Source organism: Spea bombifrons, chromosome 1 (assembly GCF_027358695.1).
Source record: "Spea bombifrons isolate aSpeBom1 chromosome 1, aSpeBom1.2.pri, whole genome shotgun sequence".
Classification (NCBI taxonomy): Eukaryota; Metazoa; Chordata; class Amphibia; order Anura; family Pelobatidae; genus Spea; species Spea bombifrons.
In genome coordinates this window covers 110,484,062-110,556,150 of record NC_071087.1, presented here as the reverse complement: position 1 = coordinate 110,556,150, position 72,089 = coordinate 110,484,062, and the positions used below count along the sequence as shown (strand labels likewise).

Genomic DNA, 72,089 nt, shown 5'->3' with positions numbered 1-72,089 from the left:
TGGCACAGTTACCAGTGCCACCACCAGTACTATAACTGTGCCAGTAATAACAACAACCACTGTTAGTAGCAGCGTAGAGAGCCTAGAGACAGAGAGTGAGGTGCCATCTCCCATTGTTCGCAGAACTAGTGCCCCCAATTTGGGAGCACTATAAAAGTGTAGAATAAGGACGCTATGGAAAGTGCAAACAAACATTTTGGAAAGCTAATTAGCTGTCTGGGCATTTCAACAGTGCTAGCCTGAAGCATTACCTCAGCACAACGCTGTGCTATTGGGCAAAGATGCAGAAAAACGTAGGGCAGGCAGCATAGCTGGTGGCCGTGGTACTACAACAACAACTAGCACCATCTATAGAGAGAGAGTGGAAAAACCCCAACAGCTGCTTCTGAGCAAATAGCAGCTACAGCTAGTGCTGGCAGCCAAAGACCAAAAAAGGTTGGAGCACTGCAACATGTCCAGCTCACCCTGGAAGAATTTGGGGCATTCCACTCCAGGAGGTCAATTCCCAAACAGCAGGCTAATAAAATAACCCGACTTATTGGTCAGTTCATTGCTGTTGGAGGGGCATCCTTCTCCATGATTGAAGCTGTGGCTCCACAATACACAGTTCCATCACGTTCCACTTTCAGTAGGAATATTGTCCCCTCACTGTATCGGTCCTGTGTTTCAGCAGTGAAAGAGGAGCTTTCCAAGGCTGCTGGTCAGTGTGTACATTTCACATTTTGCCTTTCTTTCCTTGACAGCACACTGGTGGCAGCCCGGTGTATCTAAGGAAGCTGCTGCAGCAGGCTACCGATCATTCCTTCTCCATGCAGAAGTGATGGATGAAAAGCAGACTTCCGAAAATATTCGGCATGCAATAAGGAAAATCTTTTGTCTTTGGGTGGGAGCAAAGGCAGGCACCAATGTTAAAGTTGGTTTTGTGGTAACTGACGGAGGTGCAAACATGGTGAAAGTGCTGTGAGATGGTCATATTGTTGGTGTGTGCTGTGCAGCCCACATCATCCATTTTATAGTCAAGGCAGCAATGTCAGAAGGAACTAATGTAGCAGCAGTAGTTCTGTCACGCTGTAGAAAGATCGCTGGGCACTTCCACCACAGTGTTAAGGCTAGCCAACTTTTGAGGGAAGCGCAAGAGAGGGCAGGTCTTCCCATACACCCACACACTGTCTATGACAAGATGTCAGTACGCGGTGGAACTCCACTTTAGAGATACTGGAGAGGATTTTGGAGCAGCAGGGGCAATCCATAATCTTGCCTCAGAGCACAATATTGGGATTACATCTCCATTGAATAGGGAGGATTGGACAGTGATCGCCCAGCTAGTGGCAGTCCTTAAACCATTCAGGGATGCCACAGAAAATTTAAGCTCAAACACTGCGAGTCTGGCCCAGGTAATCCCAGTCTTCTCCCATCTAGGCAGCAAGATGGATGTGTTCCTTGAAAACCGTGAGGTTGTTTAAGGTGGCACTCTACATCCTGATGTAGCAGCCATAGTCAGGAAGCTGAAGGATCTGCTAAAAGTACGCCTTCGCAAACGCATGGAAGAAAGCCCCGAAATGATGCCAGCGTGCCTTTGCGATCCAAGGATTAAGGGAAAGATAGAAATGAAATTCCATGTTCTCAGTAGCTACCGGAAGCAATTGGTCAACAAGGTGCGTGACTGGCAGCGTAAAATGGGAATGCTGTCCGAGGAGGGAGAGGTGCAGGAGGAGGAAGAGATGATGTGGTCTGCTACTCCTAGCAGCAGCATCAGCAGCAGTGCCGCAAGCAGCACAACACAGCTGAGTGGAGCAGCTGCGTTTTGGGAAGAGGCACTTGGGAGTATAATTGGACCATCTGACAGAGCTAGCAGCAGAAAGGAGAGTAGTGCTGCTGAAATGGTCAAACTTTACCTCTGTGAAGTTCCTTCTGCGCCTAATGTTGATCCTCTTAGCTACTGATATGAAAAGAAGAGTGTGTGGCTTGCACTCTCATGGGTTGCACAGCAGCTACTATCATGTCCGCCAACCACTGTTCAAAGTGAGCGCGTGTTTTCTATGACTGGAAACATGAGTCCACAGTGCTCACGCATGGCACCTCATCTGATGGAGCAGATTGCCTTTCTTAAATTCAATCTGCCCAACTCCCACTCCCCTGGTTGCGCTTGTGCTACTTCCACCGGTGTAGTCAACTTACGCTAGGGCCTAGTGTCTGAGCTCTGGAAGTCGGCTCCCAAACTTCAAGGACTGACAGTGTTTGGGTGCTTTGCCCTGGGGTGAAACAGGTGAGCGGGTCGTCAATTGCCCACTCATTCACCTTTTCCGTTTCCAATGCTGCTGGTGGTGGTGCCAGCGTCTTTTGCCAGTTCGCTTCCTGGCTAAAGTCATGCCTCAAATGTCCCTAATGGTAAGTGTAGTTTCTCCCCCTGGCTGTGTCTGTTCTTCTCTCTATAACCCTAAGATGATAGTTTTTTGGCCCTCTTTCTTCTAACAAATACCTTCCAACAGTTCCAAATTACCCTACAGTCCCTTTGTTTGCATCCTGTCAACTTTGGAAAGTAAGTATGCCCTTGTGGATAAGTATGCAAATGTAGGTAAAAATAAATAAAATAAAACAACTTTTATAATATAATAAAATATAAGAAATGTACCTCTTATTTTTAATAACACCCATTAAATTTAAAATTAGATTATTATTTAGAAATAATAGATCTTTAACCAAACCAGTGCACTACTACTACTCTTAAACATAACCGTACATTAACCCTAAGCTATTTTTAGTTCTTGTCCCGCATTTTTCCATCCGCATACCTGCCAACAGACCCTACTTTTCGGGTCAGTCCTGTTTTTTTCCAGTCCTATCTCGTCAAATTTGGGTTGTTGGAAAGTATGCCATTGTAAATAAGTAGCAAATGTTAGGTAAGTATGTAAAAGTGGTCTAAAATATAATTTTAAAAATACCTATTTTTTCATTCAACTTATATGGATGTTATATGATAACTAAATAATCCCCGTTTCTCCAAGGCCAAGTTGCTCAGAGCATTTGTCTAAGTCTCAGACAACTGCTCTAAGCAACTGTGGCCTGGGAGGAACGGAGATTTCAGTTAGGGCAATGTACACTTCGAGGCACCTCGGATCGCACCATGATTTAAAGGTCCGTGTGTGCGACTGTATTGGTCGGTGGCATGGGGCTCGCCTGGCATCAACGAATGAAGTGCAACTGGAGTTCTGCACTTCATTCATTGATGCCAGGCGAGCCCTCTGCCGCCGACCAATACAGTCGCACGCACGGACCTTTAAGTCATGGCGCCAAAGCTGCTGCTGCTGCAATGTGTTTCTTAACCCCATATTAACCGGGAGAAAACGAAGATAAAAACGAATGCGAAGAATGTCCACGAATATTGGGGTGAATAGTCGTAGAATACAAAGATTTTTTTTTGGACGACGACCAACACGAAGACAAACACGAAGACTTCGCCGGCGTCCAAGTCTAGTAACAATGCAGAAAGAGTTTTAGGTTTTTGGGCACAAAACAACCTCAGTAAAGAAGGGGTTATGATGGAGATATCATAGACAGAATAGTTTATAGTGGTGTGTTTCTTTTTAGTGTTTTTTTCTTTTTTATCTACACTATATAACCAAAGCTATATGGACACTCCTCCTAATTATTGAATTTAGGTGTTTCAGTCAAATCTATTGTGAGTATTGGCCATAGATCAATCAGTCTTCTGGGGAGGCCAAAGGGGGTCATGGCCCCCACTACATCATGCTGTGCCCCCCCATGTTCCCCCCAATTGAAACGCCGTCTTTTTATAAAAAAATTATAGATGCGGAGGAGAGAGAAGGGCACTGAGCGGTCGCACAGGAATAAGTTTCAGCAACCGTTCAGCGCCTCTCACTCTCCTCCATCTTCATCGCGGTGCTGGCATTTCATGCTGAGTGCCGGAATATTACGTCACGACGCTCAGCAGTGAAGCAGCGTGTACCGTGGCAGAGCAGGGAGACAGAGGCCTTGCGCTCCCACCGCAGGACTTCTACAAGGTAATTGAACTTCAAAGGGGTGGAGAGGGTACATAGTGAGGAAGGAGTAGATAGGGAGAAGGGAGTGAGACGGGGGAGAGGGGGTAGATAGTTAGGAGGGAGTAGATAGGGAGAAGGGAGTGAGAAGGGAGTAGACAGGGAGAAGGGAGTGAGAAGGGGTAGATTGGGCAGTAGGGAGTAAGAAGAAGTAGATAGGGCAGAAGGGAGAAAAAAGGGATAGATAGGGAGAAGGGAGGGAGAGGGGGTAGATAGGGAGAAGGGAGGGAGAGGGGGTAGATAGGAAGAAAGGAGGGTAGCAAGAATACTGAAATAAAGATTCAGAATGAGAGAGAGAATAAATGGATTAATGTGTGGATGCATTGTGTGAATGAGTGAGAGAATTAATGAATTTGTAAGAATGCTTTAATGAATATGTACAAATAATTTGTGTGAAAGAATAAATGATTGTGTGAATTAATTGTGTGAATGAAAGTTACATAGTTACATAGTTATATAGGCTGAAAAAAGACATGCGTCCATCAAGTTCAGCCTTTCCTATATCTGTTAATTTGTTGCTGTTCATCCAAAAGAAGGCTCTTTCCAATTTTGCACTAACCAGGGAAAAAAATCCTTCTTGACCCCAAAATGGCAGTCAGATTTCTCCTTGGATCAATAAGCTGTTTCCCCATAATTAAAGATTATATCCCTGAATATTATGTTTTTCCAAGTATTCATCCAGTTGCTGTTTAAACGTCTGTACAGACTCCGATAAAATATTGGTTATAAATGGTTATACATTCAGTATACATTGTTCCTCATTTTAGCACCGCTCCTGGAACCTTTAATTCATAAGACTGCCCACATTCGCTATTATTCACTCTTACACACTTTCTCACTCTCTCATTCTCTCTCTCTCTAAATGTTTCCCTACCTTTTCTGCCGACCACTTCCACTGCTGCTGACAACTTCCCCTTCTGCATCTTCTTGTTCTTCATTTTCTATCTTATCTTTTTCATCTTCTCTCCTTTATCTTCTGTCTTCGTCTGCATCTCCGTGGACATAACCTGTGGTGAACTTCTGCCAAAATTGTTACTTCTGATGATGTCCTCTCCACCAATCCCCCAATGGGGTGGAAGGGCATCATCGAAAGTGCCAAACAGTTTACCATAGGGTGCATTTTTGGTGCTTTTAGTGTCATCCTCTCATCAAATTGTAGGATTGGACATAACCTGGAGCTAACTTCCGCCAAAATGGTGTTTGCCTTTAAATGCTTTTTTAGGTTGTGAATTCTCCTGATATTGTATATTGTTATATTTTTTTAAGGGTTAACTTAACTGACCATACTCGACTGATGTCACATGACCTTGCAAAATGCAATTTACTTGCAAGTGTCTGCAACTTTTGTAAGTTTAGGTGCGCACTTAGAAGTTGAATGAAAACTTTAATTTCCTCATCTGAAACTTACAAAATTTGCTAACCTTCACTGCTTGCTGTAGGACATTTAAATTAAAAAAAATATACAATAAAAATAAACAGTGAAATAAAAAAACTAAAGCCCAGAAATCCCTAAGCCCTCTATTATCCATTCGGTCCATTTAGAATGCATACACAACATTAGATCCTCTAATGTCCCACATGCAGTGACCCTATACTTTCAATTTATTATACCTAATGATAGTAACTGACAAATTCTGGTTTCTTCATAAAGCTAAAATATGCTTAATTTGTTGATGAGCTTTAGTAATTATACAAATGTTTAGATATTAAATATGTTACTATAAACAAAGATTTACAATAATAAAATTTATATATTTACTTTGTATGGGAGATTTAGAAAAGTATACATTTTTATCTGCTGTACAATTATATATTATTTTCAGATGCACTAGACTGTTAAAATAAGACCCATAATTATTTTATTCCTTAGTGTAAAAAAGTGCCAATTGAGTTTTATAATTGCTCCATATGGCACTGATATAAGAAGCACTGATATAAAAATATTGTGTCACATATATAAACTGGAAAATGCTGAAATCATAGAACTCCAGAGGACTCTACGCAATATTAGATACATGATACAATGTGCATGGAAAAAGCAAAATTAAGGACCAACAACATATTTTCTCCAATATTGGAATATGTTTCTCTAAATAATAATTATAATAATGGCGGGTGGAAATGAAACCACATGGACTGGATTCATCTTCATTGGGTTTCCTGATATTTTGGGGTCCAAAAGTAGATTGTTTGTTGCATTTCTTTTTATATATATTATGACTGTTTTGGGTAACTTTATCATCTTTCTTGCAACCACTTTTAATTCTAGCCTTCAATCACCTATGTATTTTCTGATGGGGCAACTTTCCTTTTTAGATCTTTGTTATATTTCTGTCACGGTTCCTCAGATGCTTTGCAATTTCTTGGAAGAGAGGAATATTATATCTCATGGAGGCTGTGTTGCACAACTGCTTTTGTTTATTTCTATGGAAGGGACTGAAGCCCTGCTTTTGGCAGCTATGGCTTATGACCGCTACGTAGCTATACGCTTTCCTCTTAATTATCCTATGATTATGAACAGAGTAGCATGCGTTTTGATGGTGGTTGCTGCCTGGATAGGAGGTTTGTGTAACTCCTTGGTGCACACTGTCCTCACATTCAGTCTCCCCTTCTGTGGGTCCCATCAACTCAACCATTATTTTTGTGACATCCCTCCTCTGCTAAAAATTTCATGTAGGGAAACTCTTGCCAATGAGTTAGTTCTTTTCATTGTTGGTGGTGTAGGGGTGGGCTTCAGCACATTTACTTTCATTCTTATTACATACATCTTCATAATTTCTACCATCCTAAAAATGTCATCGACAGATGGAAAGCACAAAGCCATTTCTACCTGTGCCTCCCACCTTACTGTTGTTATGTTATTCTATGTAACAGCTATATTTACGTATGTAAGACCATCATACACTTATTCTTTACAGAGGGAAAGAGTAGTGTCTATTCTGTATAGTGTAGTGACTCCTATGCTAAACCCTATTATATACAGCTTAAGAAATAAGGAAATCAAGAGAGTGGTTGGGATTTTTTTTTTTAAATTCTATTTTAAAAGGACACTTTGAGAGTCTTTGTGTGTAACTTAAGAGATACTGTAGCCTTTTTTAAGATTCAATTAAACTTTTTATTGTACTCCTCTTCAGCTGAATATTAGCTAATATTGAAATATATGCCTGTATAGCTATAATATTGTGATGCCAAAAGGTTTTGCTACTATCTTCTCTGCGATTCAAAACAAAGAGGATTCGTTTACATAATGGGCTGCTGTTAACAATTCAGTAGGAAGAATTTGAGATGGATTTTTGTTACAGGATGAAAAATACAAACACATGAACACTTAATTAAAATCTGATACAAATGAAAATAATGTATCGTGTAAACATGTAAGCAAAAATAATCAAAAAACACATTATGCTCTTGTGTTAATTACACAAATAATGTTTTCTTTGTCCTTAATGATGACTTAATTCATTGGATGAAAAAATTTAAAGCATGATAATATAAGTTATTTCATTAATTTGTTTCTTTCAATGACAATAGCTGGTATATTCAGTAAAATGTTTATAAGGAAGTCCTGCTTGAATTTATGATTTTAATGCTTTAAGGTTTTTTTCATTGTTTAACCCCTTAACTTCCATTGACAGGCCAGGCATGTCACACAAAAAAAGCACGTCACACAAAAACGGTGCCTGGCACATTCATGGCATTAAACAAGCTTAGAAAGTGACCTACAATGTCAAGGCATTCAGCAACACCGGGAACAGCATCAGGGGCCATGTCTGGCCCATCCTCGGGAATGCAGGTACTGCACTCAACCATGCAAGTCAATGGAGCCAAGCTTTCTAATCACAATGTAATTAGTAAAATATTTAAAAAAATATGAAAAAAGTAAAAATAGCTAAAAAATGTGGTAACATTTTTTAAAAAAATTGTATGCAGTGATGTCACCATCAGGGGAACCATCCAGTTCCAGCAACTGGAATGAATGGCTTGATGGGGTAAATTGGAGTGGCTTGGTTCAAAAAGGGGCATAGGCACAGACTGACAAAAATAGAAAAAAGGGTGCTTCCCAAATGTGGCCTTTTTGCCCCCAAACACCAGACAAACTCATGCATTGATGGTATCAATGTAATGAAAAGATGGTGCTGAACACATATTGGGGAGTTGTTTGACAGTGACATATAACAGGAGCTGTACATTCACACCTGAAGTACAATTTGTGTGATAAAAAACAAAAGAATGACCACCACAAATTTTGACAAAGTCTGGTGGTAAAATAAGTGAATGGAAAGGGTTAAACTACCGCCATCTGAAATACCCTGGAGTGTCTAGTTTTAAAAAATATATGGTTTGATGAGGTAACTTTAATTAGTCGGCTTCAAAGAGAACCCAATTGGGACATGGGGCAGTAGAACCAGATGTCAAAATTCCAAGTTAAAAAATGTGCACTTCCTAAATGTGGCCTTTTAGTCCCTAAAACACCAGACAAACCCATGCATGGGTGGTATTAATGTAATCAAAAGATGTTGCTGAACAAATATTGGAGTGTCGTTTGACACTGGTAGTGACATATACCAGGAGCTGTAAATTCATACCTGAAGTCCAATTTTTGTGATAAAAAAACACAAAATAAATCACTACCACAAAGTTTGACAAAGGGTGGTAGTAGAATTAGTGCATGGAAAGGGTGGTGTGTCTAGTTTTCAAAAATATATGGTTTGATCGAGTAAATTGCATTGGCCAGCTTTAAAGATACCCGAAATAGCAAATGGAGCAGAATGACCAGATTTTGAAAAAAAAATGTTTGGAAATAGCACAACACTACTTGTACTTATTGCCCAATAACTTGCAGAAAAAAGGGAAAAAAACTCAGGACAGATAGTAGAATTATTTAGGGGGGTTTTCATTAGCTTTTTTGGATGAGTAAAAAAAATTCAAATAAAAGTGAGAAAAAGTGTTTTTTTTCCCAATTTTCATTATATATATATATATATATATATAATTTATTTATTTTTTTAAAACGAAATTAGCTGATATGATCAAAAAATGGTATCTGAAGAAAGCCCTTCTTGTTAAAACAGCCTTGGTCCCAAGATGTTTTCCATTGTCTGTGACAGGTTCTACGTTGGGATCTACCAGATCTTGCATACAGTCGGCCTTCTGTTATACGTTATGGGCCACGGATTAGATGGCATTATCACTTATATCTTTTGATCTCATGACATTCACTATTTGCCTATTCACTATTTACTGTGCTTCTGTATTATGTTTATATGGGATGTTCAGTTTGTATGTATATCCTACATTTCTTGTGCTATGCCTGTCTTTTATGCATCTTTAGAAATCATCTTCTGTACCAATAAAATACTTCTTAAAAAGAAAAAAAAGCCTTGGTCCCTGTTACTTACCCGTCCTCGGTTCCCCCCCTCTAACGCACGGCTACCAGCACAGCAGCCGCCACGAAGGAGAGGGAGACCCCCCTCTAACGCACGGCTACAGGCACAGCAGCCGCCACGCAGGAGAGGGAGACCTCCCTCCACCGCACAGCCGCTACCGCTGCCGCCCTCGGAAGTGCCGCGCAGGAGAGGGAGACCCCCCTCCAACGTACGGCCACCTCCACAGCAGCCACCACGAGGGAGAGGGAGACCTCCCTCCACCGCACAGCTGCTACCGCTGCCGTCCTCGGAAGTGCCGCGCAGGAGAGGCAGACCTCCGGGTACACAGCGTTCTGTACCGAACTGCAGGGCTATATGAGGGGAGGTTACGCCACACTCATAATGGCCGCGAATCCAGGACACCGGAAGTGACGTCATGACGTTTTGGCAGGAGATTCGTACTTCCCCTGTGGCTCACTATTTAAACCTGCTCAGTTCTATGTTGCATTGCCTTCTGATGGTTGTCTATGCCCTGTGCTAGAACCCAGATAGCGTTTGATCCTGTATTCTCGTGTATGTCCAGGACCTGTTCTGCCCTAGAGTCCTACCTGACCACGGTGTCTCCTAACTACTTGTACGTGATAGAATCAGAAGGCCATCATGAGACCCGCTTCGGTGGGACTTCAAGGTTCCTGTGAGGATCGTCTAGACGAGATGGATCACCGTCTGGATCAGTTTGCCCAGGCGCTCCAGACTCTTCTTCAGCGCACTGATCCCGGACTACAGATGCATGCTCCAACAGTAGCGCCCCCACCGGTTCCTTCTCCTACTCCAGTACCTGTGGTTCATGTTCCTATGAATCTTCCAACGCCACAACGTTACGGAGGAGATCCTGCTACTTGTCGGGGGTTCCTTAATCAGTGCGGAATACATTTCGAACTTTCCCCTTACGCCTTTGCTTCTGCCCGGGCCAAGGTTGGGTACATTATTTCTCTCCTCACCGACAAGGCTCTGGCATTGGGCATCTCCTTTATGGGAGAGGAGTACTCCAGTAGTTTGCTCCTACTCGGAATTTGTCTCTGCACTACGCTCCGTATTCGACGTGCCAGGCAGGCTCTGTTTAACATTCGTCAAGGGGAGCGTCCTCTGATGGACTATGCTATTGAATGTCGCACCCTTATGGCGGAGGTGAACTGGACTGGTGATGCACTTATTGCAGCATTTCTGAATGGACTATCAGAGTCTTTGAAGGACGAGATCGCTGCTCGAAATCTTCCCTCCGATCTGGATTCTGTAATTTCATACGGAACTCAGATCGACCTTCGTCTCCGCGAGCGTCAGGTGCAACGGGACAGTTTCAGAGCACGTGAGAGAAGACCTGCTTTGGGTGTGCTGGGCCTGTCCTCTGTTTCTAGCGGCACTCGGATGACGGTGCCGATTCGAGTATCCTGGCCTGAGGGATCTGTTTGCACAGAGGCTTTTTTGGACTCGGGAGCTGCAGAGAACTTTATCGATGCCCGGTTTTGTGTACAGCAGCTCATTCCCACCATGCCTAAAGACACACCTGTCAGACTTGAGGCCATTGACGGCAGACCACTTCATCCGGCTCAGGTTACTCAGACTACTATACCTGTGACACTCTCCGTAGGCATGCTTCACAACGAGACACTTCAGTTCTTAGTTATCTGCTCTCCCTCTACTCCAGTCGTTTTGGGTTTTCCTTGGTTGCAGACACACAATCCTACCATTGATTGGACGACGGGAGAGATCACTTCTTGGAGTCGAACCTGTGGGGAGCACTGCACCGAACCCATCCGGCTGGCCATGGTGTCTACTACGTCAGAGAGTGTCGCGACAGCCCTTCCCAGTCAATACCGAGACTTTGCGGATGTGTTTGACAAGAAGGAGGCTGAAAAGTTGCCCCCGCACAGACCTTACGATTGTCCCATTGATCTCCTTCCGGGTACCATGCCACCCAGAGGCTGAGTCTACCCCTTGTCTGTTCCTGAGACTAAGACCATGGAGACATACATCGAGGAGAATCTGAAGCGGGGTTTCATCCGTCGGTCAACCTCCCCGGCTGGCGCTGGTTTTTTTTTGTCAAGAAGAAGAACGGGGAACTGAGGCCATGTATCGACTATAGGGGCCTGAATAGGATTACGAGGCGCAATTCGTATCCTATTCCCCTCATCTCCGAACTCATCGATAGGTTACGTGGGGCCCAGATCTTTACCAAGTTGGATCTTCGTGGGGCCTATAACCTGGTCCGTATCCGTGCCGGTCATGAATAGAGGACAGCATTCAACACACGGTCCGGACACTATGAGTACCTGGTTATGCCGTTCGGCCTGTGCAATGCCCCGGCGGTGTTTCAGGAGTTCATTAACAACTGTCTCCGGGACTTTCTCCAGCAGTTTGTCGTTGTCTATCTGGACGACATCCTGATCTACTCTGCAGACTTGTCCACCCATCGCGAACAGGTTCGTCTAGTACTGAGTCGTCTTCGACGACACGGACTGTTTGCTAAATTAGACAAGTGCGTCTTTGAGACCCGTAAAGTGACTTTCTTGGGGTACGTTATCACTCCTGAGGGGTTCGACATGGATCCATCTAAAGTACTGGCGATCAAGGACTGGCCACGCCCAATGGGTCTCAAGGCTCTTCAACGTTTCCTGGGGTTTGCCAATTACTACAGGCGCTTCATCCGTAACTACTCAAGGATTGTTGCACCACTTACGGACTTGACCAAGAAAGGGGCCAATGTCTCCGAGTGGTCTTCCGAGGCCGTTCACTGCGTTCACCCTTCTCAAAGAGAAAGTCACGACGGCTCCGGTGTTACGGCATCCCAATCCTCTTCTGCCGTTTGTCCTCGAGGTGGATGCTTCCGAATCCGGGGTTGGAGCGGTGCTCTCGCAACGTGCTTCGTACAGCGGCCCACTACATCCTTGCGGCTTCTTCTCCAGACACTTCTCCACAGCCGAAAGGAATTACGATATCGGGAATAAGGAGCTGTTGGCGGTTATTCTGGCCCTGGAGGAGTGGCGTCACCTATTGGAGGGGGCTTCGGTACCTACCTTGATCCTGACCGATCATAAGAACCTCCAATACATGGAATCCGCCAAGCGTCTCAATCCGCGTTAAGCTAGGTAGGCGCTCTTCCTCTCTCGCTTTCCCTTTGTGCTGACATACCGTCCCGGATCAAAGCACACTAAGGCAGACGCATTGTCCCGCATGCATGTACGACCGGAGGAGGAGAGTAGGGAGCCTGAACCGATTGTCCCTTCTACTAAGGTCGTGGCAGCCATTCAATTACGAGGTTATGCACCTCGCGCTCTCAGGGTCAAGCTCCGGATTCCAGGCCTCCAGGGAAACTGTATGTCCCTCCCCGTTTGCGGGTGCCTATCCTTCGCACACTCCATGGCGCCAGAACCTCGGGACACTCGGGAGTGGCGCGCACCAAAGAGTTACTGTCTCGGACTTTTTGGTGGCCTCACTGGGGCAGGGATGTTACGGCTTTCATCCAATCTTGTACCAGGTGCGCAGCTAACAAGTCCTCTCGCACTCGGCCTGCTGGACTCCTTCGGCCTCTGCCTTGTCCCTCGGTCCCCTGGACTCATGTGGCCATGGATTTTATTGTCGAGTTGCCTTCGTCTGGGGATACTGTGATTCTTGTAGTGGTCGACCGGTTCTCAAAGATGGCTCACTTTGTTCCGCTACGGAAATTGCCCAGCGCCTCCACCTTGGCAGACATTTTTATCCGGGAGATTGTGCGGCTCCACGGAGTGCCTTCTGAAATCATGTCGGACAGGGGGACGCAATTCATAGCAAGATTCTGGCGCGAATTCACGAGATCCTTGGGCATCACCTTAGCCTTCTCCTCGGCTTATCACCCTGAAACGAACGGTCTGGTTGAGAGGGCGAATCAACATCTAGAACAATACCTGCGTCTCTTCATTAATGACCACCAGGATGACTGGGTCGATCTACTGCCGTTTGCGGAGTTTGCCAGGAACAACACGCTCCAGGAGTCCACCAGAATCTCTCCGTTTTTCTGTCTGTATGGCCTTCACCCACAGTCTCTTCCGGAGACAGTACCTGTATCGCCTGTTCCGGACCTGGAGGAGAGACTTGCGTCTATCCATGCCACCTGGGCTTCTGTCCATTCTGCACTGGAACGCGCTGCCCAGCTCCAACAACGTCAGGCCAACAAGAGGCGTTCACCCAATCCATCGTATCGGCCTGGCGATAGGGTGTGGCTATCTAAGCGGTTCATGAAACTCCGGGTTCCTTCCATGAAATTGGCTCCGAGGTTTATTGGACCCTTTCCGGTTCTGCGTCGGATCAACCCAGTGGCCTATGAACTCTCGCTGCCCAGGACTCTTCGTATTCCTAGAGTATTTCACACCTCCTTGCTAAAACCTTTGGTTTGTAACCAGTTTACCTGTCCTCTATTCATGACCAGTTTACCCTGCTCAAAACAGATATAAAATAAGCAAAATAGAACATTATATGTTAAAATAATTTACAATGAATGCTAGGAAGAACTATATTCAACAATGTTAATGTAAAATCATAACTGGTTCTTCATAAAATAACTTTTTTAAATGTTTACCATGTGTGTCAAATATTTTAAAAATAAATACAAAATAAACACCAGAGAAACACAATATAAAAAGGACTCAATTCCATTTATAGTTGAGGAAACTTAAGCTGGTGGACTGAAGGACAGCAAAAAATCAAACACATGTCAGAGACATGAACCAAGCAGATTTGTGTGACTTCAAATGATGATTGGCCTCCAAGGAGACAATTGAGAAACTTCTGAATCTTTTCCCCTTCTATTTCTTACCTTAACCACTTGAAACATGAACTGTCAGTTAATTACCATTTTTACATTTTATTGGGGTCATACAATTTAGCAACTGCTGGACAAGTGTAGGTTCCAAGATAAGGAGAGGAATGGGAAGCAAACCAAAACAAATACATAAAAGAATGTAGGTAAAGTAATTTGTGTAGCTTTTATGTGTATAGGGAAGTACAGCTGTGTACAAGGTATTATGAATGTGCATTGGGTAGTGTGACTTTCTATAGTATAATATACATGTACTCTATATAGCAGGGGTGTCCAGGTTTTTTCTGCAGTGGACCACTTCATCAGAATTGTATACGTGCGAGGGCCACACTCATTTTCACTTTAATAAGATATGCAGATTAAAATAATGTAAATGACAGAAAACCTTTACTTTTCCTCTCACTGATTTCTGGTCCTAGAAAGTTTTGTGACCACAAATTCAGGATTCTGGATAAGTAAAAATGAAATAGTTCTATTTATCCTAGGGATACACCGAAATGAAAATTCTGTACCAAAACCAAAAATTCAGGGTTCACTTAGCCAAAACCGAAAACGACCCCCACACTTTTAAAAATAATAAAAAATCCAAAATTGTACAAAAAATGTAATAACAATGTTAAAATATAAATATATGTGTGTATATATATATATATATATATATATATATATATATATTATGATTGTTAACAGCAATCTCAGGCATACACAGATTCCAGCATGTACTGGTTTGCTGGGCATGATAGGAGTGTGATTGCTGTCAACAATCATATATAAATTGATATTGTTATTGTATGTTAGCAATCACACTGCTATCATGCCAAGTCAACCAGTACATGCTGGTACAGGGTGGCTGTAAGTGATGTGCAGACCCCATACTGCTGGCAGCATCAATATACAAGGGGGACAGCTAGCCAGGTTTCAGCATGTACTGGCTGACTTGGCATGATAGGAGTGTGATTGCTAACAGCAATCACAGTCCCATCATGCCTAGGTTCCAGCACTTACACATCCATGCTATCACACACACACTCATTCATTCATTCATATACTCATTCATTCACAAATTCATTCCCTCAATCATGCATACTCATTCAAACACCCTCCCCACCCCCTAACCTGCACTGCAGCTCTCTCGATGCCGCTCACAGACTTCAGCGGGGGGCGCGGCCTCCCTCTGCGTTCTCTTGTACTGCTTAGAGGAAGCAAGACTGGAGCAGAGTCATGTGATGTCATGTGAACTCTGCTGGGTTCCGCTTCCTCTGTGCAGTACAAAAGACCCTCCCACAGGTAAGTAGCAGGGATGCGGGATCTTGTGATCTTGCCGATCTCATGCGGGCCGCACCTCGAGGTGCCGCATGTTGGACGCCCCTGGTATATAGCGTCAGAAGTGGTCCAAGGAAGGAAAAGAGGTGAACCAGTGAGAGGATCATGGGCAGTAAAGGCTCATTGATGCATGAGGGGGGTGAAGGCTGGACCATGTGGTCAAATCCAAAAAACAAGCTACTGTAGCTCAAATTGCTGAAAAAAGTTAATGTTGGTTCTGATACAAAGGTGTTATAACACACAGTGCATTACAGTTTGTTGCATTTGGGGATGTCACGATCAATACGCGAGCTGTTAAGCCTCTTATCTGGAAAACATATGGCACCAGAATACATCCATGGAGGCCCCACTTCGCAGCTTATAGAACTTAAAGGACCTGTTGTTAACGTCTTGGTGCCAGATACCACAGCACTCCTTCAGAGGTCTTGTGGGGCTGTTTTGGTGGCAAAAGGGGGAACTACAAAATATTAGGCAGATCATCATAATTTTATGGCTGATCACTGCATTTCGGTGTGTGACTGTGTATTGTGTAGCATACATAGTTTGACTGTGAACTGTTTGGGATGCATGTGCATAAGGTATTGTCAATGTGTATTGTGTAGTATGCTTCTGTCTATGGTAGTGTGGTTTTACAAAGCAGCAAAGTGTGATCACATATAGATTAAATTGTTGCTTTATAGTTTGAAGAAAGTTTTTTGTATTACAAGAGTAGCTGTTTGGGATACTGAAGAATGTATAATGCACATACACAGAATTGTATGCATGTACAGTAGTGCTGCCAGTGCCACTCTACCTCCCAAGCTCCGCCTTCAGGCATACCAATTCAGGGCAGATATTGGGAGGAATGCCATGTAAACATAATACCATGTAAACATATTAAACAAGGGTTGAGTGTATGTGATTTGAATAAACATGCAACTTGCAGAATTATTAACTCAAATGTAACTTTGAACTTAATTCCAGCCAGAAAAATTCACATCTCATACCTGGGCATGGGAGTGGTGGCATAATCACCTTCTTTTAATTGAAATTACCTATAGATACCGTCTCACCCTCATACCCCTATTTTTACAACTTGCACAGACCTGACTCTTCTGTAGGCAAATGTATTCGGTTTTATTTTTCAGTGCTAAAGCAAACTGGGTTTTAGGGAATTCACAGGCAGACTTTTGTCAAACTCATGATAGTTTGCTACTGCTACTACTGATATTTTTGTTATTTTTTTTTTTACCCAAGTACATTATTTTTCCACCTTGTATACCACTTTCAATCTTTTCTAGCATCTGACCCTACCTCTCAAATTAGCTTTCCCTGCAGATGTTATCAATTCTTTTCTAATAGAAGCAGGCAAAGATCTGGGCCTTGGTTTGGGCAGTAAATATTATTATAGAGTATGCCAGCACACGACATTGCATACAGTACAGACATCCAAAGAAAGCAGTTTTGTAGGAGGATATCTGTTCATTTATAGAAATCATGAGTAATGTGGATCCTGGAGACAGCTGTTTCTTGTATTTCCTACTTGCGCTCAGGTAAGAACACCGTTCTTTATGCCCATGGGCGTAGGACAGATCCCCCCAGTCTTAGAAAAATGCTTATGTTATCATAAATAATATTGCTGACAAAGACAGTAGAAAATGTCTAGTCTATGATATATCACAAGTTGCGCCAACATATCTACTAAGAGGCGTAACCTGCTTAAAAAGTAACCAATCAGAATGATGCATGCTATTAGAAGCAGATAAGAAGTTATATAAACCATGTAATCCAAATACGTAATTAGACAACGCTTCGACTTTTGTGTGTTGTGTGCCTTGTCTCGATTATGCGCATAATCTAAATAAAGAAAAAACTTTTTCTGAGGAGAATTCGACCATTAATTCAACCAACACCCAGTAACTCATGCGAGGGGGACCGATAATGAAGAAATCCCCCCCACGGCCCGTAGGAACCCCCCCTCCCTCAATAGAAACGCCGCAAATGCGGCCCGCGAGACCTCGAGGTGCGGCCCGCGTAATCTTACGCGGTCCGCACGTCGAGCCCTGCTACTTACCTGTGGGAGGGTCTTCTGTACTGCTTCCTCTGTGCAGTACCAGAGAACGCAGAGGAAGGCCGCGCCCCCTGCTGAAGTCTGTGAGCGGCATCGTGGAGCTGCAGTGCAGGTAAGGGGGTGGGGAGGGTCTTTGAATCAGTATGCGTGATTGAGGGAATGAATCTGTGAATGAATGAGTATATGAATGAATGAGTGTGTGTGTGTGATAGCATGGATGTGTAAGTGCTGGAACCTAGGCATGATGGGAGGGACTATGATTGCTGTTAGCAATCACACTCCTATCATGCCATGTCAGCCAGTACATGCTGAAACCTAGCTAGCTTCCCCCTTGTCTAATGATGCTGCCAGCAGTATGGGGTCTGCACATCACTTACAGCCACCCTGTACCAGCATGTGCTGGCTGACTTGGCATGATAGGAGTGTGATTGCTAACAGCAATCACAGTCCCATCATGCCTAGGTTCCAGCATTTACTGGTTGGATGTGTAAGTGCTGGAACCTATGCATGATGGGACTGTGATTGCTGTTAGCAATCACACTCCTATCATGCCAAGTCAACCAGTACATGCTGAAACTAGCTTGCTGCCCCCCTTGTGTATTGATGCTGCCAGCTCACTTACAGCCACCCTGTACCAGCATGTACTGGCTGCCTGGGTATGATAGGAGTGTGATTGCTGTTGGCAATCACACTCCTATCATGCCAAGTCATATTGCTATTTTTTTTGTTCAATTGTGGTGTGTTACCTACTTTTATAAAAAAAAATGTGAGCTTTTATTATTATTTTTAAAGGTAGGGGGTCATTTTCAGTTTTGGCTAAGTGAACCGTGAATGTTTTGGTCCAGAATTTTCATTTTGGTGCATCCCTAGAATAAATAGAACTATTTCATTTTTAATTATCCTGAGTCCTGAATTTGTAGTCACAAAACTTTCTAGGCCCAGAAATCAGTGAGAGGAAAAGTAAAGGTTTTGTGTCATTTACTTTATTTTAATCTGTATATTTTATTAAAGGCCATATTTTCTCACAGTGAAAAATTAGTGCGTCCTGCGCACGTATACAATTCTGATGAAGTGGCCCACTGCAGAAAAAACTTGGATACCCCTGGGGTAGACAGTGAGAAGGAGGGTAGGGAGAGGGCAGCTAGTGAGAAGGGGGTAGGGAGAGAGTAGCTAGTGAGAATGGGGGGGTAGGGAGAGGGTAGCTAGTGAGAAGGGGGGTAGGGAGAGGGTAGCTAGTGAGAAGGGGGGTAGGGAGAGGGTAGCTGGTGAGAAGGCGGGTAGGGAGAGGGTAGCTGGTGAGAAGGCGGGTAGGGAGAGGGTAGCTAGTGAGAAGGGGGCGGTAGGGAGAGCGTAGCTAGTGAGAAGGGGGCGGTAGGGAGAGGGTAGCTAGTGAGAAGGGGGCGGTAGGGAGAGGATAGCTGGTGAAAAGGGGGCGATAGAGAGAGGGTAGCTAGTGAGAAGGGGGTAGGGAGGGGGTAGATAGTAAGAAAGTGTGAGAGGGGGAGAGGGAGTAGATAGTGTGAGAAGAGGGAGAGGGGGTAGATAGTGTGAGAGATGGGGAGAAAGTGGGGATCTGATGGGGGAAAATGCTGTCCCCCCAGATTTTTAGGGGTTCCTACACCCATGTCCTGGTGTTTAGCAGCTGTGCATTTTCTGTCAAGAGATGTTTCCTGTTCATACTGTTCTTGTCCAAGAGTTACTGATCACTTATTTATTATTTCTATTTAATAGCATCTTTCCCATTGCTCTTTTAACATCTGTGTTCCTAAGGCAATAAATAAAAGGATTCAACAATGGTGTCAAAACTGTATAGACTAGTGATAACAAACGATCTCCATGCAGGGAGTAGTTAGATGATGGTTGAAAGTAGACTGTCACCAAAGATGATATAAACAATGTGAAAACAATAAGATGAGAAGCACAAGTGGAAAACGCCTTAAATCGTCCTTTAACAGAATTGATTCTCAGTACATTTAAGATGATGTGGAAGTATGAGAATACTGTAAATGTAAAAGAGTTGATACCAATTAGTATTCCTCCAAGGAATATAGCAATGATATTTAGGGTTGTGTCAGTGCAAGAGATACTGAGTAAAGGTGGTATATCACAAAAGTAATGATTAATTATTCTGCAGTTGCAGAAATCCAGTCTTGCAATAAGGATAATGTGTACCATCGCATAACCTAGTCCGAAAAACCATGAAGCAGTTCCCATGATGAAGCATAAAGTGGTATTCATAACTTGGACATAATAAAGTGGATTGCATATGGCTACATATCGATCGTATGCCATAACAGTGAGAAGAAAACATTCAGTGGCAAGGTATGTAATGAACAGATATAGTTGTATCAAGCAATTTAAATACAAAATGGTCTGTACATTGGAAAAGTAGTTGACCAGAATTTTGGGGATTATGATACATGATGATATCATATCCAGGAAGGATAGATGACTCAAGAAAAAATACATGGGGGTGTGAAGTGACCTGTCACTTCTAATCAATACAAAAATAACAAAGTTACCAGATATTATACAAAAATATATGAAAATGAAAAATATAGACATATGGGTTTGATAATAGCCAAAGCTGGAAAGACCAAGGAGTATGAACACAGAAACAGCTGTCTGATTTTTATTTTCCATATCTAAAGAAAGAAATGAAAACATGTTTTAGGCAAAGCAAAAAACTTTCATAGATGTTTTACTACACCTATTCTATTTTTCTTGTGCTTTAATTCCATGTATTTGGTTGGATCTATTGCAGATTATCTTTACATTATGCGTTATGAGTGAACGATAATAAAGTTATTAAGTGGTTGAAGAAATTTGGATATTACCATTTTAGCCCAGGAGAAAATTGAGTCTTTAGTTGACATTGATGTATTGGTAAAAGATGTAAAAAAAATACAAGCTTTCACATCTTTCTCAGATGGAGTAGTAAACTAATGTCACTGGTTTAAACATATCCAACATGAATACAAGAGACAGTGTTGTATTAGATTAACATAAAGTAATAATCCATAGGTAGTGTGGGCCCATAAAATAGATGGAAACATTGAATTAATGGTCTCAGGAAAAATGCAAATATATAAAGGGTGTGAACAGGATATAGTCCTCTGGTTATGAAACACATGAAAGTCCAGTGCTAATTTTCCTATGTGGCAATCATAGAAACACAGAATTTGACAGCAGATAAAAGCCATTCGGCCCATCAAGTCTGTCCCTTTTCTTCCTGATTTAAAGAATCAAACCTTAATCAGTACTTGGTCTTATCTTAGATTCAGGTTAGTGTTATGCCTGGCCCATGTATGTTTCATATGCCTCACTGTATTAGCCTCTACAACTTTGCTAGGAGGATGTTTTTTTTTATTTACCACCCTTTATTACCCTCTCAGTAAAGTTAACCTTTTGCTGATCTCCCTATATACTTAGAACAGTATCTTGTTCTGCTAAACAAAGGTTAAATAGGTTTAATACATATTGTATAAGGGATGGTTATGAAAAAAATTTTACTTTTGGTTATGTTCAAATACATCAAAAATGCCTTTTAGGAAGCTTTGCCTGATGCAAAAGAAAAGAGACTCATGTTACCTTTTAATCTAATTTCACAAGCAAACAGTAACTTTTACAATATGATTTGTTTATAGTGCAGCACAGAAATGCAAATGATCTGTGGATCTTGGATTATATTTCAAATTATATTATGTAAATCCTCATTTTTATAAAGGGTTGCTCGAGTGGAGAGGTCTTATTTTTTCCATTTAATAGAGGAAAAAAAGTCCTATTCACATTTTTTAAGTGTCAGTGCATGCTGTCTGGCCATGTCAAAAAAATATTATTACACCATTTACCTTTTTAAGTATTTTTTAAATAATTTTAACAAACAGAGTCTGACCTAGATAAATTACACTTTGTAAAATTCAGCATTCGTAGGTTCCATATATGCAACACTTACCCTAGAAAGTTAGGAAAGATATCTGAAGATATCTGTTGTTTTTTATCAAAATATAAACATCCCTTATTTTTTATATAAGTGAAATAAATACCTTTTGTATAAATTATTTCCAATTCTGTAGAAATGGGGCATCAGCCCCCTTATTAGTATTAAAGCAATTTCAGAAGGATTAGATTACAAATATACTCCAGTGCCATACTTGAGTGTAGATGATAGTATCAATTTAAATCACTCACTATTTTCATGCTGATACAAGGGATATGAAATTTTATTTCAAGACACGGAGGCTCATATTGTGCATTAACCCTTTCTTTACTCCAAACAGCAGCAAAGAAAAAATACATTGATGAAAGAAAAACAACCAATAAACATGGTATAAAGTAAGCCCCTCCCACATATTAATCATAGTAATAACACTATAAAAGGACTAGCACAGCCCCTAATCTTCCTCTTTCTTTGCTGCTCCAGACAGCAGATAAGTATATTCCCTACTTTATTACACAACAGTCTAATCATTAGAAAATTTCTATACATATTATTGTTTTTTCTGTGCTGAAATTGTATTTTGTACTTTTACTTTTTCGTCGTTTACTGTGGTTTCTCCTTCCCTTCGGGGAAGGTCCGTTAATTAATTATTTTGTTTTGCCTATTTTTCTACTTTTTTCTTATCACATTTATCGTTTCTATATATTTTATTATTTTTATTCTCTTTATTGGTTTTTTCATCCCTACCGCATCGCTTACCAGGCTCCGTCCCTCTTCACCATCCTGACTCGGCTCCCGCCCCTCTTTACCATCCCTAACCCGGCTCCCGTTCCTCTTTACCATCCCTGACCCGGCTCCCGCTCACGCGTCTATTGTCTTGCGTTCGCGGGAGCTTTATCTGTTTTCCTCCTTTGATATTGTTTTTTCCGGTCCCCTCCATTTAAACTTCTGTCCCACTTGCCTTTTTTGTTTATTTTCCTACCTTTTGGTGCCGTTTTTTCCGTTTAAAAATTTTAATTTGCTAGTGTGTTTTAGGGGTTGATCCCTATTCATACTTGATCACTTTCATGTCTGACCCTCAATCTCCTCCTATGGAGCTGTCAGACCAGGAACCCTCAGCTAGAGGGGATCGGGGTTCCCATTTTCAGGACGTTGATCCTATTAAAGAACTCAATAACTCCGTCACTCAGGCTATTGCTTCAGCCATGAGTTCCATGACATCTGCCTTGTCAGTGTCTCTGGCCCAGGCCCTTAATAAATCTATGCCTGTTCATGAAAACCCTTCTGGCTCTGTCCCTAGGACATCTGGGGGTAGGAAAGCTACGTGTAAATAGCGCCATACGCGCCTAACAGCCTCCAGAACAAACATGACTGATGGTGACATTCCCATCCATGACAGTGTAAAATTGAAACGCAAAAGAGCCCTTACTCGCCGGGCAGAACGGGCGAGAAAATGGAAATCGGCCAAGACGCAATCTTCCAGTGCATCTGATTCTGATGTGGGGTCCCTTGAGGAGGCTTGGGATTCGTCTGATTCGAATTCCCATTTATCAGAGCAGTCCGCCGACGACTCGGCTCACCCACCTGAGACCTCGGCACAGGCGGAGGGCTCTCAGGGTATCCCCCCTTCTAAGACCTCAGAACCTTTGGTCCTGGACCAATTTGAGGAGCCTTTCTTCGATCCAGAGGGGCTTCACCACCCCCGGTCGGCTGAGTGGCTGCCTTCTGAACCTGTGGCACGTTATTTGCAAGCTAGGGTCCGTAAACCCCTTAGCAAGAGCTCACGCAGTAAACTGCGAACAGAGTGTCCCCGGCCTATTGTTCCGGGTAAAGTGTGCGAGACACCTACTGTGGATCCTAAGGTGATCCAATTCCTCTCAAAGTCGGGATGGAATCCCCGCAAGGGTTTAGAATCCGCCCTAAGGGCTACCCAAGACAAGCACCTGGACATCTTTGGTCCCTTGACCAAGATGTTTCAGCTAATTGAGGATTGGGTGGAGTCAGGTTCTCCACCAGATCCTATGGTTCTCCGAGGGTGGTTGCAGAGAGCCATCTGCATAGCAGGAAACACCAACACGTCCCTCTCCATTGAACGCCGCAAGGCTATTCTTTTTAAGATCGAGCCCAAATTGGCCAATCTTGCCTTAACTGAAATGGGGAGCGAAGCCCAGGGGCTTCTTTTTGGAGACTCTTTTATTAAAGACTTAGGTCGCTACGTAGGGGCCTTTACCGCTCTTGATAAGGTGCAGACCTCCATGCGCAAGGTGTTCCACCAACGGGTCTCTCCCAGGGCCGGCAGATTCCGGGGCCGTCTGTCCGGCCGTTCTTCCCAAGGCTCCTCCCGCACGGGCAGAGGTTCGTTCTCGTATTACTCCTCTCACCGCCCAACATACCAAGATTCCTACGCCGCGAGGTCTCCTTTCTTCCCCCAACGCGGGCGTCCCTGGAGAGCTAGAGGACAACGCGGATCGCGGTTCACACGCAGACCCACAGGTAAGCAGCTTTTATGTTCCCCATTCTTCCCCATGTCCTGTAGGGGGCAGACTCATCCATTTTTTGCAGGTCTGGCAGTCCATAACCTCAGACAGTTGGATTCTTCAGACGGTTCAGGGTTACGTCATCGAATTGATTGGGCGGCCTCCTCTGAACTCCCCTCCGCCGCTTTTCCGTTTCTCTCTGCAGAATCAAAACCTTGTAGATCAAGAGCTATCCGATTTAATGACGAAACGGGCCATAGAACGCGTTCCTCCACGCATCCCAGGTTTCACCAGCAACATTTTCCTGGTGAACAAAAAGGGAGGCGGTCTCCGCCCTGTTATCAACCTTCGCCTTCTCAACCATTATGTGCGCTACCGGCACTTCAAAATGGAGGGCATCCACCTTCTCAGGGACCTCCTGTTATTGAACGATTGGTTGATCAAAATAGACCTCAAGGACGCGTATCTCACGGTTCCGGTGGCAGAGGAGTCCAGAAATCTGCTCCACTTCCGTTGGCGCAATGTGACCTGGCGTTTTACTTGTCTGCCTTTCGGTCTTTCCTCGGCTCCGTGGTGTTTCACCAAGTTACTCAAGCCGGTGGTTGCCCTTCTTCGTTCCCGCGGGGTTCGTCTAATTATATACCTGGACGACATGCTCATCATGGCTCAAGACAAGGGTTTGGTGAAGCTTCACACCCAGTGGACGCTGGACCTTCTTCAACACCTGGGGTTTTTGATCAACATGGAGAAATCTCATCTCACCCCGACCAGACGGTTGGAATTCCTGGGGTTCGTCATAGACTCCACGAAGGGCATGCTCAGCCTGCCGCAGTCCAAACTCCATTCCATCAAGAAGGAGATTCGCCGCGTCCTTCGATTGCGTTCGATTTCCATTCGGCATCTGGCCAGGATCATCGGCTTGTTGGCGGCTTCCATCCAGGCGATCTTCCCTGCTCCGCTGCACTACAGGGCTCTTCAGCGCCTCAAGATCTCTCATCTTCGCCAGGGCGCATCTTACGCGGATCTCATCGATCTCGATTCGGAAATGTTAGACGAGCTACGATGGTGGCTAGCCAATATGACCGCGTGGAATGGCAGAGCTATCTTCGGCCTCCAACCCGAACTGTCCATCGAGTCGGATGCCAGCCTGCATGGTTGGGGCGCCAGATGCGGAGAGACGTCCACGGGACATTCACATCAATTGCCTGGAGCTTCTCGCGGGGTCGTTTGCCATCAGGAGTTTCTCCAAGACGTGTGTCAATTCTTGCATCAGATTGCGCATGGACAATGTCTCTGCAGTACGTTACATCAACCGTTTGGGGGGTACCCAGTCGGCTGTCTTAGCGGATCTGGCCAAGGATCTCTGGTCTTACTGTTTGGACCACAATATTATGGTTCAGGCGGAGTACATTCCTGGCCTCTCCAACACGGTGGCGGACTGGAACTCTCGTTATCTGTCGGACGCCAGCGATTGGACTCTAGCGGCTTCAGTTTTTTCGTCTATCATGGAACTTTGGGGTCCGCTCCACATCGATTTGTTTGCCTCTCGTCTCAATTCCCGTCTCCCTATCTTTTACAGTTGGAGACCGGATCCAGACGCCCTCGCGGTGGACGCTGTCCTCCAAGATTGGTCCGACGGGCGTCATTACGCGTTTCCACCATTCGCCATGATCTCCAGGACGCTCCTCCAGATTCGTCGACAACGGGCGATGGTCGTGCTCGTGGTGCCATTCTGGCCATCCTAGCCGTGGTTCCCCAACCTTCTGGATCTGCTTGTGGAGGTCCCTCGGTTGCTCCACTGTCACTCTCCACTGCTTCTGGACCCCTGCGGCTCCCCTCATCCTCTGATTCAGGACGGCAGCCTTTCGCTCCTGGCATGTTTGGTTTCCGGGATTCCGGGCAGATCTCTGGAATTTCGGACTCGGCTCGGCGACTCTTGGCAGGAGCTTGGGCACCAGGCACTCACAGATCTTACTGTGCAGCCTGGCAGGCTTGGGCTTCTTGGTGCATGGGGCGGCATTTGGATCCCTTTTCAGCCCCTGTGAATTCGGTCATTCTTTTTCTTTCTTCCCTTTTTGATATGGGTCGGGCTTACAGGACTATCAACCTCTACCGTTCTGCCATCTCTGCTGCTCATCTCGGATTTGGCGGCGTTCCTGTAGGTAAGCACCCGCTGATTTGTCGCCTGCTTAAAGGCATCCGTCTCTCGAGACCTCCTCAACCGAGATATTCTTTCACCTGGGATGTCAATGTGGTGCTCAATCTCTTCCTCTCGTGGCCTTCTAACTGCGATCTCTCTTTGCGCCAGCTGTCGGCGAAACTGGTCATGTTGTTTTGCCTTATTTCCTGTAAACGGGTTTCAGACGTCCGTGCTCTGGATTGGAACGCTAGATCTTTCGTTCCAGAGGGAGTTCGTTTCGATATATCTCGACGAACTAAGACTGCTATTAAGTCTGTCGTCTATCCTGCTTTCCCAGCTCAACCAGCGTTATGTCCGGTTCTTTGCCTCAAAGAATACGAGGCTCGCACCTCCCGATTCCGTAGCATGTCTGCTCCTCAGCTGTTCTTATCTTTCAGGCATCCTCATCTCCCTATTTCTTCGGCTACATTGTCCCGTTGGGTCAAGTGGGTTATGAATCTGGCTGGTCTGAATGTTTCTAGGTTTGGGGCTCATTCCACTAGAAGCGCAGCGGCTTCCAAGTCTATCGCACTGGGTGGTCGTTTGGAGGATATCCTCCGTTCGGCGGATTGGTCCAGGGAGTCCACTTTTCGCGAGTTCTATTTTAAACCGATTGAGCATGTTTTTTCTTCTGTGGTTTCTCAGCTTTGAACTTGCACAATATGAGCCTCCGTGTCTTGAAATAAAATTACCAGATTTTACTAAAACATGACGTAAAGTCATGATTTTATGAAAGACACGGAGGCGAATATTGTCCCACCTCTTCAAAATTGCTTCTTTCCTTACTTACCTTTTACAACAATTTTTTTCCCTCCCATTGGTTGTTTTATGTACCTCGCTGTTTCCGCAGATTTCGATGGATCCGCAGTGACCAGGTTTGAGGTTATGTGTTTTTTCTTGGGTCGTCCTCATGCCATGTTTATGATATTTTCCTATGAGTATTATTCATGTCTGAAGTGGTTTTTTCGTGTATTTACCTCAGTGCCGGTCTTTTGGGACTAATCGATTCCATATCCTGTACCTTTTTCTGTTTTGCAGGTTGAGATTTCTGCAGTTGTTTCCGTCTTCGGTGTTTTCTTGCGGGCGAGTTTTCCGTTCTTTCGGACTTGGCGGTGTTGAGATTTCGTTGGATTTGTTCCAGTTGTGTTTCCTTTGTTTCCGGAGTTGCTGGGCTGTGTCGTGTTCCAGTCAAAGAAAGTGGAAGATTAGGGGCTGTGCTAGTCCTTTTATAGTGTTATTACTATGATTAATATGTGGGAGGGGCTTACTTTATACCATGTTTATTGGTTGTTTTTCTTTCATCAATGTATTTTTTCTTTGCTGCTGTTTGGAGTAAAGAAAGGGTTAATGCACAATATTCGCCTCCGTGTCTTTCATAAAATCATGACTTTACGTCATGTTTTAGTAAAATCTGGTAATTATAGGCTCTATTTAAACATGTGCCAAAACCACAGAGAGTTCAATGCCTTATGGAATTAACATTTATAAACAAATATCCCTAGCTTCTTTCCCTTGGTGTATAATATCACAAAATTTGAGAACAAAGACTTTTTTAAAAGTCATGGCTTGATCCAATGAGCAGTAGAGTATTTCCCTTGGGCATTGCCCTAGACCTGACTTGGTTCAGTACCTATCCGCAGCTACTATACTCACAGTCGAGCGCTGGCATATGACATCATATCTGGGATCACTGTGTCTTAGAGTCATAGCAGTTCCATGTTTGCATAATGTTTTAAGGCAGCAGCATATTAACTCTGTTATTCAGCCAGTCTCCTAGACTAGTTTTGCCTCTCAGAAATTTTACACAGCTGCTGCAGATGAGAAATAATAACCTAAAATACCATATTTGCTCGATAATAAGACGAGCCCCCAAATCTGAATATTAATTTATGAAAAAAAGCCTTAATATAAGACGACCCTAAAGGAAAAAAAAGTTTTACCAGTAAATGTTAATTCATGTAAACTATGTAAACAATTTTTTTTCAATAAAACCTATGATTGAGAAAAATATTTTGTTTTTATTTCCTTTTTTTTCAACCTGCCCCCCCAGTTATGAACATCTGACCCCTGGCTTGCCACTCTGCCCCAGAAATGCCTTATACCCCCTATATGCCACTGTGCCCCATGATATGCCTTTTAACCCTCTAAATGCCACTGTGCCCCATGATATACCTTTTGACCCCCTATATGCCACTCTGCCTCCAGAATTGTCTTATGCCCCCCATTTAACACTCCCTCCTCCAAACTTACCAGAACTTCTGAGTCCCCGGTGCTTAATCCGGGCAGCGTGTAGAGCTCTACGCAATTCGCATAGACAACTTCCGCTGCAGCCGGGAGGAGGTGCGGTTAGCGGCGGGACAGGAGGTTCCAGGTCCCCTGCATCGCGGGGGATCTGGATCTTAGTCTCATAGTCAGACCTAGTTGAGGTCTGATTATAAGACGACCCCGATTATAAGATGAGGGGGATTTTTCAGAGCATTTGCTCTGGAAAAAACCTTGTCTTATAATCGAGCAAATACAATATATTCATATATCTTTCCTGAGTTCAGATAAACCCAATTTGCAATTTGGGTGCTGGGCGAGTGCTGTGGATGCAATCAAGGGGCTGGGCAAGTCCTGTAGATGCAACCTGGGTGCTGGCCAATTTCTATGTGTACAATTTGGATGCTGGGCAAGTCCTATGTGTGCAGTCAAGTTGCGAGGGATGGACTTTTGTGTGGTACATGTGATCTATGCTCGCAATTTAGGTTTTCCATGAATTATTTCCTAGATCTATACCTTCGACATGCATGTTGTTTTTCAGGTTTCCATGTGGTCTAAATATGTTGTTTATTTGATCTTGAACTACATGGGGTATGAAAAGAGTGGCACAATGAAGAAAGGGACAAAGGGAATCTGGCCTCAGAGAGCATCTAAACACATAAGAACGGCCCATGATATAACTAGCAAGGATTATGGTAAATTCAGTGATTCATATGAAGGCCTGAAAATGAAGCCATACCCCCCACAAATCGGACAAAATCTAAGCAAAAAGCTCTGAATTTTCAGCCATAATTCGTGGGTCCACATTTACTCACACTCACTCTCTCACACTCTCATTCTCTTTCACTCTCTCATGCTCTCTAAATGTGTTCCTACTTTCTCAGCGGACCACTTCCACTTCTGCCCAACACTTCCTCTTTCTTCTTCATCTTCTACCTTCTCCCTTCTCTTCTCTCTTCAATCTGCTATCTTCTATCTTTGTCTGCATCTCCACAGACATTCCCTGGCAGGAACTGTCAAAATGGAGGCACTTGGGGTGACATCGTCTCCCTGATCCTCCCATCAAAGATAGAAAATAGCAGATTGAACACTGAAGAGAGAAGATAAAAGATGAAAAAAGAAGAATATGTGGAGGTGAAGGGCAGCAGTGGAAGTGATCGTGTAGCACATACATTTGATTATATTTCAAATTATATTCTATAAATCCTCATTTTTTCATTTGCAATTGTATGAATCCAAATGTACAAGTTTACTACCTATATCACCACACCCCCTGAATCACCTTGGAGAAGCCATTGGAAAGAGGTGCCCCACTGTGGGTTTAAATACCAGTATGCCAGAATTTTGAAGCCATTTTCTTATGTTGAGTACAAGCCGTTATCTGAAACAAGTTTACCACAATTTCCCCCATTTTTCCTCTTCTAAGGTGCCCCCCAAGTCAACCTCTCATCGTCGCCTGTATATGTGAGGGTCAGGATATTTTACTCCCGATAAATGGGTATAAAATCTGGAGATGAGACCCAACCCTTTCTGTCCCCAGGCTGCTAAAAGTTCCAAGAGAGCAGGCATTCACTCTGGTAGTATTTCTCTTCCTTTATCATGTTGATTCCCTTTAAGTATTTAAATGTTGCTATCAGATCCCCCCTGTCACGTCTTTCCTTCAGGTTATGTATGTTAAGATCCTTTAACCTGTCCTGGTAAGTTTTATCCTGTAATCCACGAACCATTTTAGTAGCCCTTCTCTGAACTTTCTCCAACATATCTATATCCTTCTGGAGATACAGTCTCCAGTACTGTACACAATACTCCAAGTGAGGTCTCATCAGTGATCTGTACAAAGGCATGAGCACTTCCCTCTTTCTACTGCTAATACCTCTTCCTATACAACCAAGCATTCTGCTAGCATTTCCTGCTGCTCTATTGCATTGTCTACCTACCTTTAAATCCTTAAAATCCTTTAAATAATTACCCCTAAATCCCTTTCCTCGCACGTGGAGGTTAGGACAGTATCAAATATTCTATATTTTGTCCTTGGGTTTTTATGGCTTAGATGCATTACTTTTTATGCATTTATCCATATTAAATACCAGTTGCCACAACTCTGACCATTTTTCCAGTTTACCTAAATCATTTGCTATTTGGCTTATCCCTCCAGGAACATCAACCCTGTTGCAAATGTTTGTGTTGTCAGCAAACATACCTTTCCATCAAGACCTTCTGCAATATCACTAATAAAAATATTAAAGAAAAATTAAATATGAATTAATAATAATATTAATGGGTCCAAGTACAGATCCCTGAGGTACCTCACTGGTAACAAGACCTTGCTCTGACTATACTCCATTGACTACAACCCTCTGTTTTCTGTCAATATCACCATATTGCCCTAATTTCAAGTTAGGGCAAAATGATGGTGCTTTCAGTGACAGTCTCTCCCTCGATTGGCGGAAGTTCTCTCTGGGATATGTCTGTGGAGATGCAGATGAAGATAGCAGTTTGAAGAGAAGACGGGAGATAAAGTATAGAAGATAAAAAAGATGTGGAAGAACATGAGGAAGTGGAAGTGTTCGGCAGAGAAGGTATGGACATGAGAATGAGAGCGTGAGAGAATGAATGACAGTGTGAGTAAATGTGGGACAAAAAATCTGAGCTTTTTGCTTTGTTTTTGTCTGATTCGTGCAGGGTCTGGCCTTGTTTTCGAGGCTTTGTACGAATCACTGGATTTATTAAAATTCTGTAAATTTGCAATTCCTACGAATTCCAATGCACAAGTCTAATACTGTACATAGAGGGTTGTTAATTTCATATCACGCAAACGCAAAAGGGTAGCAGGTATTTGAATTGCCTCAATAAGTGATTATCTATTATCTATATCTATAGTTCTATGGTGTTGAAGAGTTTGTCCTTATAACCGATTTCTAATTATGTGTGTAGCTGTTTTGTCAAATATCTGCCTAGTTGGAAAACCAAACAAATGCTGAAAAGTAACCTTTCAAGCATGGTAAGTTGTTTTGTTAGACTGATATATAGGTAAGTAAAATGGTTGAAACATGTACTGGAAAAAAACAAAGGCCATATGGCATACAGGATAAAGAAGTAAGTGACTCATTAGCATAAAGAACAACCATGAATGAAGAACATGTTAGTATTGATTATTTTACCAGATCAGTTTATATTGAAGTCGTAACTAGACAGCAAGCTAAAAATGAATGTAAAAAAAATCCTAGTGAGGATTTAATCACTAGACAAAAGAACGGCCCCATTATTGGTCAATTCTATAAACATGTAGAAAATCCTATTGCAAACTCCATGATTGTAAAAATAATGAGGACTTGCGAATTGTAGTGAGATATAAAGTTAAATTCAGTATGGTTTGCTTATCTGAAGGTCCAACCATGGTATTCAACAATGAACAGCTCCGACAAGCCTTTTAGGAAACGGCCTGCCGGTTATCTCCAACCACTTCCTCGTCCCTCTATTCCATGGACTCATATATCTATGGACTTCATTGTCGATTTGTCCTCCTCTAAGGGGTATACAGTGATCCTAGTTACGGTCAACTGTTTTTCTAAGATAGCCATACGATAATCACCAGGTGACCGCGCCCATCACACCCAATAAGTGTGGAATACAAAAACAATGAGATAAAAATACTACCAACATTTGTAGTGTCAGGAACTTCAAAGAAGTATATCAGGATTGTACATATAATAAAATAAAAAAGCAAAAATAGTATAATACGTAAAAAACAAACTAAAAAAAAAAGGAACAAGTGAATTCTTACATTCCGGAGGGCTTCACCAAGCCCATGTATACGCGTATAAATCTGGACCAAGGAACTTTCTTCTTCCTGCAGTTAACTCCTTGGAGTCTTCATGTAACGTTTCACCCTTCACTGTCTGGAATTGTTTAAACTTTGTGCTGCTCATTTCCATTACCAACCACTGGTGGCCACCCTTGTCACTCTGAACTCTGAGTGATTGCCATGTCAAGATGCACCTTGTTTCCTGGTTATCACAGCCTTTATAAACCTGCCCAGCCCTTCAGTCTGGGCCTTGACATTAATGTTAGATAACTGCCTGTTTTGGTTCCTGATCTGTTCCTGTTTTGGTTCCTGATCTGTTCCTGTTTTGGTTCCTGTATTGTTCCTGAGTTGCGGCCAGCGCCTCCTAGTGGACTCCCAGGATGAGTGCCCTGCATCCGGACTCCCAGGTTGAGTGCCCTGCATCCGGACTCCCAGGTTGAGTGCCCTGCATCCGGACTCCCTGGTTGAGTGCCCTGCAAGTGGGCAACCTGCCGTGTGCCCTGCAAGTGGGCAACCTGCCGTGTGCCCTGCAAGTGGGCTTCCTGCCGTGTGTGCCCCATCCAGAGGGCTTCCAGCTTTCTCTTCCAGCTTTCTATCATTATATGTTGTTGTACCATCATCTGCAATACAGATCTTATCAGCATCTTCTGTCTGTGATTTATTTCCTGCGCCTGTCTGTAACAACCCCAAGCCATCATGCATTGTGAGGTACAGACAGAGCCCCTCGTATCCCCTGAACCTGGGCTCCTACCTGACCTAATCACCCGAGTTGTGACACTTCATATAAACAAATTTGTGAGATTCCAAACGCAGAATAGGAGTCGGAGGTCGTAAAAAATATCTTTAATATGGCTTCTTCTCCCTGCCCTGCATCCGGACTCCCAGGATGAGTGCCCTGCATCCGGACTCCCAGGATGAGTGCCCTGCATCCGGACTCCCAGGTTGAGTGCCCTGCATCCGGACTCCCTGGTTGAGTGCCCTGCAAGTGGGCAACCTGCCGTGTCCCCTGCAAGTGGGCAACTTGCCGTGTGCCCCATCCAGAGTGCTTCCTGTCGTGTGTGCCCCATCCAGGGGGCTTCCTGTTGTGTGCCCCATCCAGGGGGCTTCCTGTCGTGTGTGCCCCATCCAGGGTGCTTCCTGTCGTGTGTGCCCCATCCAGAGGGCTTCCAGCTTTCTATCATTATATGTTGTTGTACCATCATCTGCAATACAGATCTTATTAGCATCTTCTGTCTGTGATTTATTTCCTGCGCCTGTCTGTAACAACCCCAAGCCATCATGCATCGTGGGGTACAGACAGAGCCCCTCGTATCCCCTGCACCTGGGCTCCTACCTGACCTGATCACCCGAGTTGTGACACTTCATATAAACAAATGTGTGAGATTCCAAATGCAGAATAAGAGTCGGAGGTCGTAAAAAATATCTTTAATATGGCTTCTTCTGAACAAAAGTGAACAAAATAAAATAAAGTAAAAGATAAAATATAAAGTCCCACGCGTTCTATTGGAGCTCCTTCCTCCTTCTGTATACGTCAGCAGGTATGACGCGTTTCACTCTAGGCTTCATCTGATACGTGTAACTGACGTACTCCTGTATTCCTTATAAAGAGATCTGGACAGCAATTGGATGTATACATGTATACATAAAGTCAATTGGATGTATACATATCAACTGTAGGGTGTGTGTTGTTTTTAAGATTGTCCTCAGGTGAGTATTTCATTATAGTTAAATTCCAATAAATAAATGCATAAAATATAAATACACAAATATAGGATGAACATATAAAAATTTGGGCCAATAAAAACGATTAAATATTGTCTAAACACAAATTATATGTTATCTCTATAATTATCCTTAGTGAATATTCAGTCATAATTGGATCCCAATAAAATAAATAAATATCTATATCATAAGATATGGGCAAAAACCCTGAGACCCAGGGCCAAACCATAAGCATTCACAGGTATGTGCATGACCTCGAGGTAGTAGGATTGCAGCGTTGTGGTAGCTCACAAAGAGAATTCAAGCTACACTGAAGACAGTGCTCCATGTGAGGTAAGAGGGAGATGGAAAGGCAAGTTGTGTGGAGAGAGCTGCAGTGATGATGGAAGACAGGGAGAGTGAGAATGTATGTGTTAGGACATGGGTCAGATGGGAGCCAAGTTGCAGGGGATACCTGGAGCTCTGTCTGTACCCTGTAGTGCATGGCGACCAACTGTACAGGCAATCAGAGAGAGTCAGACACAGGGCTGGATTAAAATAAAAACTCTAAACAGAAGTATACACTGGAGTGGTTCATATACCAAAACAAAGCACAAACAGGATACAGGCTGTAGGTAAATACACTGATTGAAAAGTCACATTGCAGGGCGCTTAGACTGGATACCCCACATAGACAGGGCGCTTAGGCTGGATAGCCCACACGGACAGGCCGCGTAGATTGGATGGCCCTCATGTATAGGGCGCTGTGGCTGGATAGCACACACGGACAGGGCGCTTAGGTTGGATAGCCCACACGGACTGGGCGCTTAGGCTGCATAGCCCACACGGACAGGCCGCTTAGTCTGGATAGCCCACAAACAACTCAGACTCAGATAGGGAAAGGAATAGGGCAGGCACTTTGGACTCAGATATGGCAGGAACAGACAGAAAAGACACGATCAGAATCAGAAGATCACAGGAACAAGCAGAATCAGGTCGTATTAAGCCAGGTCAGAACGAGTAGGATCCACACAGAAAGCTGTTAGCAATAGCACAGGGAAAATACAGAGCAGCAGCAGCAGTAGGCCTGGACTGAGAGGCAGCTGGTGCAGTTGGTAGCATTCATGGTTATTTTACTCAGACAGGTGACCTTTAGAGACTGCAAATAGACATTACACCTGAAATAATAAACACAGAGCTGAGAGGAGAGAAAAAAAGAGGGAGAATTAAGGGGGGAGAAATTCACTTTATCTCTCCTCTTTCTCTTAATCTCTCTCCTTCATATTTGATCATCCTTTATCTTAGTATCTCTCCCACTTCTATTTATCTCATATCCCCCTTTTATCTTTATTTCTCACATCTCTCCCTTTTCTCCCTATATCGCCCATTGCTTTACATCTCCCCTTTTTCTTTATCTTTCTTCTTTCTCTTTATCTCTTTTTTCTTTCTACCTCTTTCCTTTCTCTTTATCTCTCCTCTTTACTTCCCCCTTTCTCATTATCTCTGTTCATCTTTCTCTCTCTCCTCATCTTTCTTTTCCTCATTCTCTTTATCTTCATTTTTCTCTTTATCTCTCATTTTCCCATAACGGTACTGTTTATATGTATCTCCCCTCCTATTTCCCTTTTTCTCTCCCCTTTGTCCCTACCTCTCTCCCTTCTCTTTAATCTCTTTCTCCTTTGATTCTCTTTTCACATTTTCTCTCCTCTTTTTCATTGTTCCATCTCTTCCCTTTTTCTTTATTTCCATTTTCTCTCCTCTTTCTCTCTCTCCATTTTCTCCCTATCTCTCTCCCCTTTCCTATTTTCTTTTCTCATTCTTACCACCTTTTCCCATCATCTCTCCCACTTCTTGTTATCTCTCCCCCTTTCTCCCCATTTTTCTACTTTTTCCTCATCTCTCATTATATCTTCCAATCTTTCTCCTATTCATCTCTTATTATCTTCCTTTCCTTTCTCTTGATCTAATTTCTCCATTTTCTCTGTATCTCTCTTCTTTCTTTATCCTTCCTGCTCTTTATCTCTATCTCATTATTTCTCCTCTTTCTCAACATCTCCCCCTTCTCTTTATCTCTCCCCTTCTCATCTTATCTTTATTATCTCTCCCATATATTTCTCTTTATCTCTCCATTTTCTTACTATCGATTCTATACTATGTACCTCTCTCCTTTCTCCCCATCTCCTGTGGTGGGATCCCTTTGTCACCATCTTTCATCCTTCTCATTATCTCTCCCCTTTTTTCCCTATTTCTCCCCTGAACATTTCATCCAACAATGTCATTATGGACCTTGCTTTGTGTACTGTCGCACAGTCCTGCTGGAATAGAAAAGGGCTTGCCCGAAACTGTTCCCACAAAGAAGCATAGCATTGTCCAAAATGTCTTGGTAAGCTGAAGGGAGGCAGTCTGATTGGAGGATCAGGGAGAGGATGTCATGACAAGTGTGAATTCCCGCCAGGTTATGTCTGCAGGGATGTGGATGAAGATAGAAGATAGCCGATAGAAGAGAAGGGAGAAGATAGAAGATGAAGAAGATGTGGAAGTGGTTGACAGAAGTGGAAGTGGTTGGCAGAGTAGCGAAACATTTAGCGAGCATGAGAGACAGAGTGAACCAAAATGCAAGTGTGAGAGAGAATTTCAGCTAAAAATGTTTTTTCATGGGGGGTTTGGACTCGTTTTCGCGGATTTGTACACCAAACTTCGGTGAATTTGCAATTCCTATGAATCCGAATGCACAAGTCTACTGATCATTAACAGATCAACCTTGAACATTCCCTTTGAATGAAGTATCACCTTTATTGGAAATGTGAGGCGTCCATCCATAAAGGAAGTCTGGCATGATCACCTCATCACACAAGACTTCTGGCATGGTAAGGGTGGATTATGATTCCCAAGGACTGCCTTGGATGCAGGCAGTCCCCTGCACCAAGAACCTGTGGGTGTTGGTGTGAACAGGCAAGCACCCTGCAACTTTAATCATGATTGTGATGGCGTGTGTGACGGAACTGTCCATCACTGGGGCCCCTGGAGAGGACTGAAAACAAGCCTGCTACCCACAGATTCTGGACCCTGTCTCCCTGCCCTGATGAGTGGGAATGTTGTCCTCGCCTGGGACCCGTGCACCCCAGTACTGGTCAGTTGGCCAGGTGCCTCTTGGCAGCCCCTTGCATCCACAACTCTAGGAGCAACAGAGCTGTGCTCTCCGACTGAACTGGTTGCATACCCGGGTTTGGTCTGGCCTCAGTTCAGTCTTCTTTTTAAAGGGGAGATATGTGACAGAATGACCTGTCATACAGAGCCCCAAGGTACTCAGAGATGGCTCCAGCCTGGCTGTCAAACAAAGACAGTACGGGTAGGAACTCCATTGTTTAACTAATCCCATCAATCGGATTGCTGCCAGGGGAATTAAAGGTTGGGTTGAATACATGTATCTGTTACTTTATGTTAATGCAGTTCTGTGGCTATATGAGTATATGTTTTACAACAATAAACTGTTCATTCCTGCTGTACTCAATTCAAGGTAGTTGTGTGTACTTATTGGGTACACATAGCAGGGTCCCAAGGCGTGCATGCTGACTGGTGCTGGAAGTGATTTCGGGGACAACAGGAGGATACATCTGGGTGATCTCTGGGAGTTACTACAGCTCTCTTGGTGAACCTGTTACAATGATGTTCCATGTCATCATGATAAGTTTTCAGGCACTTTTTTCATGATGGCATGGAATGTCATGAAGGTCTTACCAGGCTGATACAACCCCACATACCTCATGGTATACACTAAACATTGGGAGGATTATAATTTTGGTTTCTATTCTAAATATATATATATCTTGTGCAGGTAATTAAATTTTGTGACTTGCAGGCAAGGACATGCAAGTTTTTGTTTACATTTTATTTTCAAGATTATAACTTTTATCTAGCTTTCTTCGATATACACTACTAAAAGCCAACTTATTGGGTTTTAAAACAGTTTAGGGTACCCTAAAGAAGATTAATCAGTGACACAACTTTCAGGAAAGCTCTATACATAGAAATATACATTCCCGTTGTCTGTCAATAAATATTTTTTTTGTATACAGCTTTTTTTCTTTTAATAATTCATCTATACTTAGCAACAGCTCACGATTTTCTGCCCCTCTTAAAAGATGCTGGAGAGTTGAATGAGGGATTATTGATACAGAGTTCGTAAAAGACCCTTTCTTGGAATTTTCATTTAACACAAAACCTAACTTCCATATAAATACAGTACTGCTTCTTCGAAATTGTGAGAAGACACTTCTGTATGTTAACCACATGCCATTACAAATCATGGTTGATACAGAGATCTGTATCCTAATTGAGAACATAAGATGACAGGTTTCATAAAGAGTTTTTAGAAAGGAGATTCAATGATATTTTAAAAAGAAAAATTACTGATCATTCTGCCTGTTTGATATAGAAACTGGATATTGGTAGAATCTGGCTGGTATTACATATAATAAGTTCCTGAATGACAGACTTCATTGTACTTTTTTAATAATTAAAGTGACCCCTTTTCATCTCCAGGTTCTGTAGGAGCTTAATTCAGCTCTGACTCTCAGGATGGCTCCTTTAACAGAATCATTTCGTAAACTATATATGAAAGGATTAAAAACTGGTGGCAAAATGCTATATAAGGCTGAAACCACTTTTTTCTTCTCTAAAGAATAACTTGAGGAAGGTTGTATGTAATTGAACAAACTTGCCCCAAAGAATAATGCCACCACCATTATATGAGACGAACAGGTGGAAAAAGCTTTCCTTCTTCCCTGTATTGAGTGTATTTTAATAATGGTGGCCAAAATATAGGAATAAGAGACTAGTATAAATAAAAGTGGACTTATACCTACCCACACCCCTCCAACTGTAAATAGGACCATTTTGTTAATGTGGGTATCTGTGCAGGACAATTGGAGGAGGGGTGGAATATCACAGAAAAAGTGATCTACCAGATGGGAATTGCAAAAGGGTAGAGAGAAGGTGAGAGCTGTATGAATTGTAGAATTCACACAACCAAAAATCCAGGAAAAAATAGCCAGAATAGTGCATGCTTTTGCATTCATAATAATGTTATAATGCAATGGAGAACAAATGGCCACATAACGGTCATATGCCATGGCTGAGAGCAAAAAAGCTTCTGTACCTTCCAGTAAGACATAAAAAAATAGTTGGACAAGACAACCAGGAAAAGAAATATACTTATTAGTCAACATGCTTAACAGCACTTTGGGTACAGTGGTTGATATAAAGCCTACATCCAGGAAAGATAAGTTCCCAAGGAAGAAGTACATGGGGGTGTGGAGACGAGGATCATCAAAGATCATGGAAAGAATAAATAGATTACTGAAAATGGCCGATAAATAAATAAGTGACAGGGAAAAGCTGAAAAGACCTTCCCAGCCAGGAACATGAGAGAATCCTACAATATAGAATCCAGAGGTAGTGTCATTGCTTGACTCCATGATCAATTCCTGAAAAAAACATAATTTTGATTTATGGTTGTCTCGTCTATAACACTAGAAATTATAATTTGTATTATTTACAAATATTAGCAAAAATAATACATTGTACTCAGGATACATTCCCAATTATAAGGCACAGAAAGTGAATGAATGTTACATAATCAGATGTATACACAAAAGGGAGACGTTAGTAAGACAGCTTGCAGGCAAAATATGCTTTCAATTCCATTTATTCGCTGTTCATTTTGAAGCATCAAATCTGGTCTCTTCTGGAAAAAAGGGCCAGGTCTTTCTACAGCAAACGCTTATTGGGATTTACCCTTCAGAATTTATATTGAAGGCAAGGCGTTGAAACTTCAACTTTCCACTCTGAGGTAAACTCTCTTAATTATATTGTTCTAATACATGTAAGCATAAAATATAGACTTTAAAAGCAGACGAGAAACATGTATCCTATCTTGGCTGCACATTTTCCCTTCTATAGGGCATTTTCAACAACATATTAACACAAATTTAAAGATTAAATGCCCCTTCCAGAGCTATGTGATTAAGGCAAGTAACCAGAATACAGGTCCTTCACTGACCTTACAAAGAATAAATGCTTAACTCCTGTACCATTTAACAACTATCAGGAAGAGTTTAACTCAATAGTAAGAATAAAACTATTTTTAAGCACAATTCTTGTAAAAGCAAGGTTGTTATATTTTCAAATAATCAAAATGTTGCTGTATTATTTGTATCCAAAACTTACCATTAAATGCCAACTTGGTGCATAACGCATATACTTTCCCACAAGCTGATTTTTGCCATATGTTAACAGTAGGATATGTGTATATGTATAGACAACTATTGTTTTTAGAAGTTCTAAGACTCTAAGAAGGGAAGGCATCCCTTGTATTTAAGAGGTTGGTATAGCTATGACTTTAACAGATTTTCTCTGTGGATACCCCAATTAGTAAAGAAACTTGTCAGATGAAAACACATGGGACATAGTCTTAAAATGTTCCCTGTGTGACAGTAATTATTCCACTACTGAAAATGTACTCAACAGAAACATAATATACAAAATTGTTTTTTAGACATTTGTGGGTATGCATTATACCCACTGACAAAATACATGATATGAAGTTTACTAAGCTTCATCTGGTGTAAATTATACATAATATATATTACGCAAACTTGCAGGTGGCAGTAGTCATTATGACATTTGGGTCTGTTTAATAAGCTGCAAGTGCAGAAGCAAACTCAGAAATCCATTAAAGCCAACTTGCGCTTGTAGCTGACTGTTGTAGCCTCAACTTCTGGGCTATGCTTACCCCCCACTTATCCAAACATTGAAAACACCACACAAATTTCATTTTGGATAAGAAAAGGCTATAGCCAAGTTTTTTTAGGTGTGTTAACAAAGACAATGACTCAAAACATAAACAGGTAAAAATAAACAACAAACCAATTAAGCTTGCCAAGTAATCCAGGTACCAGATCCAAATACCACTTAGGAAAGGGACATACCCGATGCCCCCACCCTGACCTGATGTTCCAAGCACCACCAGCCAAGAACCTTCCATCAGTTATTACCAACAGTTCTCTTACCACCACATTAACCCCCTGGATACCTGGCAAATTTCCACCAAGAGCCCAGCCCTTGCACCGTAGGCTGGATGGGTTCCCCCCAAGAAAAACAAGGTATTTTCTATCCCCTCTGCAAAAGAAAAACTAAAGGAATCAAGCCCCAGTTCTGACAGATGCACCCCATCCTTAATAAACAAACTAGGGCAAAACCCTTCCAAAGCAACATGCCAAACAACTACCCCCTTCCCCTTGTGTATAAAACTTGCCATAAGCTTGTTGACCTTGTAAGAGCTATGCTCTATAGCCGCCCTATCTCTAGCATGGTGCCAATGAAGCCTTGGAATCATCTCCGACCACACCAACATCACCACAGGGACCAGTTCTAACAAATGCTCAACATCCCGCCCAATCTTCCACACTAACAACCACAAATGGGCAAACCCCTAACCTAATAAACTCCACAACTTTACACCCCATCCCAGAACATGTCCCGCACCCAAGTGGTACTCCGCCGGGCCCAATACACATAAGATTCCAAGTGGCCAACGATTCAGGTGACGAAACGAGGCCCTGCAATGTAAAAAAAATAAAGAGGAAGAGAAAAAACACTCACAACCAAAGCCTGCCCCACAATTAACTCACCAACCACTGCGGCCTGATATATCTGCAAAAACAAGCCGCGGTCTAATTTTCTGGATGACGCCCTCACCCAACCCCAATCACGCTGCCCATATGCGGAATGAATACGTACCGGACTCAGACGACTCCAACCCAAGCTTTCCGAGGCCCTGCCACATGACCTGCAAGAACTGGAATATCAGCGACAAATCCCTATGACACCCCACCTACTAGCTGAACACCCAAATACCTGTGCACACACTGCACTAGACAAATGACGTCACCTGGCAAAGCATACAACCGCACCTGCCTTCCATGCCCCAATATCCGTCTTTGAAGACCATAACCACACCACAACCGAGCATTTCACATACCATGCCAAACCCCCTTGCACAGACTTCCCCGGATTAACCAGCCATGGCTTCACACAAGCAAGGAGTCTCGAGCCGCCACATCACCTGCGGGGAAAGGAAAGCCCACTGCATCCACCCCGGGGGCCTCCCACCAAAACCGATCCCACAGAAAGCAAGAAAGAGAATCAGCGATTACATTCTTATACCCCGGAACATGCTTAGCCGAAATAACACATTCAATGCCATACATAACAAAACAAGCCACCGGAGCAACTTAACCACTAAAACCGACAACATATTAACCGAATGACCAACAGGCAAATTATTGGAGGAAAACACCACCATGCGATTGCGCATCCGCCAGCCACACATGTCAGGGATACCACCAAAGGGAATAATTCCAAAAAAGCCAGGTTAAATGAGAAATAAAAAAAGTACTGAACCATGGAGTGACAGCCCGCCGCCTTCTCATGCAGCACCCACTCCAAAAAGGAACTAAACCTCTAGAAATAGGCACATGAAATGGAGCAACCCATTGGGAGGCCCAGAACGCCTCATCAAACCAGCAACCCAACAGATGGTAGCAATCCGAGTATATGGGAAGCAGGCAAAAAGTGTACTCCATGTCCGCCTTTGCCATAAATGTTCCCAGCCCAGCCTCACGCACCATATCCCTATCAAAGAAAGTGCAAGAGACCAAGCACAGTTCCTTAGCAATGTTGTCATTAATGATGCACCCTTAGGATATGAGCAATGGTGGATAAGACGTAACTTACCCACCTCACGTTTTAGCACCACCTCTAAGGGGGACACCCGAAACCCAACCAATGGCGGCCCCATGAAAAGGCCAGCCCTACGGCCTAACTGAACCTCTCCAGGCAACTTATTGTGTACCGCCTCAGGATAAACCAACACCGACTTCAAATTGCGCCGCAAAATCCCTGGGTACAAATGGGAAGGGAAATCCATGCACAAACCCAGCGTCCAGAAATGCCACGTCCGCCTGCTTACTATAGCAGTTTAGCCATGACAGCGCTGCGTCGCATATCACCGTCATTCTCCCCTTTAGCCCCAGACTGACCTGAGCCAGCCCCACCTTTCCCTGCTTAAAGCATTTGGACATGCTATTATTACTGCCACGCCCATTTGCACAAGGCTCCCCACTTGTACTGGCTATCGTTAAACAGCCAGCAGGTCCCTTTTCTATTTGCAGACAACGAAGTTCCCTGCAAAGCCTTCTGCACCATCATCAGCTTCAGCCATAGGGGAAGGTCCATCTGGTCACATCATATACCCAGTTAGCCACCAGGCGGTGACGAAACTGCTCGTCATAACACCACCACGCCGAGCCCTCATACATCCAATATGCCTCCCATATCCCATCAACATAACAAAGTAAGAATGATTTCTCCCGATAATGCTCACCAATATACAAAAGAGGTGCAGCCAGTTCCTGAAAGTTTTCGGGAACCTTTCTGTACTTGCACTTCTTCTCATCCTCCTCCTTCTTACTGTCCCCCTTTCTACAGAATCGTCCTTTTTTGTGTTGAGCGACTCCTCCGGAAGAAGCAAAGAGAACAACTCCACGTGCTTCCCCTTTCATATTTTCTCTTTTACCTCAGACTTCAGATGCACTCCCAAAACGCCCACGAGAGAGACATGGCACCTGCCAAAGCCTCTCTGTCACCTTCTCCTTCGCCCTCTACAAAACTAGCTGATGCCCCTGCCCCCCCTCCTTCGGTCCTGCCAAATGGATTACCCACACTGCAACTGTTTACTGCCTGTGCTGTCAGATCTCTGCACCCCCAACTCCAACACCCCTCACACCCCGAGGACAAACCGACTCCTTGTCTTTTGCCCCCTCCGCCTCCACTAAAGCCCGAAACCTCTATAACAACCCCTCGAACGACCCTCTCCCTGTCTGTGCCCTGGGCTATACGCTAAGCAGCTGCAACATAAATCTGTGCCAAACCGATGGGCCGTGGAATCCTGTGTTGCCGCTGAAGAAGCCCATGGAGTGGCTGCCACCGCAGCCGCGCTCCCCAGCTGCATCGCCTGATGCTGCTGATCCTCCACCTCCGGAGGCCCACTGACCCTACTAACCAAGTGCCCACCACGCCCAGAACAGCTCCTCCGCACTTCCACCCCACGAGAACCCAAGCGACCACATAGAGTGGCTATGTGTATGCATATGTGTGTGTATGGTGTTGGAAGGGCTGTGTGTGTGTGTGTATGCATAGGTCTTTGATGTTAGAATGTGTAATTGTATGTGTATGTCTTAAGAGTTAGTGGGTATGTGTACATGTATGTATGTATGCATGTGTGTGTGTTAGCGTAGAGCTTCCCCTGACCATCACCATACCCCTAACAAATTATTCCAATACTCAACCACAATCATTATCCTTCAATCACCATACTCATACCCCCATCATCATATTCCTCCCCACCACCATTTCCATCCCCTATCATTAGCAACCCATATTGCACCACAATCACCCCCCCATCTTCATGCTCCTTAACATAACTTCTCATCCTCTCTATACCAATCCTTTACTTCTCCATCATCATAATACCCTTCCCTTAACATGCCTCCTTCATATCCATACAGTATTCAACAATATTTTTTTATTAATTCATATTAATTTTACACAGGAGCATAACTAGGAACCACAGGGTCCTGGTGCGAAAATTGCCCCAAGCTTCCTGACTTCACAAGCAACATGTCCCACAGTGTCACCTTTGGCACCCAAACAGCACGTCTCTGTCATATTTGCCCTCAAATACCTTGTTTGTGCCATCTTTACCCCAAATAGCTTGTCTGTTCCATCTTTCCCCCAACAGCTGTCTGTCCCCCTAAACAGTTTACTATTGCTATATTTACAAACAGTCTGCCTGTGCCATCTTAGCCAGCTTTCTACTGCCCCCAAACAGCTTGTTTGTTCCATCTTTTCCCCCAAACATCTTGTCACTGCACGCAAATAGATTGTTTGTGCTATCTTACCACAAACAGCTTGTCATTACTGCTAAACAGCCTGCCTGTTCCTTCAGCTTGTCATGGCTGCGGGAACTGGATTAGGTGGGGGTCTCTGTGCAGGGACAGGTTTGGTCTCGGAACCCTGTGAGGCAGGTATAGATGTGCCTGGTTGTAGATGGTCGTCTGCTGCAGATTTAGTCTTCTTCCTAGGCGTCATATACTGGAACAAGACTGATGGACTAAGGAACTGGCAGATGGCAGGGTCTGGAGACTGGCAGACAGACTGAGGAAACTGGCAGAAATGTCTAGGGAGACTGTAAGACAACAGCAGAGTCTAGGGAGATGATGGTACAATAGGATGAGACGGAGGCAAAAACTAAGAACGGCCCAATGTAAAATAGCCAGATAATCAATAATCCAAACAGAGGGAAATCAAGTGTTTGGATCAAGACAACATCACAAACAATACTCCAGGGCCAGGAACCGCAGGGTTTTAGCAAGAGACGCTGGCAGGAACACTGGTATATACAGGCCACTTATGACAAGATTGGCTACAAGTGTTTCAGTAACCTGAACAAAGATAGCAGGGGGCATGAGGATACTAGGCTAATGCTGAGGTTTCTGACACAGCCTGTTAGTCCTCCCAAACAGCCCACCTGTGTGATCTTTGCCCCAAACACTTACACGTTCATGCTAATACACAAATACTTGCACATCCATGCGTGCATACACAAACACCTACACAAGTACACATACACATTCATGCTCACTTACACATTCCTGTTAACATGCACACATTTATGCATACATTCTCATTCTAACATACAAACATACTATTTATTGCGCCACCCTTAACTTACCTGCAACATTCTCTCTATCTGTCCTTTAAAGTTGCTCTCCCTGGATGCCTTGGGCCCACAGCTTGTATTTATATGGCTCCCCTCTTTGTGAATAATTTTGGTCTAGCCCAATGGAAGTAGGAATGCAGGGGTCTGCCAGTATTTCCACACCTGCCAATCAGCAGCGTGCAGGATATGACATCATATGGCCTTTACCGGCCTTTCATAAGATACATTGTGCACCCTGCTCCCCTCATTGTCAATATGCTGTGTTAACGGCAGGACCATAAAGGTGGAACTTAATTGCTGTTCTATAGATAGTTTACTGTCAATGCTAAATCATGTGTGCTTCCTGTAATACCTTGCAATCAAGAAGTATTTGGATACTCACTGGATTCCTCACTTCTTTTATCCTTGGCACCTGTTTCTGCAGCAATGTCTTTGCCGGATTTGAGTTGTATAGTAGCTGCAATAATGCATGTATGCTGTATCATCAGCACACGTACCTTTGTTTAAGGCGCTGTCATCCCTGTAGAGGAAGAAGCAGCAGCTCTCTGAAATGGTCTGTCAAGTATCATCAATAAGAAACATAAAATACTATCCTGCATGTTGAAGTACATTTTTGGTCTTGCTATGATCGCAAACACCAAACCATCAATCAAACTGACACCACCGCCTACATAATTTATATGCTCTCAGTTTAGGTTTAAATGTTTGCAAACGATTATGCTCTGGGTAGCTTTAAGAACCTCTGCACCTTATTGGTCATGATGTGAGGAAGCAGTCCATTTTCTGATTCGGGCTTCTAGATGTAACCACTTTATCCATGTTCCCAGGAACATAATGTCAATAAACTAAACATTCCAGAATATGGTCATTGAGGGCAACATTCACAAGCTCTGAGTGGTGGACTGGTTTGCAGCAGGCAACAACCATGACACTAAACCTCTTATACTGTAAGAGATACAGTGGATGCTTGAGCAGCGGATGAGGTGGCTAAAAGAAAAGTGCAGATGAGTTTCCCTCTGCAGCTGCATGAAAAATTCCAACTAAATCATCAGTTTCCTGTTTATCTGCAGGCACACTAAGCCCCATCAGGAAAATGTTGAGAAACTGTCTTACTCACTGCTGTTTTTGGCCTCAGGGTAGTCTGACAGGTCCTGATGGACTGAAGTTGGCCAGTCTGAATCTAACAATACCAAACACCATTTTTCTCCATTGATTGTATCTCTTTTCTTGAGCTTCCATTGAAAGAAATAGACTAGATGTGCAAATGGGCCGAAATCATTTCAGAAGAATTTTTCGATTCACTTTTGTCTCATTTATTTTTGGGCAACGAATTTCGTTCACTGCCCATTCAGTTCGACAAAAAATGTGGGGGAATTTTGTTGCCTAGTGCCCGCATTCACTCTAACTCACTCCCTTATACTCTAATTCACTCTTTACGCTCATGTTTCCCTATTTTCTCCGACCACATTTGCTTCTGCTTTTTCTTCCTCTTCTTTTTCATCTGCTATGTTGCAGAGCAGCAGGACAGAGGCCTCATTTTCCCACCGCAGGACTTCTGCAAGGTAAGTGAACTTCAAAGGTGGGAGAGGGTAGATAGTGAGAGTGTGAATGAGTGAGAGTATGATTAAATGTGTGGATGAATTAGGTGGAAGATTGATAGAATTAAAGGATTTGTGAGAATGCATTAATGCGTAAATAATTTGTGTGAAAGAGTGAGAGAATAAATGATTGTGTATAATAGATGTATAATTGATTTGTGCAAAGGCAAACATGTCACAGGCAGGGTGTTTAAGCCTTGGGGACCAAGTCACCAAGTCAAGCCTTGGTGACTATGGGACAAAGATGGCACAGGGTGGGCTATTTGGGGACAAAGTTGACACATGCTGGGCTGTTTGGGGACAAAGATGGCATGTCCTATGCAGGGCCGGCCCAAGGCAAAATGCCGCCTGGGGGGAATTTTAAAATACCGCCCCGCCCTTATCTACCCTTCCTCTCCCTCCGTCCCTGCCGCCCCCCCAATATCTACCCTCCCCTCCTTATCTACCCTTCCTCTCCCTCCGTCCCTGCCGCCCCCCCCATTATCTACCCTCCCCCCCCCTTGTACTTACCTTGCTTTCAGCAGTCCTGCGGCGAGTCTCCCTGTTCGGCACTCAGCATTACAAGCCGGCACCAAGACCGAACAGGGAGACTCGCCGCAGAGGAGAGAGGGGCGCCGAGCGGGTACTGACAGCTTGGTAAGCGAAAACCACTCGGCGCCCCTTTCTCTCTCTTTCGCTTTAAAAAAAGGGCTTGGGGCGGCAAAGTGCCGCCCCTTCAAAAGTGTCGCCTGGAGCGGTTGCCCCACTCGGCTCCATTGTCGGGCCGGCGCTGGTCCTATGTGTGTAATATGGGTGCTGGTCAGGTTCTATGTTGACAATGTGGACGCCAGGACTGGCCTTTGGAGTGTGCAACCTGTGATCTATGCCTGTAATTTAGGGGGTTTATCTATACATTTAATGCTGAGTTTTTATGTGAATTCCAATTGATCTATACTTACAAATCTGTGTTATTCTATTGGCCCATATCTGCTATGCTATGTTTCTATGCATTATTTATGTATACCTGCAAATACAGAGTGTTGTTTATTTGATCTATACCTGAAATACAGATAGTAAGTAAAAGAGAGGTGTGGTTTAGTGAATTAGGGGACAAAGGAACTCTGGGGATGATTACGAGGGAGAGGACCTCCTAATGTCACAGTAGGGTCAGAAGCAGGGAAGACTCCACTGACTCACAGTCTTCCCCTAATCTACGGTCAATGTGGCAAATATTTTTTTTGTCTGTGTGGTATCAGAGGGAGTCATTGCATGCTAGGGAGCGTGGAGCAGGGCCCAAGGAAATACCTTTAAAATTCTCTTTCTCAAATTCATGTCTCTTTAGCGCTTACCTTTATCCTATATTTCCTCTCTGATATATAGAAGCTACTACCCCATCTTAAATGTCTTAAGACATTCTCCCTTATTGCATTAGATCTCTTGACCTTACTGCCACTCAATATTCCCCAAGCCTGAATCTAAAATTACAAAAGTAGAGTAAAGGAATATCCTTTTATTGTTGCAATGCAGAAACATACAAACATTGATCCAACAAGCACTTAGAAGTCTTGTAGATTGCACCCTCCTAATTGTATCTATAAGTCTGCCCACTCTTTTCCACTGATTGTGGAAGAGTATGTGTCTAGAAGAGAGAATAATAAAGTGTGTGAAGGAAAAAAAACAACCAAATTTAAACGAAAATTCTGGCCTCTTTGGTTTGTTTTGTTGGGGTCGCTCCTCATTTTCAAGGATTTGTAGGAATTGCTAACATATGCAAATTTCATTAAAATCGCATTTCGTACAAATCCAAATGCACAAGTTTAATGATTTACAATTTAATAAAGAACCATCAAAAAGCAACTTTTGGGTGGAAGTTCAGCAATAGTTGTACAACTATGTGGTTACTGTATCCTAGAATGGAGTACAATATTTTGGAGTACAATATATTATAATAAAATATTTTTGCAGCATTAATTGAAGTGTCAGGATAAAACTGGGCTGATTGTGGTCCAAGGGACATTTGGAGTTTGCTGACAGCACAAATATCCCATTTTTTTTTTTTTAAATGCTGCACAATAGCAATTTACCTGATATTTACTGTGTCTTCTTAAATGGAACTTGATTAATGTGGCTTTTTTGGTTGGAGTAGCAACGAGTAGTCCACATATGGAAATATAAATATTATTAGTATTAGCAGCATCCTTAGTTTTTATTGTAGATTTCAAACATGGAAAGGCATTTCATCATAAAAAGAATAACTGTTTTGTTTTAAAGGTTGTATGCCACACAAACATAATAGTGTCATACATTCCATATTTTTCTGTATTGTTTAACATTGCATTTATCTATTGACCCACCGCAGCTGCTGCTTGATAACTTTTTCTGCATATTTTTCTTACCAGTAAATAAGCACAGGGTAACATAGCTTAACCTTCACGAACCTCGTACAATATTGAATTTAGCTTTTAGATAAACAAAGAGCCAAATGATTCAACCTATTAAATAAATTGATGTTTTTAATACAGTACAAAGGTTTATATGGGTTTATTGCATAGACGCCTCCAAACACCAAACACAGTGATTACTTTGGCACATATCTAACTGAGTCTTAAGTTATGGACAAACTGGGTAAAAAAAATATTTACACAGACATTTGCCTCAGAAGCCATTTCCTCAATATTTTGCTGACCAGAATAATTAAAAGTCCAGCTACAATAGTCGGTAATTTTTCACAACTGTTTCATTTGCAAGAATTCTGGTTCCTTAATATACTTGTTAGATTATCTAACTATATCTAAGCATCACTCTAAGCTTTAACTGTTTTAATAATGCCTCTTGGATGTCTTTATTTCTCAAGCTGTATATCAAGGGGTTTAGGAGAGGTGTAATGCTTGTATAGAAAATGGAGAGCAGCCATTCCTTATCAGCCAGGTGGTTAGATTTTGGACGAAAATACATAAAGCTTCCACTACCATAAAAAAGCAGGACAACAATTAAGTGAGATACACAGGTAGAGAAGGCTTTCTCTCTACCAAAGCCTTTAGGGATATTGAATATAGATGAAAGAATGCTCATGTATGATCCCAAAATCAAGAGGAAGCATCCAAGCATAAGGAAGCCACCCACAACAAAAATAGTCACCTCATTGAAGTATGTATCAATGCAGGAAATCTTTAACAATGGAGGGATATCACAGAAAAAGTGGTTGAGTATTTTAGAACCACAGAATGGTAGCCTGAAAGTGTTGGCAGTGTGAACTACTCCATAAATACATCCAATTAACCAGGTTGTAACTGTCATTTTGAGACAGGCTTCTTTATTCATTATAGTGACATATCTCAGTGGAAAACAAATAGCAACATACCGGTCATATGCCATTGTAGCCAACAAAGAAGACTCAGAGGCTGCCAAAGTGAGGAAAAAATATTGCTGGGCTATACAAGCTGCGAATGAGATAGCTGGATACTTTAAATGAAGACTGGTCAGTATTTGTGGGAGAGTGGTAGAGGTGTAACATATGTCCATGAAAGAAAGATTACGGAGAAGAAAATACATGGGGGTCTGCAGATGATGATCCACACTGCTTACAAAGATGATCAACATATTTCCTAAAATTGTAACAAGATAAATGATTAAGAACAACACAAAGTATAATGCATGTAATACCATTTTGCTTGAAAAAGCATTAAGGATAAATCCATCCTCATTGGTGAAATTACTCATGTCTAGAAAATGTGCTTCCAGTTTTCAAAAGTAATGTAACCTGGTTCGAGAGCACATTCGCTTAGCTGCTGCTTGGTTTTATAGCTGGTATTGAAATGTACATAAAATCAAATATCACAGAAAATCTAGACTAGTGAAATGTGACAACTGCATTAAGATCATATAGATCATAGATGTATATATTGGTATTTTACAGCTGTTTATATTCAATCTTTAGTTTACAGATGTAAGTAGTGACAAATTAGAATCATCCAACCACCATCCTTTTTCTACCATTTTAAAACGTTCGCAATAGCAAGTTTTTTATTGTAACCCAAGTCTTCTCATAGGTGACCTAAATTCATTGTCCTCTTGAAGATGTCAGTTCATTGTTTCAAAAAGTGGATCTTGCTGAGATCTGCATTATAAAAGAAAACATCCTATAAAACAGATGTATGTAAATTCACATATCTATGTACTAAAGGTATATTCTATTATTCAATAAAAATAACTGTTATGGTGTTCAAGGTCCTACCTGGATTGTTTCTATATTTTGGCCACACATAATCCATCTATAGACAACATTTAAAACTTGATAGAGACAAGAAACCCACAGGTCCAAATACACTTCAAGGATATCTTTATTCACGATCTTGGATATGCCTTCCTTATATTATTAACGCACAGTACAAAATGATGTGGTTATAGTTTTCAACTGCTCCATTTATATTCCCCCTCAAACACTGTTGAAATAAATTGCTTCCCACAGTTGCCTTGGTTTGCATCACACAGACCCCCTGAGACATTTTGTATTAACAATTCTGCAGTTAGGTAAATCATTCTTTCTCATTGACAAGATTTAAAAAGTTAGTGGAGTCATGAGCAAGCCTGCTTGAAGGATTTAAATACATGCCAAACTCTCATATACACCATCATGTTACACATCTGTCACAACTTTACTTTTTGTCAACCCCTTGGTCTCCCCTCCAACCACCTTAATAGAGCACAATAGGAAAGCTGCTTAGATCATTTTAATGATTTACGGTCATGATAAGGCATTTTGTTAGATTGATGACTTCTAGTCCCCCAATGGATTTTCTTTTACCTTTTACCTTTTTACCATCTTACTGTGTCAGGTAAGAAAGTTGCTTGTAGTCAAATAATAAGCTCTGTGCCTTCAATAAGATAAGTTTGGATAAATTATAAATCTTAAATTTCCTCTCCATTGTTTAAACTAAAGAAATGTGGGTCAATTATTTTGAAACAAAATGTATTGAGGTTTTGCATGTTAGATACAAGATCTGCATATCAGCAGAGAGACAATGTTTAAGCATAATTGTATTTAAGAACACCGTAATTTGTCCATTACCCATCCTGTACCCTCCACCTGCTTTCTCGGCCCACTATCAAAACCCAACTTTGGTAACTGGGACGAGTTCCATGATATCCATTCAATCATGGACAGTAACCACAGCAATTGAAGAAATAGGTAAGAATCCTCAGTTTTTTTTTATTTTGTGCATTTTTTTTCTGTGTTTTCTAGTGCTCCAGAAGTCTACATGGTTTCCCTATGGCACCACATCAGAGACTCGATCTTCAGAAATCGTTTTGATGAATAAAAATATACCCAAGCCTGCCAGTGTGACACTCTGCTACAATGTGAAGTAGTGAGTGTTCAACCTGTATAACAGTGTAAATTTGTTGTCCCCTCAAAATATTTCAACACACAGTCATTAATGTCTAAACCTTGGCAACAAAAGTGAGTACAATGTCCAAATTGGGCCCAAAGTGTCAATATTTTGTGTGGCCACCACTATTTTCCAGCACTGCCTTAACCCTCTTGGGCATGGAGTTCACAAGAGCTTCACAGGTTGCCACTGGAGTCCTTCTTCCACTCCTCCATGATGAGCTGGTAGATGTTAGAGACCTTGTGCTCCCCCACCTTCTGTCTGAGGATGCCCCACAGGGTTTAGGTCTGGAGACATGCAGACCATTTTGATTGGTATGGTCTGAGCACTGACAGGCTGACCCCCCACCCCTTCAACCTCTACATCAATGCTCGCTGCCCTCATACGTCTATTTCCCAAAGACAACCTCTGGATATGACGCTGAGCACGTGCACTCAACTTCTTTGGTCGACCATTGCGAGGCCTGTCCTGTGAAACCGCTGTATGGTCTTGCCCACTCAACTTCTTTGGTCAACCATTGTGAGGCCTTTCCCTCAGGGGCTGCAGCTCAGTTTCAGGGTCTTGGCAATCATCTTATAGCCTAGGCCATCTTTATGTAGAGCAACAATAATTTTTTTCAGATCCTCAGAGAGTTCTTTGCCATGAAGTGCCATGTTGAACTTCCAGTGACCAGTATGAGAGAGTGTGAGAGCGATAACACCAAATTTGGCACACCTGCTCCCCATTCACACCTGAGACCTTGTAACACTAATGAGTCACATGACACCAGGGAGGGGAAACGGCTAATTGGGCCAAATTTGGACATTTCCACTTAGGGGTGTACTCACCTTGATGCCAAGGTATAGACATTAATTGCTTTTTGTTGAGTTATTTTGAGGGGACAGCTAATTTACACTGTTATACAGGCTGTACACTACTACATTGTAGCAAAGTGTAATTTCTTCAGTGTTGTCACATGAAAAGATATAATAAAGTATTTACAAAAATGTGAGGGGTGTACTCACTTTTGTAAGATACTGTATATTTAAATATATCTCTAATTTGGGCATTGTTGAAAAAACTATCTTGTATGAATTTCTGGCCTCCAGCCAGTCCAATATCGTTATGAACAACTGTTTAGTTTTCAGTAATACCAAGGTCAGAGGTATTGTCTGGACCCACTGATGAAGGATAGTCTTTGTAGGCGCTGCCATAAAAACTCTGAATTGGTTACGATTCTCCCTGTAGTCATCTGGGATAATCCCTAAGTTTGCCAATTCAGGTGTAATGCATATTAAGGACATTTTCAGCTCCCTACAGTAGATCAACTGTCAGTTGTAACGTTACCAAAGGGTTAAGCAAGAGAGTGTTCACACAGTCCAAGGGTCGGGGCAGACAGCCCTTATCAGAATCAGTAATGGTGGGATACATAGTCCAATAATCAATTCCAAGGGTCAAACCGGGGTCACAATATTAGCAGAGGGAAGACTACAGGACCAAGGGGAATACTCCATTAAGTTGCCCCAGTCCTGACCATCAAGTGACCTAATACAGAAGGCGACCCAACTATGAATATATATGTACACAAAGGTATCGGTATGTCAGGGTATGTTCCTCTAACGTTTTGGTCTCTCGACTCATAAATGGATCAATTGTGTGGATATTAACCTCCCTTCCATTTTCGAAGGATGGATTCCCCATTCATGGTGTTACCCTGCACTGTAGATGTAGACAGAGACTGGTCATCTTCCAAGCCCTTGCTGTGGTTGCCAATCAGGGGTTTGCCTGCATTACCAGTGTATGCAACATAGCCATGAGCGAGAACTCCCAACAGTCTCTATTGTTCACTCATACATGACTTTTGGTCTTTGCAAAAGAGATAGGCTTATTCTTGCTCTCTTTCCCTGCCATATGAATTTTGTGAAACAGCATGATGATCATCAGTAAGAAACAATCCCTGTACTTCGACTTTGTCCTTTTACTAATATTTTGTACACTTCCACTCAGATATATGTTTATACATGTATATATATATATAAATTCTCTTTCATATATATATTTTTTGTGGTACCTTATATATATCCTTTTGGTTCCAGTTTTTTAACATATGTTAACTGAATTTTTTATTTTTTTTTTATATATATTTTTTTATAATTTGTTTTATTTTTTTTATTTTTATATATATATATTTTTTTTTTTTTAATTTTTTATTTTTATTTTGATTGTTTTGTATTATTTACCTTTTGTATGTACAAAGGAATTTTTTATTTATCCATACATGGATAATCTATCTCTCTCATACATCTGTCTAACACTGACATACTTACCTTATATGACCTATATCTCTCACATTTATTTTTTCACTCGTTTTTTGAGCTGTGAACATAATTATATATTTTTTTCCCGTCCTTTACCTCCTTTATACCTTCATGAGCTTGGATCTCCAATATAGCTCACAGAATCATTTTCCATAAGCTCCGACATCCAGCTCCTGAAAAGAGATCAAGCCGAGAACTGCCTCAGCGTATACGTTGCCTGGATATACCTCGTCATACACAGAAGACCGAAAAACGCCCACCATTGACGCATCAACATCTGAATGTAAACCACGCCTATCCAGGGAAGAAGAAACAAGAAGCTTGATATAGGAAGTATTTTTTGGTTTCTATTCTTTTACCATCACCTTACACGTGTTTTTTGGGTGTTTTTAGTTTTTCGTTTTTCAGGCATTTTTAAAAGTAAAAGGATATGGTTGAGCACCCTGTAATCAATACAGGGTCTCAGTTCTCCACTCTTTTTGTTCACAAAGAAGAATCCATCCCAAGCAGGGGAGGAGGACTTAGGGATGAACCCCCAGGACAGCACATCCACAGCATACTTCTCCATGGCCTTATTCTCTGCGACAAATAGAGGGTAAACACAACCTTGAGCAGGTATGGCACTTGGTTGCAGCTCAATTGTACACCAGTCCCGCCCTCATTGAATATATCTAAAAACTCCTGGTACTCTTCAGGCAGCAAAGATGCCAGAGAAGTGATTAACACCTTCACCACTTTCACCCTTAGCCAATCAAATGTGTGATTATGTAAAACACCTTTTATTGTAAAAACCAAATGAGCAAAGCCAAATCGTGATACAGGAGTGTATACCAAAAGAAAAGCCGGGGCAGGAACCAAGGCAGGTAGTTAGATGAGCCAGAGTGAGCAGTACGGAGATCAGCAAAGTCAGGGTACGAATGCCAGGAATCAGGAGGATGGAGATCAGCAAAGTCAGGGTATGAATGCCAGGAATCAGGAACCAGTAGGCAGTCAGACGAAGCCAGGTCATACACAGGAACTCAGGAACAAATGAATTCACTTAATAGCAGGAACACAAGGGCAAAGGAAGTATGCATGCTTAACAAATTGAAATTTGCAATCCTCTGGTGACAAGTGGTTCCCAGGTAATACTGATCCCCCTCTTCTATGCCCAATAAACTGTTCTATGTTCTATGCTATGATCCCAGTTATAAGTTGGGGGTAGCTTGTCCCCTATGCCCCCCCCATCAGTGACTGTTGAGTATATGAAGGTGCCTATATAAAGACCTAGGTCTTGCCACGCAGTCACCCATGAGTTTCCTCTCTGTTAGGAGAAGGTTACCTCTACTATGGTCTTTTGTCCTGTGTCTGCTATGCATTTTGCCCAATCAATGAGGATACGGAATGACAGCACAACACGCAGCAATTTGATCAAGCAAAACTTTAATATTGAACTTACTACAGCAGATAGAAAATAGTTATGTGTAAAATCATATGTATGTATATATGTTTGTGTAAAAAGAGTTAAGCAATCAAGCAATACCACAGCAATCAATGCTATAGGGTCAAATGTCAATACAGTAATACATCAGCGAGACAAGTAGTTATCACTCCTCTAGCTGATAAACTCAGCAGGGACTGGGAAACCCCTCAGAACAGTCTTTTCAAAGAGCCACTTGTCTTGGACGCATGGATCCCTGGATCCATCCTGGGCTGCCCTTGCATGTTGTAGCAAACACCGGCCGGTGAGGCTTCAAAGTTGGTAGTTGCGGCCTTAGGCTTTTATAGCCATCATGGGGACTTTCCAGAATCTTCCAGGGACGAGTGTCTTTACATCATGATGTTATCTCTAGCTGGCTTCTGTTCTGTGACGCAGGCTAGCCCTCCATCTTATGGTGCTGGCCAGGCACCCTAAACAGAGTTCTTTCACCATTTTGTTCTTATGTGCTTGGGCGTTTCATAATCTATTCAGCACAGTGGTCTGTACATGTTGACGCCTGATGCCTAAGTTACAAGATATGTAACTATACTTAACGAATTAACCCTGTCATGACCGGGCCCAGGAGTTATATTATAAAAATGCACTACACTATACCCTGTGTCCCACTTTCCCAAACATGCGGCCAAGCCTCCAATGCGACCACTATACAGGCCTTGCCAGTCAAGTCATTTAGGAGGGGAGTACACTGCTGTGGTTCCCAAAGGGATCACCACTCAGATCTACACGGCAGCGTCCACAAGGAATCACCATGTCCACTATTTTCTTATCTAGGCTGGTCCCACCATTCCCCTCACAATTTCCCAAACCTGCCATGAATCTACATAAGCTACTCCCTTAGTTCTATCGTCACCCTCCCCAACATCCTTGCACAAACAGGCAAACATGTTGGTTTGAGCAAGCCCTGAGCTAGCCTCCCTAAACCTATTACTCCTACATTCCCTCTTGCAGCTTACCCATCTCTGTGCACTAGATACTTTCTCCACCCTCACCAGCACTTACCCTAGCCAGTGTCTATTCAGTAAGGAGTAAGCTCCTCTCCTTGTTCTCAATGTCCCTCAATGTTGTCAGTTGCCCTCTTAGATCCAGTATCAAATATTCAGTTTTTAAATTATACAGTATTAATTGATGCACTTATCATTGGAAATTATATTAAATATATATTAACTCTATTACATAATTTTGGCACAAGACATGAAATGAATAACCAGTTTCTATTTTGGCAATCGATATGATATTTTGATTGTGTTGAATAAGGAGTGTTTAGCTTTGTTAGCATTGAAATCGAAAATATCTTACTTTTAATTTGAATTCAATGTTAAATAGTTATACTGAATTTAAATAATTTATGTTTATTTGGAGATGTATTTGAAGTGCAACTTGAACTGCAGATTAATTTTGTACCTTATTTTGTTGCTTTATACGTATATATGAAAATCTGCTTGCTCTTGAAAATATGTATACAAAATATTATTTGCTACACAACATATTTTACCTTTCAACTATTTAATTAATTCAATTCATGCACAATATTTAAAATATATTCATGCACTTACATGTCTCTTTCTTTGGTAAAAATTAAATACTTGCAAACATTTTATACAGGCTTTTTTCAATTCATGGTTTCTCAGAGTGTAAACCAGAGGATTTACCAAAGGAATAATGATTGTATACAATACAGAAATAATTTTATTAAAATCAAATGAGTCAATGGCTTTGGGTCGTGCATACATAAATATAGTTGTGCCAAAAAATAAAACGACTACTGTTAAATGTGAGGCACAAGTAGAGAATGCTTTTTTCCATCCACCACTAGAAGGAATTTTGTGTATAGTCATTAATATATACATATAAGATATTATTATGGGAACCAAGGAACTAATCAAAACAAACGTTGCAGTTATAAAATTCACTATTTCCACAGTTGAGATGTCATCACAGGAGAGGTTAATAACTGGTGAGATGTCACAAAAATAATGGTTGACTGTTTTGGAGTCACAGAAGTTCATCTGAGATATCAGACCTATAGAGAATGAGCTTGAGAGGAAACCTAAAAATACGCTACCAACAGTCAGACTCCGGGACATCTTAGAGGTCATAATATTCAGATAGCGCAGTGGGTTACAGATGGCCAGATATCGGTCAAAGGCCATAGTTGCCAATAAGAAACACTCAGTACATCCCAATGACAAAAAAAGGAACAGTTGCAGTAAACACTCCTTTATAGTTATTGTATTATTGTCTGTTAAAAGATCACTTAACATTTTGGGGACGGTAACCGAGACATATATTGAATCTAAGTAAGATAGATTTGTGAGGAAGAAGTACATTGGAGTGCAGAGGTTTGAATTACATCTAACAATCAGGATGATAGCAGCATTTTCCAAGATTGTGATTAGATAAACAAGAGAAAATATTAATGAAATAAAATGTTGAATCATTGGAGAAGTTTGGAAACCAAGTAAGACAAAATATGTTACAGCCCTGCCATCTGAGGTTTTATTAAACAACATAGTGACTATGTTTCCTGTCTAAATAAAGACTGATGCTCTTGTAATACAGATCTAGTTAATATATCTAAAATTATTAAAAAAACTATATAATGATTCATAGTTCTCTAAAGCAACCACTCTAAGAACAGAAAACATTTTGTTCACATATTTTACCAAATAAGAAATACCATTGACTTTCCACAACTTCATTATCCATTAACCTCATTAGATGGTTGAGGCATCTTTGAGCAAGCCAAAACTGGTGTTGATTTCCATGAAAATTGTGGTTCTGGTGGCAGTTGACTGATAATAGATGCAGTCATGAGCTACCGGAAAAAATGTTCTTGGTCACTGCTGTAAAATATTTTACCTTTTGTCCAATAGCAGTGTTACTCTGGATTTCCACAACAACATCTACATGGCTGTTGTTCATATCGGTTATATACACAATCATTATATTGTAATTAATCACTTCTGAGAATTCATTAACATTAAGCAGAAGATTTTCTTTTTTCTTTTTACAATAATGAATTTGCTTACACAAGAGGACACATTGGAAAATCTATTAGTTCAATGTCGTTAAAGTAAGTTAATAATTCCCTTATAGATTTTTTTTAATAGAAATGGTCTCATTAGATAGTACTAAAACTGATATGCATTAGGAATATAGTAGAAACAGGTATTTGTATTTTAGAAACAGGGTTTAAAACAGCTTTTATTTTAACCCAAAGCATTAACAATTTACGTGCCAAAGGCAGGGCGCTTTTTTCCTCTTGAGAGACCAGGTCAATAAAGTCGTTCTTAAACTTATGGCCCTTTAACTCCTGATGGTGAACCTACGGATTTCCGCTCCCAATGCTGCAGAGATAATGGTAGTGGACTGGGCCGTAGCTAGGGTGAGGCAAGTGAGGCAGTCGCCTCGGGCGCAGCTGAGAGGGGGCGCACAGCCGCCCGATTAGCAGCTGCAGCCTCCAGGACTGGTTGGGGAGATCACGCATCTCCCTAACCAGCAGAACATTTCGTTGCCCAGGGGCCCAGTGTTCTAGGGGCCCCGTGGTGAATTACATTGCTGCCAGCAATGTCATTTACCACGAAGCCCCTAAAAAACAGCAGCGTATATATAGGGAAGGGGCGATCAGAGAGGCCACCTCCCCCGGGGCAGTCTTCAGAGTGTAGAGGCAGCTGCACGATTGTGCTCTCCCCAACCAGCCCTGCTCATCGGGCGCCCTGTGGGCATTGCGCTGGTCTGGGTATGAGGTGTCCAATGAGCAGGGCTGGTTGGGGAGATCACAATCCCCCTCTAACCAGCCCAACATTAGGGAGCGCGGGGTCTGTCAATTCAGACCTCGGCTTCCGTGCTCCCTAACCACTACGCGCCAGCAAATGATGCAGAGCGTGGGGATATGACGTCACCCCGGCACTTTGCATCAATAGCCGGCGCATAGTGATGAGGGAGCACTAAAGCAGAGGCCTGGAATGACAGACCTCATGCCCCCATGACAGCATGGAAGAAAGAGGGTAATGTATGATGCAGGATGATGGAAGATGAAAGAAGATGAGAAAGGTAAGACATGGGGAGAAAAGGTTGTAAGGACTGTATATATATATATATATATATATATATATATAGTATGTAGATAGTGAGAAGGGAGATAGATAGTAAGAAAAATGAGGTGTAGATAGTGAGAAAAGGGAGGAGAGGTAGCTAGAGAGAAAGGGGGTCATAAGAATACTGAAATAAAGAGTGAGTGAGTAAGTGAGTGAGTGAGTGAGTGAAGGAATTAATGTGTGGATGAATAGTGTGAATGAGTGAAAGAATACATTTTTGTGTGAATGAATTATGTGAATAAAAGTGTGGATTAATAAGTGACTGTAAAAGGTTTTGTATGTATCATAGATGTATAATAGATTTGTAGAAAGGCAAAGATCACACAAGCAGGGTGTTTAAGCCTTGGGGACCAAGATGGCACAGGGCGGGCTGTTGGGGACAAAGTTAACTCATGATGGGATGTTTTGGGACAACAATGGCAAGTCTTATGTATGTAATCTGGGTGCTGGACAGGTTCTGTGTGGGCAGCATTAACGCCAGGGCTGGCTTTGGGATGTGCAATCTGTGAGGTATACCTGTAATTTAGGGGGTTTATCTTTACCTTTATTGCTAAGTTTTTATGTGAATTCCAATTGATCTAGACCTGCAAAGCTGGGTTTGTGTGTTATTCTGTTGATCCATATCTGCTATGCTATGTTTCTATACATTATTTATGTATACCTGAAAATACAGGGTTTGTATGTCTTATTCAGTTGATGAATACCTGCAAAGCTGTTTCCGTGTGTTTTCTATTTGATCTATACCCGCAATGCTGAGTTTACATGTGATTTTCAGGTGATCTATACCTGCAATGCTGGGCTTGTGTGTTCTATTGAACATTATTGTATACCTGCAAATACAGGATTTGTATGCCTGATTCTGTTTATTTGATCTATACCTTAAATGCCGAGTTCACATGAGAATTTCAATTGATCTATACATGCAAAGTTGGGTTTGTGTGTTCATGTGTTGATCTATACCGGCAATGTTTCCATACATTATTTATGTATACCTGCAAATACGGAGTTTGTTTGTCTTATTCAGTTGATCTATACATGCAAGTGCTGTTTTATGTGTTTATTTGATCTATACCTGAACTACAGGGAGTAAGTAAATGAGAGGTATGGCTTAGTGAATAAGGGGACAAAGAGATTCTGGGGATGATTACGGGGGAGAGGACCGGTAGGGTCAGAAGGAGGGAAGACTGCACTGACTCTCACAGTCTTTCTCTAACTTGTAGTGAGTGTGACAAATATTTTTTATTGTGTGGTAGTGGAGGGACTTATTGTATGCTAGGGAGTGTGGAGTGGGACCCAAAGAAATGCTTGCATAGGGTCCAATTATTTCAATATAAAATTGTCAGAAGGGTCTCATATGTATATATATTGTCAGCAGGGGCTAATATTAGTATATATTGTCAGCATGGGCTAATATTAGTATATATTGTCAGCATTAATATACATCGGGAGCAGGATCTCATATTAAATAATGAAAACTGCCAGTTCAGCTGTTTAATCACAGTCTTTACTTCAAAGAGATAAGTATATATTAGGTAGTTACAAATGCATGTCTAACATGCGTATATATATGTGGCCACCCTAGTGTGTGTGTGTATGAGCAATGTATGTGTATGGGCAGTGTGTGTCTGGGCAATGTTTGTAAGCTGTGTGTAAAGGCAGGGGAGTGTGAGGGCGGTGTATGTGTCTACATGTGTGTATGGACAGGCTTGTGTAAGGGCAGTGTATGTGCATACGCGTGTTTATGGGCTCGTGTGTATGTAAAGGCAGTGTGTATGCACAGTTTTTGTGTAAGAGCAGTGTAGGTATTTATATGTCTGTAAGCTGGTATGTGTGTAAAGGCAGGGTTGTGTAAGCGCAGTGTATGTGTATATGCGTGTTTATGGGTGGATGTGTATAAGGGCAGTGTATGTCTATATGGGTGTTTATGGGCAGTTGTGTGTAAGGGCAATATATGCGCATATGCGTGTTAATGGGCAGATGTGTGTGTAAAGTCAGTGTGTATGTGTAAATGTGTGTGTAAGGAAGGTGTAAATAAAATAACCTCTGTGGAAAAATAGCTGGGGGCACAATTTTCCATTCTTGCCTCGGGCGCAAAAGGATCTAGCTACGGCTCCGGTAGCGGAAATCCATAGGTTCAAAAGTCTGTACGAGCGACTCTATTGGTCGCCATTAGGGGGCTCGTCTGCCATCAACCAATGAAGTGCAGATGCATTTTCCACAATTTCTTGTCATTGACCCCCCTTTTGTCTTTTTGGCCCTTGTGTATCGCCCCCAACCAGCACTATGCGTATTTATGCCCCCAGTCTGCCCCTCGGTTTAGTATTGATTTATGTCATGGCCACAGCTGCCACTCTTGTGCATTGATGCCGAGAGCCACACTGCAGGGCAGCATTTTATCTGGGCTGGTCAGAAGAATGTAAAAGTTATATATGTCCTAAAAAACATGGCCGATGTGGTCACCCTAATGCCCCCACTCATTTGTGTATTGTCCCCAGCTAGCACCACATTGTATATTTATCCCACCACCCAGACCCCCTTTAGTATTGATTTATGTGATGCCCCTGCCAGCAACTCCTTGTGAATTAATGCCCCCAGCCAGAATCCTCTTGTAAAATAATGCCTCCCCCTTTAGTATCATGTCAGCCCTGGCACCCTGATTGCATTCACAGGATCTCCCCAACACCCAGATTGGAAGTATGGGACTTGCCACCTTTGCCCCTAAACAACCAGCCTGTGGCAATCTAGCCTCAAACAGCCCCCCTGTGCAATGCCCCCCCTTACACATACATGCAATCACACACATATTTATTTATTAACTCATTCACTAACATCCATTCACTCATTCATATACTCATTCACAGATACTCATTCATTCCCTCAATCACGCATCATTCATACACCCTCCCCCATCCCCTTACCTGAACTGCAGATCTCGGTGCCGCTCCCTCTGAGTTTCTCGCACTCTGTGCGACAACTTCTCTTGTACCTCCCGGGGATGCTGGAATGGAGCAGGGTCATGTGACGTAAAGTCACGTGACTCAGTTGGGTTCCTTCTTGTCCAGGGCGGAGCAAGAGACGTTGAATACATAAGCAGCAGCCCCTGCGGAACTGATCGTGGGGGTTGCGACTCCTGCGATCACGATTGCTGCGGGCTTTTGTCTTGCAGTAATAAACGCCCTGGCGGTGGTGCGGCCGCATCGGCCACTTTAGTGCGCAGCCGGCCGTTTTACTTAGATTTAAGGAGGCCCCCCGGCCCAGCCCACCCCTGATAGAGGGGGTATACAAACTACTAGCTAATGACCTATATTTAGGTTTGCCATATGCCTGAGCACAATAAATATTTTTGTAACATGAACTGATGTGTTAAGGCAACAATGGGCTAATTGTGGCCCAAGCTACACACGCATCCAGCACAAACATTCCATTGGTTTTCTTTGAAATTGTCTCAATAAATATAATTTGATTAAAATGTTTTTATTGGGTATACTGGGATCTGCCTTTAAGAAATATAAAAACACCCATAACGTATTAGCAGCAGCCTTACTTTTCTGTTCTTACTTTCTGTATCATAAAATAAAATAACAGATTAATTTTAAATGCAGTGTCACATTACATAACCCTACAAAAATGTTTTCATGGTGTCTTATGATGTACACTCACTGGCCACTTTATTAGGTAGACCTGTCCAATTGCTCGTTAACACAAATAGCTAATCAGCAATGCACTTAGCTATGTAAACGTGTCAAGACAACTTGAGCTGAAGTAGAAACCGAGAATCAAAATGGGGAAGAAAGGGTGTTTAACCCCTTAACGACAATTGCCGGTCCTGGCACGACACGGAAAAGCATGTGCTTTACGACAATTGACATGCCAGGACCGGCACGTCTTTAAACGGGTGCAGAAAGCGATCTACTTTCGCTTTCTGCACCCAAAAAGCGTTGCTGAATGCCTCGACCTCGAGGCATTCAGCAACGCCGCGATCGGCACGAAGGGGCCATCTCTGGCCCCTCCACGGGGCGTCAACATCCGCCATACTTTGTATGGCAGCGGACGCCCGTTTTAAAAGCGTTTAGGAGGCGATCAACGATGGTGTCGATCAGGAGGCATCCAGCGACACCAAACACTTACCTTTCGATGGGCTGTGACCGCTCCGGAGAGCGGTCACAGCCGCAGCTGCCCGTGATCTTCGCCATCAAGCAAGATGGCCGCCGCCCTGCAAGAGATACAAACAAGTTTTAAAGTTCGCTAGATGGTCCAGACCATCTAGAGAACTCTGGCTCCACTTGCAGGTTGAATACAGGTACTGCATTCACCATGCAAGTCAATGGAGCCCAGCTTTCTAATCACAGTGTGATTAGTAAAAATAAATTAAAAAATAAAATAAAATTAATAATAATTAGAAAAAAATAGTAAAAAAAACAGTAAAATGTAAAAATCATTTCCCACTGATGTCACTATCAGGGGAACCTCCAAGTTGAAAAAAAATGTTAAATTTTTTTTAAAAAAAAGGCAAAAAAAAATAAAATATATATAAAAAATATATTTTTGTGAGCAAGTCCTAAAATTAGCATATTAGCTTAAAACAATTCTCGCATGGAAAGAGTTAAAATACTGGCATATTAAATGCCCGTGGGGTGTCTACTTTTAAAAAATGTATGATTTGATGGGGTAAATTGAATTGGCCGGGTTCAACAATGTACCAATTAACACGGGGGGAAGGATGGCCACACATCTAATTTCCAATTAGAAAAATGCACACGTACCAAATGTGGCCTTTTAGTTCCCCCAAAAAATGACAAACCCATGCATGTGGGGTATCACTGCATTCAGGAGATGTTGCTGAACACATTATGGGGTGTCGTGTGACAGCGCCATATACCAGGAGCTGTAAATTCATGCATAAAGTAGGTGTGTGTGGGAAAAATACACACACAAAAATACTACTGCAAACTTTGAAAAAATGCTGGTGGTAAAATGTGTGCATGCAAAGAGTTAAAATACCAGCATTTAAAATACCCTGGGGTGTCTAGTTTCCAAAAATATATAGGGCATGGGCAGTGGATCCCCAAATGCCAAAGTTCAACATTGAAAAATGTGCATGCCCCAAATGTGGCCCTTTTGCCCCCAAACAGCCAGGCAAAATCATTCATGTGGGGTATCACTGCGCTCAGGAGATGTTGCTGAACACATATTGGGGTGTTTTGTGATAGTGACATAAACGAGAACATTTTAATTCATACCTGAAGTAAAATGTGTGTGGCAAAACAAATGCAAAAAAATGACTACCATAAAGTTTGACATAGGCTGCTGGTAGAATAAGTGCATGGAAAGAGTTAAAATACCAGCATTTGAAATACCCTGGGCTGTCTAGTTTTCAAAAATATATGACTTGATGGGGTAAATTGCATTGGCCGGGTTCAAAGATACCCGAAATGGCACATGGGGGGAAGAATTACCAGATTTGGAAAAAATGGCTTTGAAATAGCAAAACGCTACCTGTACTTATTGCCCCATAATGGGTAGAAAAAAGCAAAAAAACATTGGGTATTTCCAAACTCAGGACAAATAGTAGAATCTATTTAGCAGGTTTTTTCATTACCTTTTATAGATGAGTAAAAGATTTTTCAACTAAAAGTTAGAAACAGTCATTTTTTTCTAAATTTTTCACCATATTTTATACTTTTTTTAATAGTAAATAATATGATACAATCAAAACAATGTCATCTAAAGAAAGCCCTTCTTGTCCTGAAAAAAACAATATCTAATGTGTGTGGGTTCAGTAAACGGGAAAGAAGAAAATTACAGCTAAACACAAGCAGCGCAGAAATGTTAAAAAGGCCATTGTCACGAAGGGTACAAAAAGTAAAATCAGCCTTTGTCACGAAGGGGTTAAGTGACTTTGAAAGTGGCATGGTTGTTGGTGCTAGACGGGCTGGTCTCAGTATTTAAGAAACTGCTGATCTACACGGATTTCCACACACGACCATCTCTAGGGTTTACAGAGAATGGTCCGAAAAAGAGAAAATATCCAGTGAGCGGCAGTTGTATGGCCGAAAATGCCTTGTTGATGTCAGAGGTCAGAGGAGAATGTGTAGACTGGTTTGTCATAACCAAAGTATGCAGAATACCATCTCTGAACGCATAACACGTTGAACCTTGAAGCAGATGGGCTACAGCAGCAGAAGACCACACTGGGTGCCACTTCTCTCAGCTAAGAACAGGAAACTGATGCTACAATTTGCACAGGCTCACCAAAATTGGACAATGGAAGACTGGAAGAATGTTGCCTGGTTTGATGAGTCTTGATTCCAGCTGCGACATTCAGATGGCAGGGTCAGAATTTTGCGTAAACAACATGAAAGCATGGATCCATCCTGCCTTGTATCAACAGTTCAGGCTGGTGGTGTAATGGTGTGGGGGACATATTATTGGCACACTTTGGGCCCCTTAGTACCAACTGAATGTTTTCAGCACCTTGTAGAAAGTATGCCACGCAGAATGAAGGAGGTTGTGAAGGCAGAAGTGTGTCCAACCTGGTACTAGGAAGGTGTAGCTAATGAAGTGGCAAATGAGTGTATGTATCTGTTGATTTATCATAGCTGCTGCTAAACAACATTTCACAGATCTTGGAATTTTTTCTAGTGAATGGGCATAACATAACACAATTTCAATTCTTCATGAGTCAGGTAGGATATTGAAGTGGATTTAAACAAACTGAAGAGTAGAAAGGCCATGTACAATATAAAAGTTCACATGGGTTTATTGCATAGACTCATTCTAATACCGAACACGATGACATTGGCACATATCTAATTGAGTCTTTCATCTGAGACAAACTTTGCAAACATTTTTTATAAATATTTTAAAAATAATTTACATACATGTGCCTGAAAAGCCAGTAGGTCCTCACAAGTGCTAATCATCACATTTTGAGTCAAACATCTTAAATCTAGTGTCTTGCTTGACCTGAACTCTGGCTACTTAAGATATCCTGTTGATTTAGAATACGGAACCTTATCTCTGCAACATTCTGCGGTTTATCTGCTTTAGTAGTGCTTCTTGGATGTCTTTATTTCTCAGGCTGTATATGAGAGGGTTAAGGAGAGGTGTAATGCTTGTATAGAAAATGGAGAGCAGCCATTCCTTGTCAGCCAGACGGTTAGATTTAGGGCGCATATACATAAAGCTTCCACTACCATAAAAAAGCAGGACAACAATTAGGTGAGATACACAGGTAGAGAAGGCTTTCTCTCTGCCATGGCCTTTAGGAATACTCAATACAGATGAAAGAATCCGCATGTATGATCCAAAAATTAAAAGAAAGCATCCAAGCATAAGGAAACCACCCACAACAAAAATAGTCACCTCATTGAAGTATGTATCAATGCAGGAAATCTTTAACAATGGAGGGATATCACAGAAAAAGTGGTTGAGTATTTTAGAACCACAGAATGGTAGCCTGAAAGTGTTGGCAGTGTGAACTACTCCATAAATACATCCAATTATCCAGGCTGCAAATGTCATTTTGATGCAGGCTTCTTTATTCATTATAGTCACATAGTTCAGTGGGAAACAAATAGCAACATATCGGTCATATGCCATTGTAGCCAACAATGAAGACTCAGAGGCTGCCAAAGAGAGGAAGAAATATTGCTGAGCTACACATGATGGAAATGAGATAGTTGGACACTTCAAAAGAAGACTGGTCAGTATTTGAGGGAGAGTGGTAGTAGTGTAACATATGTCCATGAGGGAAAGATTACTAAGAAGATAATACATGGGGATCTGAAGACGGCAATCCATGCTGCTTACAAAGATGATCAATATATTTCCCAACAATGTACCAAGATAAATGAATAGAAACAGCACAAAGTACAATGCATGTAGTGCCATTTTACTTGAAAAAGCATAAAGGATAAATCCATCCTCACTGGTAGAATTTTTCATGTCTAAATAGAGTAGGATAAATCTTTCAGGAATTCCAAAGCAACTTAATCTGGTTCAGTAGTATATTCTTTTATCTTCCTCCTTGTTATGTTAACGGTACTGAGTGTTTGAAAGATGTGCATTGGACATCAGTAAATCTGGACTAGTGAAATGTGGCGACTTCATAAAGATCAGTTAGGTCATTGATATCCATGTAACTTATTTATAGCTATTTGTTATGTATGGCTATTTAGTAATACATACCTTAAAAGGTGATTATGCAACTGCTACATGAGTATAAATTATATTGTTCTTTAAGGAACTTGTCGCTATAAACATTATGCTTCATTTATGTTTCTAATTTCATCAATTTACATAAGATGGGCCTCCTAAATATTTTCAACTAGAATCCTAGAGCCACACACATACATGTAACATGTAAATAGTGTTGTTGGGTCTTCTATAAAAAAAATAACTCATCCAACCCCTTTCCTTTTCTTGTACCACTGGAAAATGTTAACTAGAGCAAGTTTTTATAGTGCAACTCGTATTGTCTTATATTGTGTCCTAAATTCATTGTCTCCTTCATTATGCCTCTTGTCATCGTTCTAAGATGTGGGTCTTGCTGAGATTTTTGTTCTAAAAGCTAGAATTGTGTAAAGTAGGTATAAGTGAGTATACATATCTTTAAAAATTATGCTTATTATTGTAAATAAGTTTATATTCTATTCTTAAATAAAAAGCATCCTAAAGGTATTCTAAGACCTACCTCTATTGCCTCTTTACCGTTGAGACGAATAACCCATTTATGAGAGTTTAAAAATGATTAGGAAGCAGGAAGAAAACACAGCCCAAATATTCTTAAGCAGCTATCTATGTATAAATTTTTCCTACATTTATAATTCATCGTACATTAATTAGGGCTTTCTAAAATAATTTTGTTAAATTGTTCTACTTATGATCTGTCCCAACCACAGCTGAAGTAAATTGTTTCTATAGAGCTTATATACAGTTCGCATGACTGTTTGGCTCACATTGCAAAGAAAAATCACACAGATGAGCACTCTCCTGAGACATCTCTTGTTAACAATCAACAATCCTCCACAGATAATTGAGCAATGCAGATATGGCCAGTGTTGTTTTAATATAACTCCAGGATTAACATGTATTCTAATGTTTTGTTTAGTACCACTGACTTATAGAATAAGTTCTGTATTTTCATCTTATTTAACTCATTACGGACCAGGCTGTTTTTTTATGTTTTGTACCCTTTGTGACCAAGGCTGTTTTTAACATTTTTGCAATGCTCGTGTTTAACCGTGTTTCTCAACTCACATTTAGTGTACTCACACAAGTTATATATTGTTTTTTTTCAGGACAATAAAGGGTTTGAACCCGGCCACTCCAATTTACCCCATGAAACAAACCATCATCAAGTAGACACCCCTTGGGTATTTGAAATGCTAGTATTTTAACTCTTTCCATGTCAGGATTTTTGAGAAGATACATCGCTAATTTTAGCACTTGCTCATTTTGCTGTCCTTAGGACATATGATTTAGAAATGTTTGGGAATTACATTTAAGATCTACTATGATGTCCTATTATGTATTACTATATAGTGTTATAGGTGTTGGTGCCATCTAGTGGCTACTTGCTGTAATCACCAGCATTTAATACTTGAGCATCTTAGCCTTGCCTCCCAGGAGTTTCATAATGCTGGAGGCTGTAAAGGGCAATGTATTTCCTTTTCCTGCCCCTGCAGAGGTTTGTGGGTAAGAGAAGGCAATTTTTCTCACCACATGAGCTGGGAAGAGCACCCAGTGCTGGAGAGACCCTCTTAAAAAATTGTTTATTTTTTTAAAGGACACCATTGCCTCCTAAACTCTTTCAAAACGGACATCCACCACCATACAGTGTACCGTGGCCTCTGATGTTGACCTCAGGCATTACAGCAACACCGTTTAAGTGAAGAAAGCGATCACATTAAGCTTGTTTAATGCCATGACGTGCCAGGCACGCCATTGGTTGTTAACTGACCTTTATTGCATGACGTACTTGGCACCTCATTGGTCGTTAAGGGGTTAAGACATTGTCGTAAAACTTTTGAATTGTTTGAGGGTATGAACTGTGGTAGATTCCTAATTCCATTATATTTTTTGTATCATTTTGTACATTTGAATTTGAATTATTGTCAGTTATGACACTTGTGGTATACAGCATTAGCACTGCCTCCACAGAATTCATTAAAAGGCGTCTTTACCCGGCACTCTGTTTCCTAAAGGTGCACGGCTTAATTTATTATATTGGAGCCCCAAAGATAAATACAGCACTGGCAATAGCCCTAGATTTTATAAGATTTGAAAACAGTTGCTTTCTACTAGACAAATGCAACAGTAGGAGTGACAGTTTATAACTGGTCTGGACTTGTTGTAATCGGTAAGAGATCTTCTTACTCTCCACCTCGCTATGTGGCCATAACATTATGACCACTGACAGGTGAAGTGAATAACACTGATAATCTTATCATGACTCCTGTCATTGGGGGGATATATCCGGCAGCAAGTAAACATTTCATCCTCAAACTTGATGTGGGCACGTGAGCATAAGAACTGATCCACGGAGTAATGGAAGAAAGTGGCCTGGTCTGATGAATCACGCTTACCTGGAGAACACATGGCACCAGGAGGCATCCATTGAGGCCCCTCCTCGCAATTTACAATACTTGAAGATACCACAGCACACCTTCAGATGTCTAGTGGAGTCCATGCCTCGACGGGTCAGGGCTGTTTTGACAGCAAATTGGTGACCTACACAATATTAGGCAGGTGGTCATAATGTTATGGCTGATCGGTGTCTAAGGACACTTCCATAAAGCAAGCAGGAGGATCATTCCTGGTTGGGACATTAAAAAGGTAAGTGAACCTTGTTACAGGTGATTTTAATTTTTTGCTGTTATTCCTCTCCAAACCATAGGACAGGGATGGCGGGTCATCAGATACGGTCTGTGCCCTCAGCAAGGCACTAGCGTACCTAACGGGGGTGGTCCTCACCGGGTGCCGCTCATCAGGGGGGTGCCAACTTGCCGGCACCGGGCACCCCTCCAGAGGCAGACAGTAATGTCCGCTGCTGGAGGAGCAGGCTTGGTTGGGGAGATCAAGGATCTCCCTTTAACCGGCTTAAAATCACTCAAGGGAGCCGGAGGTCTGTTAAAGACTTTCGATACCGCTCCCTTGCGATGCGTGTGGCAACTGCTGCTGTGCGCCGGGATGTTGTCAAATCCCGGCGCACAACACTGAAGCTGCGCCCACCGCCATCCGTGCCCTCTGAACCGGAAGAAGAAGAGCGAAGAGGAGGAAAAAGAGCTGACTGCTGTAACGAGAAAAGTGACAAGGTAGGAAAGCAGGAAAGCATTCAGTAAGAGTGACAGTGAGAGTGGATTAGTATGTGTGGATTAGTATGTGTGGATTGG

The 72,089-nt window shown here is 42.2% G+C and overlaps 5 protein-coding genes across 5 annotated transcripts; 1 reads left to right on the top strand and 4 right to left on the bottom strand.

Annotated features, from left to right (window-relative positions):
- Window positions 1-6,166: 6,166 nt before the first annotated feature.
- LOC128466286 (olfactory receptor 5V1-like) lies at window positions 6,167-7,114 on the top strand. Its single transcript, XM_053448237.1, has one exon. It carries the CDS (start codon window positions 6,167-6,169, stop codon window positions 7,112-7,114), a length of 948 nt encoding a protein of 315 aa, XP_053304212.1.
- A 31,431-nt stretch (window positions 7,115-38,545) lies between these two features.
- LOC128466127 (olfactory receptor 5V1-like) lies at window positions 38,546-39,490 on the bottom strand. The gene has a single exon (XM_053448226.1). It carries the CDS (start codon window positions 39,488-39,490, stop codon window positions 38,546-38,548), a length of 945 nt encoding a protein of 314 aa, XP_053304201.1.
- Window positions 39,491-50,213: 10,723 nt separating this feature from the next.
- LOC128465967 (olfactory receptor 2D3-like) lies at window positions 50,214-51,152 on the bottom strand. Its single transcript, XM_053448214.1, has one exon. It carries the CDS (start codon window positions 51,150-51,152, stop codon window positions 50,214-50,216), a length of 939 nt encoding a protein of 312 aa, XP_053304189.1.
- A 4,073-nt stretch (window positions 51,153-55,225) lies between these two features.
- On the bottom strand, window positions 55,226-62,250 carry LOC128465811 (olfactory receptor 6Y1-like). The gene is made up of 6 exons (XM_053448201.1): window positions 62,234-62,250; window positions 58,197-59,077; window positions 55,948-56,154; window positions 55,573-55,695; window positions 55,344-55,410; window positions 55,226-55,289 (listed from the first exon to the last, which is right to left on the bottom strand). Exons 1-6 carry the CDS (start codon window positions 62,248-62,250, stop codon window positions 55,226-55,228), a joined length of 1,359 nt encoding a protein of 452 aa, XP_053304176.1.
- Window positions 62,251-67,453: 5,203 nt separating this feature from the next.
- On the bottom strand, window positions 67,454-68,586 carry LOC128465653 (olfactory receptor 2D3-like). Its single transcript, XM_053448188.1, has one exon. It carries the CDS (start codon window positions 68,584-68,586, stop codon window positions 67,708-67,710), a length of 879 nt encoding a protein of 292 aa, XP_053304163.1. The 3' UTR covers window positions 67,454-67,707.
- Between the last annotated feature and the right edge of the window lie 3,503 nt (window positions 68,587-72,089).

Coding starts and splice junctions, on each gene's coding strand:
- LOC128465653 (XM_053448188.1), bottom strand. CDS start 68,586: ATGGCACTACATGCATTGTACTTTGTGCTGTTTCTATTCATTTATCTT.
- LOC128465967 (XM_053448214.1), bottom strand. CDS start 51,152: ATGAGTAATTTCACCAATGAGGATGGATTTATCCTTAATGCTTTTTCA.
- LOC128465811 (XM_053448201.1), bottom strand. Junction 55,696..55,947: donor CTGCCCCGGCTTTTCTTTTG/GTATACACTCCT, acceptor TATTTGTCGCAG/AGAATAAGGCCATGGAGAAG. Junction 55,411..55,572: donor GAGTGGAGAACTGAGACCCT/GTATTGATTACA, acceptor TTCCCTGGATAG/GCGTGGTTTACATTCAGATG.
- LOC128466286 (XM_053448237.1), top strand. CDS start 6,167: ATGGCGGGTGGAAATGAAACCACATGGACTGGATTCATCTTCATTGGG.
- LOC128466127 (XM_053448226.1), bottom strand. CDS start 39,490: ATGGAGTCAAGCAATGACACTACCTCTGGATTCTATATTGTAGGATTC.